The sequence below is a fragment of the Solanum dulcamara genome, chromosome 1, assembly GCF_947179165.1.
Source record: "Solanum dulcamara chromosome 1, daSolDulc1.2, whole genome shotgun sequence".
NCBI lineage: Eukaryota > Viridiplantae > Streptophyta > Magnoliopsida > Solanales > Solanaceae > Solanum > Solanum dulcamara.
The window spans coordinates 37,583,871-37,655,959 of NC_077237.1; the positions used below are offsets into that span (position 1 = coordinate 37,583,871).

Below are 72,089 nucleotides of genomic sequence, written 5' to 3' on the forward strand. Positions count from 1 at the left end.
CTAGGAATCAGATATTTGTTCTTAATAGTCACCTTCTTCAATTGCCGGTAGTCTATGCATATTCAAAGTGACCTATCATTCTTCCATACAAACAATACGAAAGCACCCCATGGTGAAATACTTGGCTTTATAATCCCTTTCTCCAATAAGTCCTTTAATTGTTCCTTTAACTTCTTTAATTCTATCGGGGTCATTCGGTAGGGAGGAATAAAGATAGGTTCGGTATTGGGGAGAATATCTATACCGAAATAAACTTCCCTTTTGGGAGGGACAATAAGAAGGTCATCGAGAAAGACATCAAGAAACTCATTAATCATGGAAACAACTCAAGAGGAGGACTTTCGGAGTCGACATCCCTAACCCTTACAATGTGGTAGATGAAACCCTTAGAAATCAACTTTCGAGCCTTAAGACAAGAAATGAACCTAACATTCACTACCGAATCATGACCCTTCCATTCAAGAATAGACTTGTTTAGGAATTGAAAGTTGAATCTACGAGTTCTATAATCTATAGAAGCACAAGATTCATGCAACCAATCCATCCTAAGAATAACATCAAAATCTACCATATCAAACTCAATGAGACCACAAGGAACAACTTTATATAAAATAGACATGGGATAACCCTTATAGACCTTTTTTAGCAACAATCAACTCAACAACGGAGGTAGACACCAAATGGGTCTCTATTAACATTTTGGGTAACACATCAAACATATTATCAAGGAATGGAGTAACAAATGAAAAATTGGCACCCAAATCTAATAATGCATACACATCAAAAGCAAAGACTTTTAACATACCGATAAAAACATCAGGTGTTTCCTTAACCTCTTGTCTCCCATGCAAGGCATAATAGCGGTTGGTGCGTTGGCCACTTCCTTGAGCTTGTTGACCATAAGCAATTCGGACTTAAGGCCTACCACCACCACCTCTACGATCTCTATCATGGTGGCTCGGTTGACCATATTTGAAGCATGTATTGGAGCCGGCTAAGCATTCCTCTTTGTGAGACCTCCCACACTTTCTTGCAAGCGGAGAAAGCTTGAACACCAGTATTCTCCCTTGGAACCATCGGATTAGCACCCTTGTCCTTGTTGAATCTTAGAGGAGAAATATTGGTGGAACTTTGTCCCACAAATCATTTCCCACTTTGGCCCTTTCCACTACCACAATACTCGAACTTTTGATGGTTGAACCCTCCACCATCAACTGTAGCCTTCTTAAACCCTCTTGATCTCTCCCACAATTTCTCATCCTCAATTTGTTCTGCATATGTCATGAGTCGGGAGATTTTCATCTCTTTGATCAATATGTCCATCTTGCACTCTTTGGATACCAAACTAGAAACACCGGAGATAAACTTTCTCATCCTTGCCCTTGGGTCGGAGACCATGAAAGGAGCATACTTAGACAATTTGGTGAACTTGAGGGCATACTCCCTCACACTCATACTCTCTTGGCGAAGGTTAATGAACTCTTCCATCTTTGCATCCCTTAGCTCCAAAGGAAAGAAGCGATCAAGAAAGGTACCCTTGAACGTTTCCCATTTTATGGGTACTATATCTTCATCCCTCTCAACCACTCATTGTTGCGCCTTTGAGTTAATAGGACACTAGCTCGGTATTCTCATTTGGAGGGACTCCCATGATAGCCATAATTTGGTAAACTTCCTCAATGAAATCCATGGGGTACTCATCTGCCTTAGACCCATCAAACTCAGGCGAATTCATTCTTTTGAAGTCCCAAATCCTAGAAACTAGAGTAGGCACTTGAGGAGGAGGAGGAACAATGCCTTGGTTAGTTTTCTTGGCTATGGATTGGGCCAACAAAGTGATGATGTTTTGAAATTCTGCATGTGTAACTCCCTTCACATGATGTGGAGCTTCAAGAATTGGAGGAGCTTAGTCCTCATCTTCAACCCTTGCTCTAGATATAGGTATTCTTCTTAGAGGCATGATCTAGAAGTTATTAAAGTGATTGGTTAGTTAGAGGAAGTATTAGGAAACCCCTAGGGCATGACATGAATCATGAAAGAAGGGAAAAGCTTTACTAAACATCCCATAGTCTCCTATTCATAGTTGTGGAATGCGTCACAACCATGAACAAGACCCTATTCAATTGGGTATGTTTGACTCCGAGGACCACTCAAAACCTAGAGCTCTGATACCAAGTTTTTCATGACCTAAGCCTAAAGTCTAAATGCGACATAGTGAATAAGACATACAAAGGAACCTCACCCAAGCCTCTTATCATCCATTTAGCTTTTCATAGTTAATGCCATTCAATAATAAGTGGAAATAAACAGGGGTAGAGGGACTAAGGCCTATAATAAGAGTCAATAACAACCTCAAATCATCATCCATTTGTCCAACAATACCTCTATATCTTTAGACTCAGTGGGGTCTAAGGCATGTCCCTAGCTTACCCTCAATGAAATAGAAATAAGTACCATGAAGTGTATCCAAAAGTCTTTACATCACATAAGCTATAAAAGGAAGGGATATTGTTCTCGAAATATGGGAACTCACTAATATAGTAGCCTTCAATGAATCCAACTAGCCACGTGAAGGTGAATATGGAGAAACTCTAGTCCCTACATGGTGATATCATGTAGGCAAATAATTATGTGTTTGTACTTTGAATGTACTAAGTATGTAGGCATGCAATTCAATGAAACGTTAAAGCATTATGAGGTAAAGTACATAAGTAGATGCATGCATAAGAAATTAATAAGAATAACACTTTAAACATTCATTTTGAGGGAAGATAACTACAACCGACATTTAAGACCAAGCGATCTATTACATGGAATCAACATAACCTCCTACATTAGCACAGGGAGACTACTTGCCAGGTAGAGCTCCGTCAAACTTCATTTATTTCTTTAACACTTAGGGCTATTTGTGGATCCACTAGCCTAAGTCTACAAGGGCTCCTATGTTGGCACATAGTTAATGGGACAAGGGATTTCTTCTAGGATTTCCTTACCGAATCCCACCTCGATGCCTCATTCGGTGCTAAGTCAATCCCACAAAATAGTTTAATATAACATAAGAACGTAGCCATTTACATAGTTTTAGATCATCAAAACATCATTCAATAGAATAGCTCATTAAAACTCTTATTTGATTCACATAAGTGAGAATTGGCCTTTCACAAGTAGAATCCATCATTTCATCATTCTTTCATTTTATAAGACTCCTTTCGATCATAGACATTTTCTTTCATAAATATTTATTTTGGAGTCAAAGCTTTCAATTCAAACTTTATTGAAAATATAGTAAAATTAGGTGGAATATATGAGAGTAATGGACTGCATCAATTAAGACATCTTTAAAACAACCCACCAATACACTTTAAAACCTTTTTTTATTCTTTCATATAGGACTTTTGATAAATAAACCATTCCATGAATTAAGAGTCAATATAGTTTAATATAGATAAATAGACTTTAAATATTCACGAGTCTATATATTTGAAATCATAATATGAAAATTGATAAAATCCATAATTTAAAATGAGCTATTAGGTTTAGAAAAATACTTGAGCTCTGTGGGTGGAAGAACCTATGAATGAGACCCACATACCTTGGGGAATAAAGCCCTAATGCAGCTTTGAAGTGGAGGCTTGAAGACTTTGAGATGGAACCCTAGACTTTGCTTGGGATGAAGGAGACTTTGGGAGGAGCTTTGGGAGATGAGGATTTTGTGAATTTGGGACTAAGCATGATAATGAGGGGTGTAGGATAGCTTAGGTCCTTAGATAGGGTCAATTCAGTATCCAAAATGACTTCACTTTAATGTTAAAACATGGAAAAAGTTCAAAACACCCCTCTTTAAAACTGGTCGGAACTGAACCTACGACTCATCCTTACAACTCGGAAGACTTGCTATGAGTCATATAAAGGACCCGTACTGCAGGGTATGAGAAAGACCCTGAGAACTAACCCTCAAGAATTCCTCTACAACTCATCTCTATAAGTCGTAGACTCTTCTATGAATTAAAAGGGACTCGTTCTTACAACTAATAAGACTTTCTACGAGCCGTAGAGAGGACTCATCCTATAGGGTTTGAGAAAGACCCTGAGAACTGACCCTCACGATGTCCTCTATGACTCGTCTTTATGAGTCATCGACTCTTCTATAAATTATAGAAGGGACTCATCCTGTAGGGTCTGAGATACCCTGAGGACTAAGTCTGTGATATTTCTTGATGAGTCATTTCTACGACTCGTCGTCTCTTCTACGAGTCGTAACATGGACTCTAGACCCACTCCTTCCCTTAGGTAAATTGACAACCTCAACCTCAGTCTTACGAGTCACTCCTACGACTCATAGGAGTTTCTACGACTCATAGACTGAGTCATAGAACCCGATTCTAGTACATTTACAAGAAATTTGCCTTCGTCTTGACTTTTCAACTTACGGGTCTCACATTTACCTTCGAACCTAGACCTTTCTGAAATAACTTCTAAAATTAAGTAGTGAATTGAGCACCTCTATCTGAGATGATAGACAAAGGAACTCCATGACTATCTTAGATGGTGGCATAGCAACTGGAAATTGTAAGGTCTGTCTAAGAGTCCTTTTTACAGGTCGTGGACCCTTCTATGGATCGTGGAAATGAGCCTGAGGATTGGGCTTAGGACCTCCTTTACGGATGCTTCCTACGGTCAGGCCGTAGAAGCCATCAGTAGAAGTACCTCAACAACTTGAAAATTTTACTAAGTTTGAATGGGGTCTATGAGCCCCCTTACGACTCGTGGATCCTTCTATGGGTCGTATCCCACTGAACGATGCTTTTTTCTTACTTTCTGTTGGCTCTTCAAGACTGATCTAAGTTAAAATATTTTGGGGTGTTACAATATCTCCTCCTTGGGATCATTCATCCTTGAATGATTACCGAGTAAGAACTTACACAAGGCACGAACGCACTGAAAGAATTGAAATACTCAAACACTCAAAAAGGCATTAAATTTGAGATAGAAAAAGGAGTATTACCTTAAACATCAACACTAGGAGGAACGAATAGATGAGGGTACCTAATTTTTATATCTTTTTCGGCTTCCTACGTAGCCTTTTCAACAAACTAATTTCTCTATAAAAGTTTGACTAAAGTGACTTCTATGGTCCTCAACTTGCGAACTTGACGATCAAGAATTCATACCGGAATCTCCTTAGAAGAAAAGTTATCCTTCACACCAATGCTTTTCTGTAGGAACAATGAGAGAAGGATCTCCTAAGCACTTTTTAAGCATAGAAATATGAAACACTTGATGAACGGCAGCTAACTCTGAATGTATCTCCAACTCATAAGCTACATTAACAACTCTTTTAATAATCTGGTAAGGACCAATGTAACGGGGACTAAGCTTTTTTTTCTTCTCAAATCTCATAACACCCTTCATGGGTGAAACCTTTAGGTATATCCAAATCTTTAAGTATATAAACTTCTACTAAAAGCCCTCATAAGCTGACCGGTAATCTTCATCCCTAGTACGCTCGGTTCTAAGTATTACTCCCATGCAAAACATATATAAACTGATACAGTAATCATCTGATAATACTGTATTTCTGATAATCTGATAGACATAGAGTATCTCCTAAATCATGAAGTAAACTGAACATAACTGAGAGATACTTTATTCGAAAGAATTAAAATCATGATAACCGATAAATACTGAAAGATGCTTTGTCTAAAAACATATAAATTCATGAAAATATGATAATAGTGGACATGCACTTGAAATCAAATAATTCTAAATCATGAAAACACTTGTATGTAATGGATTCATTAAAATATCCTTGAAAACATTGAATTATAATCAATTCATGAATAATAAGATCAATCATGAAGAAGAAATCGAAATTTAATAAAAATCCATGAGAAATCATGAAACCCTAGAATTGAGAACTCATAGCTTGAAGAAATTAGGGCTTCTTGGTACTCAATAGGTGAATAGAGAGACCCATTGATGAAGTTATCATATACCTTGAATGAAACCCTAGCTAAATTTGGGGAAGAAGACTTGAAGATTGAAACCTTTTATCTCGTCTTGAGAGAGAAGAAACTTTGATTTGAGAGAATAAGGAGTGAATGAAAGTTAGGGGACTTAGGGAATAGTTAAACTCTCCTAAATAAGTCCAAAATGACATAGTATAGGAATTAAAAGAGTGGAAAAAGACCAAAATGATCTTCATTAAAACTGTCGGAGGTCATCTACGGATGCCCTCCACGGACCATAAAACCATCTATGGACTGTGAAAAGGTCCGTAGTAGGCAAAGGGAATTCTTCTGAGTTTTTGAGTTAAACTCTACGGACCATTCTACGGTTCGTATAAATCAATACGGCTCGTACAAAAGCGCATAAATGCTAAGTTGCCTAAGTTATGAAGTTTCATTGTACGGATCAATAAACGGTCCGTAAAAAGTTCTACGACCCATCCTGTTCGTCTGTAAAAGACAGGGATTTCTTTGAATTTATGAGGTTTCAGTACTTCAGTATACGGACCAATCCACAGTCCATAAATCCTTCCACTAATCGTAACACCCTTCGTCCTATTCAAGAAATTTTCTCAAGTTGCTGAAGATGGTCTATGACCAAGTCTACTGTCCGTGAAAGATTATACGGACCTTAAAACCTCTCGTAAACTTCAAATCCAATATTCTAACTTCTGAAGTCCAATCCACTGGTCGTATTTATGGTTGGTGAAACTTTGTACGGACAGTACATGACTCTCGTAAAAGCCTTTTTCTGCAGACTTTAACAATTTTTTCTGCATTTTCTGAACCCCTTTCTAATCTGATCTAAGCAAGGAACTTTTCAGGTATTACAATAATTTATTAAGATATTTAGAAACTTTTTGTGGTAGAAATTGTCATTAGAACTAAAAGATTAACTTTTTTCTATGATAGTCAAATTATTGGTTTGTCATGTTTTTGTTTAGTTAAAGTGAATTTAATTTAATTTAATGATAAATTAAATAATTTAATTTGAACTAAGCAACTTATTAAATTAAATATTTTAAAAAAAAAAATTGTGCTCATATGCCTTGGGTAGATTCTGGTGAAACCCAAATTGGTTAACCTGTTTAGAGTCCACTCGAATAATTTCCCGTCGTGAAAAATGTTAATTTATCCAACAGTTGTAATATTATAATTAGAGGCAAAATTATAATTTTTATATAGAAATGTTAAAATATAAAGAGTAAATTCGAAGAAAGCCAAAAAAATGTCAACATGTAATATATATAATAATATATATAAATAACACAATATTTTTACCTAGCTACACAATGTAATTTTCTGATGAAGTGGTGTCAATATATATGTGGTTCCGCCATTGGTTATAACATATTTCCTAAGGTTTAAATTTTAGTTTCTGATAATTTTCTCCTTTAGAATTAAATTAGTAATTAAAATCTTTTTATTTTCAAAAGAGGAAAAAATAGGTTTTTTTCTTTTCTCTATAATATTCGATAACTAGATGTTGTGACATAGTTTTATTGGTAAAGAGTTTTTTTTAATGCTCCTTTTTTCCTCATTTTCAAGTCAATTCAAATTATATATGAAATTATGAATATGGTTAAATAATTATTATTATTTGTAAATTTCATGTAATAAATTTGGCAATTACAATATACAATAATGCTCTATCAAATAGCAAGTTATTTTTCCTATTTTTAATGTGTAACAAATTTGAAAGTTATGATACTTTATATTAATATAGTAGTTATAATTATTTGAAATGTATATAGTCTAGAATTGGCCCTTGTGGTCGGTCCTTTCCCGGACCCTGCGCATAGCAGAAGTTTTAGTGCACCGGAGTGCCCTTTTTTTAATAATAATGATAATGCATGCATAGCAGAGGAGATAACTCCTTATTAGAGCTTGTTGTGGAAACAATTACTGAAATTGGATGGAGGTACGTACCTACTCATTAATTTACTACCTATACATAACTGAACAAGTATATGTCAACCTCAAAGAGTTATATTGGGTTCTTTGAGGACCTCTTAGTTATACTCTACTCTTTCTGTAGGCATTTTCCCCTTTAGAGCTCTCAATGTTACAATATAGTCCTGAAATTATGTTAACCGACCATACAAAAAGAAGAAACGTCTATCACAATCCGGTGCCCGCTCAAAAGAATCTAACTACATGGAGATTTGAACACGCATACTCATCTATAACTAGTAGCCCATATTTTGGTAATCCGCACATATTATAATGGATTGTATGAGTGATTTTTTAGATGAGTAAAATATGGGTTTAAACCCATAAAAATATGGGTATTTATGGGTAAAATATGGGTAAACTATATGCCGGTCAAATGGTTAAGCTTCCAACTTTTATTCGTTCAAAATTCATAATATAATCAAAAACGTTGTAATTTCTCCTCCTTTTTATGTTCTTCATTAAAATTAATTAATTATTCTCCTTTATAATTTTTTTAAAAATAATAATAATAATAATAATAAATAAAAAATTGAAAAGGTGAATATTATGAAAAAAAAATTGAAAAGATAAAGTCTTTGGCCCTCAGAGTCGGATATCGGTTCGAAAGTCGAGTTCTGAATCTAGAATCGAGATCGAGTCTCAAATCAAGTATCGAGATTGAATTTCAGATTTATCATTGACGTCGGATGTCGAGGTCAAATCTCGATTTGAAAGTTGGGTCCAGAATCAGGTGTCGGGATCAGATCCTATATCGAATGTCAGCGTTGAATCCTGATTCAAAAGTCGGGTCCCAATTCAAATTCCGGATCGGGGTCAAATTCCCGATTGGATGTCAGGATTGAATCGTAAATCAGTCATCAAGGTTGTGTATCGGTGTGGGGATTAGTTCGGTTCCAGTTTCAATATTGGATTTCAGATCAAAAGTCGAGGTTAGATCCCAGATCAGGTATCGAATTTTAATTTTGGATCGATCGTCGAGATCAGGTGATAGATTCTAATTCTAATTTGAAAGTTGGGTGTTGGGGTTGGCACCCAATTTAGGTATTGGGATCGAATTTCAATTCAGATGTCAGGTCCCGAGTCGATGGTCGGATCTCGAGTCGAGGGTCGGATCCCGAGTTGAAAGTCTGGGTTTGGGTCTCAATTTAAAAGTCGGATTCTGGGTCTGATTCGGAGTTGGGTCACGATTTATAAATCGGGTCCCGCATCGGTGTCGAATTTAATTTTATGATACAATAAAATTAAATAAAATATTTTCATCATTTTTCATCTGTAAAATGACTAAAATATTTTTTCCATATTAAATTTTACCCAACTCATTTTTACCCATATAAAATATGAACGAGTTGAATTATTACCCATTTTATGTTAATCCATTTTCAACTCATTCAAATTTGACACAAACCCGCTCATTTACCACCACTATCTATAACTATAAGATAGGTAAAACATAACTGAGCATATTCCCTTGTCACTCAGTGGTAACATAGTATTTGGGGAGGTTCTACAGACCTTAACCTTCGTCTCAATAAAAGAAACATTATTATTGTGTTTCTAATACTAGCAGTACTAGAAAATATCTGGAACCAAAAACATAATATAAGCCCTTTCAATCTTATTGATCCTCCTTATACTTGGAGAGAAGCAAATAACCCATCGATTCTTTTAGAGAAAAGAAGTAAAGTGACACTTAAAGTTGTCCCGAGTTTTTAAAAAGACATCTTAACTATACAGATCTTATTACCCCTTAAATAATTTTTGAATTGATATTATTACTTTTTTTTCATCTGGCATAGAGAGTGTATGCACTCTCTTAAAGAGCGTGAGAAACCAAAATTAATGAATATAATTTTATTTTTACAAGTATTTTGTTATAAAATATATTTTCTTATTTTTTTTATTATTTTAACTTTTTTTCCTTATTATTTTTTCTATTTCTTTCTTCTTTATTCTTCAAAAATTCATTGTCATCTCCATTAGAACTCCTCACTTTCAATGTCACTATTTTTATCACAACTCCACCCTCCTTCTTTTACTACTATTAGTTTAACTCTCTTCAATTTTAAAACTTTATCTAAATATTTTTTTACATTTCGAACAATTTAATAAACCCATTAGATTCAAGATGATTAGGACATATCATTTAGCTTTTTCATCCGAATTTCAATCAAGTTTCTTTCAATTTTTGGGGATTCATTGATTCTTTCAAAATTACATTTCTAATTTTGAAGTTATATGTAAAGGAAATAAATTAATTGATGATACTTTCAAAATTTTGAATTTGCTTAGAACAATAATTAGTTTTGTTATCAATAACTCAACAAAGTTTAGAAATAGTATGATTTAAAAAATAAAAAAAAATGAAAATGAGGGGTGGGGGGGAGGTGAGGGTGGGAGATGAAGAAGAAGGAAGAAAGAAATAAATTAGGGCTTGAACATGGCGTGGGTGGGGTGGAAGTAGGAGGTGAAGTGGAATTTAAGGTAAATTTAATATTAAAGTAAAAAAAATAAGTCAAAAAGTAAGGGAGAGAAAAAAATAAAAAAAAATTAAAATGAAAAAAAACTTATATTTTAAATTAAATTAACACATGTCACATAATGATTAGTGTGTGATGACACTTGCTTTTTAAAATTTGGGATTGGTTAAGAAACAACAACATACCCAGTAAAATCCCACAAAGTGGAGTCTGTGGAGGGTAGACTGTAATATACTCATGTCCCTTATCACCCTAATATACACCATTAGGACACCTTTCGCCTCCAAAAACCTCAAAAGGACCTACCTCAGAACTTTCTCATAAGCCTTCTCCAGATCAATGAACACCATATGTAGGTCCCTTTTCCTTTCTCTATATTTCTCCACGAGTCTCCGCACAAGATGGATTGCTTCAGTAGTCGATCTCCCTGGCATGAATCCATATTGATTCTCAGAAATAGACACCCCTCTCCTCACCCTCCTCTCCACCACTCTCTCCCAGACTTTCATAGTGTGGCTTAGCAATTTGATACCCCTGTAATTTTTGTAGTTTTGGATATCACCTTTGTTCTTGTACAACGGGACCATTGTGCTCCATCTTCATTCGTTAGGCATTTTAGTTGTCTTAAAAATAGCACTAAACCACCTAGTCAACCACTCAATTCCCGCCTTGTTAGTGCTCTTCCAAAATTCCACCGGAATTTCATCGGTACCGATCGCTCATCCCCTGCTCATCCTACTAACAACATGCCTAACCTCCTCAACCTTAAAATCTACAGTACCCAAAATCCCGAAGACTTTCAGAGTGCGCTAGTTCACCCAACACAATGTCTCTGTCCCCTTCTTTGTTGAAGAGTTTGTGGAAGTATGTTTGCCTCCTTTGCTTAATTGCGGTCTCGTCCACCAACACATTGCCTTCCTCATCCTTCATGCACTTCACTTGATCCAAGTCGCGATCTTTTCGTTCTCTAGCTTTCGCAAGCCTATACAATCTCTTATCCCCACCTTTGTCCACTAGCTCAACTTACAAGCGTTCAAATGATGTTGTCTTAGCAACTGTGACTGCCGACTTCGCTTATGTCTTTGTCGTCTTATACGTTTCCTTGAGCATACTCTTCTCATCCTCGTCCATGCACTCTATCTACTTAGTATAAGAAACCCTCTTAGTTTCCACTTTCCCTTGGACTTCTTCGCTCCACCGTCAATCTCCTTTTCGACCACATATGTTTCCTCTCGAAAACCCTAGAACCTCTTTTGTTCCTTCTCTAATGAAAGTAGCCGTTCTATCCCACATGTTGTTCACATCTCCTCTACTACTCTAAGCCCCCATACCAATCAACTTCTCCCCCAACTCTCGAGAGAGAGCGGGGGTCAATCCACTCCATCTATTCTTCTTCTTTCTATCCCTATTAATCTCCAAGTACATCACCAAAAGCTTTGGCTGCATCGAAGTTCTCCTCTTTCTATCTCAACACAACCTCTGTTTAGATACAACTCAGAATGACCACGCATAACTAATCTTACAGGACAGGAAAAGATTGATATTCAAACAACTCTGTTGTCGCCGACACCGCTGTTGTCCGCCGCCGACGCCCTCTGCTTCAGAGTTCCGCATAATTTTTATTTTTTTCTCATATGCTAATTAGCTTTGGTGATTCACCAGATCTGAAAACGTCACCGGAGCTAAGGCTTATATCTCCGGATCCGTAACATACAACGACAGTGAAGCTTGAAGCTTCATTTGCTTTACTTTCTTGCTTGTTTCATTTTCTTTCTATAACTAATCTTACAGGACAGGAAAAGATTGATATTAGCTGTGCTAGCAGTTACTCCTTCTCTTCTGAAAAGCTGACGGAAATCGCGAAATTTCTGAGAGGTATATAGATCTGGATTCCCGGTGACGAACAACCGCTGCAACTCATCTCCGTACGCAGATATGAACAGTACTCCGACGGGAGCAGTATTTTCCGGCGGTAACCAGGTTCATTTCTACCGGAGTTGGTACCTCCGGTTCTTATATCTTTATATATCTAGTCTTTGTCCATATACTTGTCGTTACTTTTTGCCGACTTTAGACCCCCTAATAATTTATTAGTTCATACGCATTTTCGTGGCTTTGGATAGTGATGGTAGACTAGGGTCATGTTCTCGCTCATGGACGGGGACGAGGTAACGAGGAGTAAGTGGGTTAAAGGAGCGTCTAGACTGAGAATAGGTTCTTGGAACATTGGGACGTTAACGGGTAAATCCATAGAACTGTTAAAATTCTAAAGAAGAGGAAGATTAATATAGCCTGTGTCCAGGAGACAAAATGGGTAGGCTCTAAAGCTAAGGAGGTAGACGGGTATAAGCTTTGGTTTTCTGGTAAATCGAAGTAAAGGAATGGGGTAGGCATTTTAATAGACAGTGATTTAAGAGATCAGGTGGTGGAGGTTAGGAGAGTCAATGATAGGATGATGTCGATTAAAATGGTCGTTGAAGGGATCACGTTGAACGTTATTAGTGCCTATGCGCCGCAAGCGGGCTTACGCGAGGAGGATAAGAGGTGCTTTTGGGAGGATTTGGATGAGTTAGTGGTAGGCATACCACCTACTGAGAAGCTTTTCGTGGGAGGGGATTTCAATGGGCACATCGGGTCTATTTCAGGAGGGTATGATGATGTACATGGAGGCTTTGGCTTCGGGGACAAAAATAGAGGAGGAATCTCACTTCTGGATTTCGCAAGAGCTTTCGGGTTAGTGATAGCCAACTCGAGTTTCCCAAAGAAGGAGGACCACTTGGTAACCTTCCGTAGCTCAGTGGCTAAAACTCAGATAGATTTTTTACTCCTTAGGAAGGATGATAAAGCTTTGTGCAAAGACTGTAAGATCATCTCGATCGATAACCTTACAACCCGACATAAGCTCTTAGTGATGGATTTAGGGATTAAGACGACGAAGATGAGGAGGGTCGGGGAAGAACGACCTAGGATCAGATGGGGGAGTTTGACAACCGTTAGGGCCCTAGAGATGGGAGAGAAATTGAAGGATATGGGAGCCTGGGATAGTAGTGGAGAGGCGAACGGTATGTGGGATAGGACAGCTAGTTGTATTAGGGCTGTAGCAAGGGAAGTGTTAGGAGTCTCAACAGGCAGTCGTAGACGGCATCGAGGGGACTGGTGGTGGAATCAAGAAGTGCAAGGGAAAGTGGAAGCAAAGAAGCTGGCGTATGCTAAGTTGATGGAGAGCAGGGATGAGGTGGAGAAGTGGACGAATGGGGAACTGTATAAGATAGCGAGGAAGGAGGCGAAGTCGGCGGTTGCAACGGCAAAAACGGCAGCTTTTGAACGCCTTTATGCTGAACTAGAAGAGAAAGGCGGGGACAAGAAGTTATTCAGGCTAGCCAGGGCCCGGGAGAGAAGGGCACGCGATGTGGATCAAGTGAAGTGCATTAAAGACGAGCACGGAAAAGTACTGACAGAGGATACCCTTATCAAACAAAGATGGCAGTCTTACTTCCATAAACTTTTGAATGACAGTGAGGACACAGAAATTGTGTTGGGAGATTTGGAACATACAGGAAGGAGTCACGATATTGGGGGTTGTAGCAGTATTACGGTCGATGAGGTTAAAGGCGCTGTTCGTAGGATGCGCTGGGGAAGAGCGACCGGACCTGACGAGATCCCTGGAGAATTTTGGAAGAGTGCGGGCTCGGTAGGTTTGGAATGGCTGACTAGGTTATTTAATATCATCTTTACGACTGCAATGATGCCCATAGAATGGAGGTCGAGCATCATGATCCCTCTATACAAAAACAAGGGGGATAGCCAGAGTTGCGACAACTACAGAGGTATCAAGCTTCTAAGCCATACTATGAAAGTGTGGGAAAGAGTGGTGGAGATGAGGGTGAGGAGAGGCGTGTCTATTTCAGATAACCAGTTCGGATTTATGCCGGGACACTCAACTACGGAAGCCATCCATCTTATGAGGAGACTAATGGAGCAATATAGGGAGAGGAAGAGAGACTTGCATATGGTATTCATCGACTTAGAAAAGGCTTATGATAAAGTCCCTCGAGAGATACTATGGAGATGTTTGGAGGCTAAAGGTGTACCGGTAGCGTACATAAGGTTGATCAAGGACATGTACGAGGATGCCAAAACCAGGGTAAGGACAGTAGGAGGGAACTCAAAACACTTCCCGGTGGTGATGGGGTTGCATCAAGGATCAGCCTTGAGTCCGTTTCTATTTGCCTTGGTGATGGATGTATTGACGCGACAAATTCAAGGTGAGGTGCCATGGTGTATGCTTTTTGCGGACGACATAGTCCTCATCGATGATACTCGTAGCGGAGTTAACGCTAAGTTGGAAGATTGGAGACGCACCTTGGAGTCTAAAGGGTTTAAGCTGAGTAGGACCAAGACAGAGTACCTGGAGTGCCAGTTCAGTGAGACACCTCAGGAGGTTGGCGCGGAAGTTAGGCTTGGGGACCAAGCCATCCAAAAGAAAAGTAGTTTTAAGTACCTTGGTTCTATAATGCAAGGCAACGGGGAAATCGACGAGGATGTCACACATCATATTGGGGCAGGATGGAGGAAATGGAGGCTCGCCTCCGGTGTGTTGTGTGACAAGAAGGTGCCACCACTACTTAAGGGCAAGTTCTACAAAGTGGTGGTTAGACCAGCTATGTTATACGGGGCGGAGTGTTGGCCAGTTAAGGTCTCCCACGTGCAAAATATGAAAGTTGTCGAGATGAGAATGTTGAGATGGATGTGTGGGCATACTAGGAGTGATAGGATTAGAAATGAGGCTATTCGATACAAGGTAGGAGTGGCCTCGGTGGAAGAAAAGATGCGGGAGACGCGACTGAGATGGTTTGGGCATGTGAAGAGGAGAGTCCCAGATGCACCAGTGCGGAGATGTGAGAGGTTGGCCATGGATAGTTTCAGAAGAGGTAGGGGTAGGCCGAAGAAATACTGGGGAGAGGTGATCAGACAGGACTTGACGCATTTACGACTTACCGAGGACATGACCTTAGATAGGAGGGTGTGGAGGACACACATTAGGGTAGAAAGCTAGCACATAGTGGCATTTCTCCCCCTTAGCCGTAGGCGTATTAATGCACTATGATTCCTTGTACTTTGATTTATGGTATTTATGTTACTATCTAATAATACTTACTGCTTTTTGTGCTTTGATTATTTCATTATCTATTTATCTACTTTTAATACTCTTGTCTGACCTTTTTTTTTATGCTTCTAATGAGCCGAGGGTCTTTCGAAAATAGCCGTCCTACATTGGTAGGAGTCAGGTCTGCGTACACTTTACCCTCCCCAGACCCTACGATGTGGGATTGCACTGGGTTGTTATTGTTGTTGTTGTTGTTGTACATCACCAAAAGCCTATGTTGGGTTGTAAGATTCTCACTCGAAATAACCTTGCAGTTGAAACAAAGACCTTCATCACCCTTCCGTAGAAGTAGGTAATCAATCTGGGTTTTAGCTATGGTGCTACGAAAGGTAACCAAATGATTTTCCTACTTTGGAAAATATGAGTTAGAAATAACCAACTCAAAGGCTTTAGCAAAATCTAGAAGTGATTCTCCACCTCCATTCCTATCTCCAAAACCAAAGCCTCCATGAACATCATCGAACCCATTAGAGGTTGCACCGATGTGACCATTAAAATTTCCACCAATTAAAATCTTCTCAGTGTTCAGTAATACCTCTCACTACCTCCTCCAAATCCTCCCAAAAGAGCCTTTTGACCTCCTCGTCCAGGCCCACTTGAGGCGCATAAACACTAATAACGTTCACACTCAGCCCACCGACCACTAGCTTAATCATCATCATCCTATCATTGATTCTCTAACCTCCACCACACGCTCTCTAATCCCTGTCTAGTAAAATACCTACTCCATTTCTATCGTTCCAACCTCCTGAGTACCACAACTTAAATCTGTCTACATCCCGAACCTTGGTACCTATCCACCTTGTCTCCTGGACACAAGCTATATTAATCTTCCTCTTCTTGAGAATCTTCACTAGCTCTATGGACTTCCCCTATAGCAACCCTATGTTCCACGATCTCACTCTTACCTTAGGAGGGCCCGTACACCTGTTACTACTACTACCCCTCGCCCCCGGCCCCAATCGAAGACATGACCCTAGTCCACCATCAGTCACCAAATATGAAGTAAACTACAAAGGAATATACTACAGACAACTAGAACAAGTGAACCAATATACAAACACGAGGAATCAAGCACAATATGAAGTCACAAAAATCACGAGCAATTCAATAGACTCAACGAAAATAATATCAAAGGATATAGGACCAAAGAAAATCAATTTAGGTAAACTAAAAATACAAATAAAAATCAAGCAACCTACTTCTGTTTATATTTAATACCAATATTAATTACCTACTAATTTGGATACAAGCAATAACACACAACAAGAAATTGAATACAAGCAATAACACACAACAAGAAATAATTAATTTGCTGGTTGGAGTAACAATCAAGAACAATTACCTCAAACTTTAAAATATAGAAATAGAAATATACAAAGATGAAGGAGTAGAAATCATCGGGGTTATAGCGAGTTTCTTGAATGATTCATTAAAATTCTAGTAGGATTGGTGCGGAAATTGGTCGCCGGAATCTTGAATTGCAGTACCTGAATCTGTGCATCGTCGGAGGTCACCGAAAACCACTGGACGTCGCCAAAAATCAATAGATCTTGGTCATACATGAACAGATCCAGAGGTATTTGCGTTTGCCGGAAAATGAGAAAAAGGAAAAAAAAAAGAAAGGAAAAAAAAAGATTTCGCCGGACAGGGAACAACGAGATATTACAAGACAATATTCAAGTGATTGAACTTGTCACTTGGGATTGAAAAAAATAGTACAAACTAAAAAGAAAAAAATAGGACGCCAGCATAATTAAGGTGTCTTTTTGAAAATTTGAGACAACTTTATGTGTTACTTTATGTCTTTTCTCATTCTTTTACTCAATAAAATGGGATGGTTTGTTCATAAATACCAAGCAATCGATCATAGTCCCATTCAACTTCACTGTGGGGTTGGACTTCCATAAAATCTTACTTCAAGTTTGAGAATTAGGTGGCACGGCTTCAAAGACAGAATCAGGAATTCTTGACCTAACCTTATTATAGCTCTAAAATAAGTTCCTCAAAGAAAAATTGAAAGATTATAACTTTGCAACTTATGGCAATCTTGGAATGAAAAAGAATGATAGTCTTAATCAAATGAGTCAGTTTGACAATATCCAAGAACTAAGGTATCTCTCCAAAGATGAACTTCTCACTAAGGCTAATTTAGCTATAGAATTTGAAGAGTCTACACGGAAGCAAAGATTCAAGGTTCAATGGTCAAAACAAGGGGATAGGAATACAAAGTTCTTTCAACAAGTGACTAATGCTCACAAAAGGTTATACCATTGATTGCCTGAAAATTGATGGGATAATGATTTTAGAGGAAGAGGGTATTCTGTCTTTCTATATAAATCTCTATTCTGAATCAGACACATGAAAGCCTGCTTTTTGTCTAGCCCTGAAAGAAGAAGACTAGGTGTTGCTGAAAACACCCTTAAAGAAGAAGAGATTTTGATTTGCATTAAATCATGTGCTATTGACAAGGCCCTTGGGGCCTAATGGCTATACCATAGGTTTATTTCTTTCATGATGGGAGATTATCAAAGACTTTGAAATTTTTTCTTGCAGGAATATTTTGAGAAAAGCTTCAATGTTATATGTAGCACTAATTCCTAAAACGACTTAAGCTAGAGAGCTGAAATATTTTAGACCTTAGGAATTCTATGTAAGGTAAATGTGGATTAGGGCTTTCAAATGCACACCCGAAATGAAGGATGGGAGATTTTCTAACTTGTTTATACATATGATACCCCAATGTTTTTTATAATAACAATTTAGAGCAAGTAAGGATTATCTGACCCATTCTCACAGATTTTGAAGCCTGATATTCCCTGTCAGTGAGATGAGGTTCTCAAAAGAGAAAACGTTTAAAAATGCCCTTAACGTATTAGAAATATTTTAGAAATGTCTTCCTTCCATCTATTGGATCAAATTTGCCCTTTCTTCCACCTATTTGGTCAAAAATGCCCTTAACGTATTAGAAATGGTTCAAAAATGTTCATCTTCCACCTATTGGATCAAAAATACCCTTAATCTATTAGAAATGGTTCAAATTTGCACTTCCCTCTACCTATTACATAAAAAATTCCCTTAACATATTATAAATGACTCAAAAATTTAATAATTCTAATTATATATGTCAATAATTTTTTTAACAGTACTTTGACAATTATTTAGTTTTTTTTTTTATATTTTTTTTGAAAATTCTTGCTTGTTTGTCTTACCTAATAGAAGTATTTGCTTTAAATAAAATATATGAACTAATGTGTAAAATAATCCAAATGTATATTGTATAAAAGCATTGTCTTAGTCACGGAGAAGAGGAATTTCATTATGTATGCCCGGCCCCATTTGATTCAATTCATGAATTAGCCCACTATGAGTCTACTACATTTTTTTTTCATAATAATTATATATAATTAGAGTTTAATAATAATAAAGTATATCATTGTTGAATTTTTTTCTGAGTATAAATACAACATTATTTAACATAATTTATACAAAAAATTGATTAGTTTTAAAAGACTAAAATTGTTATACAATGGAAAAAATATATAACTAAGATGCTAATAGAAGTAAAATGAATTAAAAAGTTGAGTTTTAATTTATTCAAATTTGAATGCTAAAAATAATTTTTAAAATTATTTTGATGTTATAAAAATATTATATTTATTGATAAAATATACGGAGAAGGGCTTAAAATGCTCCTCAACTATTTGAATTGGTATAAAATTACCCTCCATCCACCTTTTTGCTCCAAAATACCCTGAAGTCAATATTTTAGCTCAAAAATACCCTTATTTTTAACAGTCCACACTCATAAGATGGATGAATGGCAATATTGTACCAGATCTCATAGTTTAAGGGCATTTTAGACCCTTTTTTGTTAAAATAATTTAAAATTACTTAGTATATATATGCTCATATGATTGGCCTAATTTTGGATTCCATAGTAAATTAAAAAATTTAAAAAAGGTTAGTCATCTACTCTCTATGCCACTTTTTTTTTGGGTCTTGTCCATCATTTTAATTTTTTTTCAACTTATGACAAAACAAGGGAGAAAAAAAGAGGAAAATAGCAGCAACGTTCATATAGAAATAATTAGTTCAATAGAAGATAATTTACATATGCAGTTATGTACGTATATGTATTTTTGTTTTGTGTGCACTCAATATTCAAAATAAAAGAATAAAATTAAATTTTTCTCATATCCCCATCCCCACCCCATCATGATAATGATACAAATTAAATGAATATGAACATATAAGTTCATTTCAAGTTTGAGTCCCTGATATCCTAAATAAGAATAATAAATTTTAAAAAAAAGAATAAAAAGAGGAAATGAACAATATATGTGGATAATTGATAGAAGATTTTATATTAATCAAAATAATAAATAATTTAAAAGGACAATCAGACGGGACAAGTATTGATTTTAGTTGGATCCCTAATTATGAGGGGGTTATAATAAATTGGGAGTTGATTTAAAATCGGTCAAATAGAAAGATATCATGAAACTAATAAATTTTTGAATATTATTTTCAAGCATATCATGTCAAAATATGGATCATATGTAGTTTTTATTATTTATTTGAGAAGAATTTAAATTTGGACCAATCAGATTAGACAACATAATAAACAAATATTTAATAATTATACGTTAGGGAAGCTGATAAAAACAAAGGCAAATATGAACCAAATGATTAATATCGAGGTTATTTTTGAGCCAAAAGGTTGACGTCTAGGGTATTTTGAGGCCGAAAGGTGGATGGAGGGTAATTTTGTACCAATTCAAATAGTTGTTTAACATTTTAGGCCCTTCTCCGTAAAATATATTAAGATCGCATGAAATGTGGGCATATTAAATAGTATTTAATAGTTGATAAACATACTTATAGGTAAAAGGAGGACAAATTTGAACCATTTCTAATAGGTTGAGGGCATTTTTTATCCAATAGGTGAAAAGAGGGCATTTTTGAACCATTTCTATACGTTAAGGGTATTTTTGATCCAATAGGTGGAAGGAGAGCATTTCTGAACCATTTCTAATATGTTAAGGGCATTTTTGAACCTTTTCCATTCTCGAAATCTAGGTGCTAGCCAATGCCCTGGGTTATGACATCGACACTCTGCCTACAACCTATTTGGGGTTATCTTTGAGAGCAAAGAACAGGTCCACAAGAAGTGATTGATGAATGTGAGAAGAGGTTGGCAAGATGGAAGGTTCAATATTTATCCTTGGGAGGTAGGGTCACACTGAATAACAATGTTCTGGGAGCTGCACATGGAAAGCTATAAGGACGCATCGGGAGGAGTATGATCTAAGAATTGGCTTCACAATTGGTAATATAAGGAAAATTTCCTTTTGGACTGACAACTAGTTAGGGCATGGTTTATACTAACAATTGGTAATATAAGGAAAATTTTCATTTTGGACTGACCACTAGTTAGGGCATGGTCCTCTTAAAGTTCTGTTCCCAGATTTATTATATGCTTATCAGATGCTATTGAGGCCACCATGGATGAAGTTTGAAACTTACATTGTTAGAATTTTTCCTTCAGAAGACTACTTAATTATTGAGAGGTTGATAGAGTGGCTGATATGTTGAAGATTTTCAGCCAGCTATGCCTTTTCCACGCTCTACGAACCAACTCAGGTGATGGAATAGCTCTGGAAGTTAATTTGGAAAACAAAAGCCCCTTATAAAGTGACTTGCTTCACCTGGCTTCTTGTTAAAAAGGCTTGTCTGACTCATGAAGTTCTCCATAAAAAGGGAACCCAGCTGACCTCCAAGTGTTTTTGGGTGTCATGAAAAAGGAAGAGACCAACAATCATCTTTTTCTACACTGCAAGGTTACTGATATTCTGTGGCAGCTCTTCCTTGTGGTGACGTCATGGGATACTAAGGACCTATAGTGGTGCTTGAACAGCATTAGAAACAAGAATAGACAAAAGTGGTGGTGGTCAATGGCACCAGCTATATCTGGTGGACTATTTGATAAGAGAGGTTGTGAATAGAAATAAATCTATACTCTAGCTAAATTATTTTGTCATTTCAATTCTGGTGTAAAGAGAATTATGTAGTAGATGCAGAATCGCTCGTAGATTGTTTTATTCCTTATGTGATCCAAGGCCTTATGTAATCATCTTACTGCCAGTATCAACTTGATACTGATGAATACAAAGTTACCTTTCTCACAAGAAAAACAAGCTAATTTGGTGGGGACAAATGCTTAATCTATATTCCTCGGACTCTCCAAAAATGTCAACGGGTGCATGTCGGATTCTCCAAAAGTAGCGTAATTTTGGAAAATCCAACATTAATGCAGCTTATGCTATAGTATAGTTCTGCTGGGGATCCCTTCAGAAATTTTAGGACAGACGCAAACTATGAGCCCGTTTGGATTGGCTTTAAGTTGGTCAAAACCAACTTAAAGCCCCTTTTTAGCTTTTGAACGTGTTTGCCTAATGCTGACTTTAAGCCATAAAATTCTTAAAGTCAGTCAGAAATGAAAAGTTAGGATTTCTAACTTTTTTTTCCAAAGTGCTTAAAGTCATTTTCTTTGACCATGGAAATTACTTTTATATCCTTTATATTTTAACTAAATTCTCAAACTACCTTTTTTTATTCTTTTAACCCTAAAATTCACATCATAAGCACTTTTATCCAAACACTCAACTGCTTATTTATAAAAATAACTTTCAGCACTTCAAAGTTCTAAAAGCACTTTATACATTAAAAGTTATTTTTTTTAAGTCTATCCAAACGGGCTCTATATCAGAGAACTAAACTTCCTGGAGGGTAAAATGAGATATGGATAATATTAGTACGAAAAAGTAACAAGTGTTACATGAGGGACTTTGGAAAAGCAGTTTTAAGCACACCAGAAAGCACCACATACTGAAGAATTTTATTAGGGTATCCCAACATCTAGAAGTGCAAAATAAGTATCTTCAAACTGACTATATAACAAAGACGTCTTCATAGGACTCCCCAATTAATATTATCTCCAAAAAGCAATTATTACTAGACAGCAATATCTCAAACTAAATAAATTTAGCTGTTTACCAAACTGCTTCCTCCCTACCTAGGCAATCAAAGCTAAAGCTTCTCGAACTCATTTGACATGAACCATCCAATTAAAACGGTAGAGGGTCAGGAATTTGTATTGCTGCTTTTACTTTTGTCTGCATCCTGACGCACAAATTGCCCTCGCATGCGTGGCCTCTGTTCTGCGAGTCTCTTTCTACTCTGGTACCGGACCTAAAATGAATGGAAAGAAAATTCAGATAAGTTTTGCTCCTCAGCCATCTATTGACAGTTCGATAGCTGTAAACCCAACAAAAGCTAAATTTTGTGAATCAAAGTTTGAACTGCAAAGAACTCTTGATTTTACTGATGAGATGTAGTAGGCAAAGTTGCATCATTGACTTCATGTGCAAGTTACTGTATGCAAAAATATACTATAATAAAAAGGAAAAAGGAAAAAGAAAAAGACAAGGGAATTGGGTATGCTGAACGGCATAAAAAGAAGGTTTAAGTGGGATTTCAACAAACTACAGAATTATGATGCAGCAAAAAAGGGTTGAAAATGTCAAATCTTTTTGTTATTAAGCATAAGAAGGATTTAACTACTCAATTTGAGCACATAATATGCAGAAAATTTGCAATTCAAAATTCAAGAAAGCTAAAATATCAAATTTCAAATTCACCAACTAAAACAACCTAATAAAACTTCAAATATCAAATTCATACTAAACCTAGACAACTTATTATACTAAAAACTACTGTAGTAACTAAAATAAATTTCATCAGTACTGCAATTATAACAATTACCTTCTTCTCAAAGCACCTCTCCTTCCTCTTTTGCCGAAATTTAATCAAGGCAGCCTCTCTTTGAGCCGAGTGATCACCACTTATGCTTGCACTTCCACTCCAACTGCCAATTTCACATTTTTCACCAGTTTCATTTTCAGCAGCCAAATTTGTTCCTTCAGCAACTACAGCAGTGCTGCTCCCATTTTGGCCACTGCTTCCATTTTGCCCATTGCTTCCATTGTTACTTCCTGATGCACTTCCATAATTAGCAGCATTTCCTTCAACAGGAGCACCTACCATGTCAGATGTTCCGCAATCTGGAGCAGCTTCAACAGCGTTTCGCAAAGACGAAGCACCAGTGTTAAGCAGTAGTTGTTGCTGCTGCAAGTTAAGCACATGGTGGTGATGGTGATGGTAATGATGATGGTGGTGCTGAACTTGGAACTTCTGGTGCATCGCTCTTGCTTGGCCCAGGGCTGCTTTTGCAGTATCTTGTGTTCCTGGAACCATAGGTTGAAGAGAAGAATTATGTCCATGTTGCACTGGTTGAAATGCAGAACAGGAATGGGCATTGACTGCAAGTTTGTTTATTGGCTTGTCAGTTAATGAGTCTTGTTTGATGAAGAAATTATTTGTCGAGGAGCCCATGTCATTGTTGTTATTACTTCCATTTGAGCGCTGATTAGGAGTACTGCTTGACTTGGATCGCAAGTTATGAATTGATTCTGCTTTTGCAACTTCTGAACTATTATTAACTGGTGAACAGCTGCCCACGTTTCCAGTTGGAGACTGATTAGCAGTTGAAGCAGCATTATACCTGCATGTGATGGCAATCAATTAGCAACTGTAGCTTCTTTAGTCAGGTTGTTGAGTTTTAGTGAAAGTTGAATCACATGCCTAGAGAACGCTGACAGATCTGAATGCCTGAGTATATTGCGCTCTTGCACACCAATCCCATTCTCTTCAACATCTCGAAGTTGCTTCAAACTAAGTTCAAGTGGAGGCATGTCTTTACTGTCATAGGTGGCAATTTCTTTGATGTTTGTGAACTTGGAAGGATCATTTGCAACTTCATTGGCCATACTTTCTACTTGAGGCGTACATGCATTGGTTATGTCACCCATATAACCAACATCCTTGTCCTTCAGGTCATCTTCCCGTGTTTCCTTGTTCAGCTTTAGGTTTCTACCCATTTTCTCATTATCCTTAGGATCTAACTCCAAATGTTTGTCCTTCATCGAAGCTGCTAAACCATCCATAACTTTACCAGATAGGCCTTCAAGCTCTGAAACATTAATGACGCCCATGTTCAAATCTTTATCCGTTCTAGCATTTCCTGAGATGTAAACCACATCATGAATATAACAGATTATATAATAACACAATCAAAAAAGTAAACAGCATAAAAAAGAATATGATCTAAGATGTTTTGTTATACATTGGGGCTTGGAAGAGCCACCTACCCAGTTCATCCTTCTCATTGAGGAATTCTCTGGTGGCACTTGCAGGCACCCAGGTAGCACTAAGTGCTTCTGGCCTTGAATGGATAACCTGGGCACAAGTGCTATCAGGGGGATCTGTCAATTCATTCCATGGTGACATAGGTCGGGGGCTGTCGACTTCAACGGCCCTTTTGGACCATGAACTCTGCCAAAAAAGAAATAAGAAGATGATTTATAATAGAAGAATGTTACTGCAATCCCTTATCTGCATACCTAGTGTAAGAATATGGATCAAGATGTTGGAGTTTATGATTCCTGAGTTTGCTACAACTTAAGACACAAATCCATAGACATGAGCTAGCTATTCAGTTTCTGCTGCCTACAAGTATGCAATATGTACTATCCTGTTCATGGAATGTGGGTATCTAAATTTGGGTGGGCAAAAACATGTTGAGTGAATGAATGGTTCATGATCCATGCTGAACGTTCACTTGAGTCAAGACTCAAGATAAGTGGGTCCTTCGGTATAAACAATGGGTCATGATAACCAACCCACCCGAGTGAACATCATTATAAAGAGAGTGTGGGTGAAGAGAGAGAAACACCCACAAAACCAAATCAAAAGCTTTTTTTGTTTATAGAGAGTGCACATGAACACTTAGAGACAAAAGTATTCCTAACTAACCAAGTAGATATTATTTCTGTTTTTTACAGTGTTTTCTTATGAATCAATTTGGGTTATATTAGCTGCCCAAATTGACCCAAACTTTTGAGGCAGTTCTAGTTGTCCCAAATTGAATCATCCATGAATATGTTCCTAATTCAACCTGCATGACTTTGGGGATAGTTTCAGCCTTTTATAGTCAAGTTTTAAATGGAGAGAGGGGATGGGAGTCTAAGCAAATCCAAAACAAAAATAATGGTACTGCAATTACTCAAACTAGATGGGAGGTAACTGTCAAATATCCTACAGGTTTTCACACAGCAAAAAGGGAATCTCAGAGACCATGAACCAGCTTGATTTGGATTATTCTGTATGAGTCCAGCAACTTTTTTCTGATTTAATCAGTTTCATTAATCACAATCACTATTGGTCTGAGCTATTATCTCAATACAACTGATTAATTTGATGAACTATTTATGATCACTCTTCTATAGAATCAGAAACAGTTAACATAATACAAAATAATCATGTCAGAGATTTCAGTAACTATGTCAGCATAATTGGCTGACCATATCATTCTATAAGGCTATTAACGTATTACGACATATCCCAGGAAAAATAATAATTAGGGCAATCATGTGTGTTTATGTGTGTATAGTTTTTAGTGTATAGTTTTTACCTACTACATGGTTGTAATAGGTTGGCATTGTACACACATTTTGATTCACTAAAATACCCCTGCCATCTCATTAAAATGGGGGCTTTTTGGTCTTTCACCTAAATTCCCCAATTTTCATCCATATGATTCCCAGATCCCCACCATCATCTCTGGTCTAACCAAGTGTTCTCCGCCACTTTCTGATCTAAAGTTCTTTATTTCCCACCACTTCTCTGTCTGGTTAACAGATAGATTAAGGAGCATAAAAGTTACTTATTTACAAAACAACGCAAAGAATAGATCCGTACTTATTTTCTCTTTTCCAGGGATAAAAAAATAAATCAAAATTTCCCAAAGATAGAATAACTTCCAAGTAAAGGGCAGCCCGGTGCACTAAAGCTCCCGAAGTGAGGGGGATCCGGGAAGGGCTGGATCACAAGAATTTATTGTACGCAACCTTACCCAGCATTTCTACAGGAGGCTGTTTCCACAGCTCAAACCCATGACTTCCTGGTCACATAGCCGTAACTTTACCCATTAAGCCAAGGTTCCCTCCTTCATAGAATAACTTCTAAGTAACCGATATAAATCAACTTGAAAGCATTTTAATGTTTTGATTGGTGTCGGCTCATTCCTAACCTGAAATTGACTGGGTTATTCCAACTAGTATCGGTTTGTAGCTAACCTGGGTAAATAAGTTCTAATTAACCTGGGTTTGTTGACCTAAAATTATCCAATCTTGATTGTTGTCTGGCTAGTTGCGCATGATGGGAGAGAAAGGAGTTTCAGGGCTTTTGGAAAAAGTCAGAAGTGACCTTCTGAATGATGACAACAGAAGAGTTGCATTACAACTTGTTCTCTTCTCCATTTTTTGTACTTGAGAATAAAATGACAACTTTTACCTAATAATTTATCAAAGGGGTAGAGAATTAAGAGGGGTAGTCAGTTATCTATCACAGTTGTTAACAGATAGCTTAAAAGCACTTCAACATATGAATGTTTGTGGGTACAAGAGAAAATTCAATTTGAAAATCTCTGAATGGAGAAGGGGGTGAAGCAGTGTGGCAATGAGAGGAACAAATTATTGCGAAAACATGGTCGGTGGGATTGTGCAGAAGCAATATATACCAAGGAGAAGGATAGTTGGAGCCACTATTTGTCTAATACAACAGATATATGTATTGGTCATGCCTTCAAGACAACCAGAAATTTGTGAAAACCACCATACTTCAACAAAATGTCTGACACCTAAAATATTAACTTCCATTTACTTGGATTATTCAAGCCCATCAACTTCAGATACTAACTAGAAAGAAGAAGAAACTGTGGTATTAACTTCCGTCTACTTGGATTATTCAAGCCCATCAACTTCAGATACTAACTAGAAAGAAGAAGAAACTGTGGTATCCCCTTCGCTTAAATAAACAGATAACTGCACAGGGACATACTGGACAGTTGCTAAAACATAAGAGACCACCCAAACTTTAGCCGTGAAGAAAGAATACCTGAGTGCCACTTCCATTGTCGCTTCCGTCCCTGTCGTCTAGATCAAAGCTCCCATTCTCAGCTTCATCATTGCTATCAGTGTTGTTTCCCGACATTTCAACACTTTTAGATTTTGCCGACTTTTGAGTTTGTATACCACTTTCACTTCCGCTTCCGCTTGACTGAGGAAAGGATGAGAAATCAAAGAAAAATGGGTCACTCGATATGCAGTTCGTTCTAATGTCTTTCTAAGACAACATGAAGAACAGAGGTCTAAAAGAATGACGTGTTAAAATTCCAGTTTCAAATGGAGTCAAATAAGGTGCTTCCAAACCAAGAATCACTGTTGGAGGTTTAAGAGGGCAATCCCAAAACTTCCAGTTACAAATGAAGATGGCTGCATAAACTTACACTATGGCATTTCCTCCAAACATGCTGCCACAGATTTTTAAGCTCATTCTTTCGAATAGGCTTCACTAAAAAGTCAACTGCGCCCTTTGACAAACACTTAAAGACTATACCCATAGAGTCATTAGCAGACATCACTGCACACAAAACTCATCAGGTGGAGCAGTTAAAAGTATCATATCATCAAGATATTAAGCAAAATTTAGAAGATGAATAAGCAAAATAAATTACGTAGGAAAGATACTTACTAATCACCGGAACATTCTTGAGAATTTTGTGGTTCATAATCTTTGACAAAAGACCAACGCCAGACAAATACGGCATGGCCACCTCCGTTAGAACAAGATCAACATGGTTAGTTAGATCTTCTAGAATCCTCCACGCTTCAAGGGCATATCCCACAGCTATAACTGCCAATATTTCATAGTAATACGTTTGATAAGAAAATAAAAAAGACAGAGGACGGATCAAGAGAATCAAAATTCAGCAAGTCTTGGTTCAGTCTCAAACAATTGAGTTCTGAAAAATCTTAAGTGATATCCACGTTCCCGCGAAAAGAAATAGAGTCTCAGAACAAGAATTTTTCCCTTTATCTAGTACATATCCTCTTATGCATATTTACCTGCTTCAGTTCATAAGCAGCCAACTTACCCAGCAAGTAAAGAAAACATTTAAGTAATGGAAGCAAATGATTTGGGGCACCCTTTTGCAGAATCAAGTAATAACATGCACTAAAGAAGCATAAAAGAGATGCATAAACTTTTCTTAGGCTTCTTGACAGTGGAGCTGGAAGTATTTGTTATGAAGTAAAAGAGCTGTAAGTATATATAGATTAGCTGTAGGTTGCGGTATGAAATTACTCCATCCAGATTCTTTGACTAGCGGGAGTTGGAGGACAAGTATCATAATTATCACGATAGCATCTACTGAGGAAAGAAAACCTTCATATTATGATGCATACAACAATTACTACTGCCTTAATCTCAAACAAGTTGGGTTTGGATATATGAATCCTCATACATCATGTTGCTCCGTTTACGCTAATCTCATAGTAATATTATACACAATAAAAATATTAGAAGTTCACCATATTTTCCATTGGCATATAATCATTGATACTAAGAGTCGGAAGTTCCTACCTTCATTACGATTTTGCCCTTGTTATAAATCAAAATGTTATAAGACATCTAATTAATTAAACATTAAATAGTAATACTTTAATTACCCGAAGGTTGAATTACACATTCAGAAGCAGTAGTGCATTTTGGACTGCATTGAATCAAACCCTGATTAAACATCTAATTTAATAATATTATTTAAATTACATAAAAGGTGAGTAAATAAAAGGTTCAGCAGCCATATGTAATGCTCCATATTCACTTTTTCCTAAACGTGTACAGTCTATTTTCATCATTGTAAATTAATTACCTATGTCCTTATTTTAATGCTCCACATTTACTCCTCCCTAAACGTGAGCAGTTTATTATCATCATTGTAAATTAAAAATACCTGCATTTTTGAATTCCTTATTAATAGCAATGTGAATCACCGTAGTTATTACTAATTATTCCTATTTTCCATCTTCCCATGTATTAACTTTTCCCCACAACGTTTTCTCATTCTTCACTGCTCTATATAAATGTCCACAATAGGATGTCTAATGTCTTTGTCCCATTTTCCTAATTGTCTTCTTTCTGCCTCAAACACTGTTGCCAGGTATGTATATCACTGTTATTATTTTGATACTTTTGTTTTCTACTCTTTATCATGCTACTATATTATTATGTGTCAATTTAGCTACCAAGCTTTCTCAGGTAGTACATTGACAAGTGAAGCTTACTCTTGACAAGTTTAGTGTTCCTGAAGTTATTTCCCCATCTATTTCCCAAGTTATTATTATCTTAAGAATTTCTAATATGTTTTTGTCATATTGAAGCAGACTACTCTAACAAGGATTTATCACATCTACGTCTTTATCATCTTAAATTTGATCTTTCTATAGCAATTGTTCGGTTAGTGTTTCTTATTGACAGTAACACTCTCATGAGATGATTTAAGCATTTCCCTCGAGTTCTGTGGCAAAACAACGCAACTATAAAGATCAGAACTTTGCAGCTTTCATGCACTGTCTCTAGTTGTTCACTTGATTTGTTGGCATATTTTGGTCTTGATTTGCTTGCCATCTTTAGCCTTTAAAAGATTAATTCTCTAACTGAGACTTTTGGCTCAGAAATTGTTTTTGTTGTAATGGTACTTGCATGCACATCTGCCAAAAAGTAATTCCTTTCATTTCTGTAAATTTTGTTCGATCCAAAATTACATTTACTATATGTTAGCTCATTTTCGATTTCGGTTTAATTAGTGTTTTAATATTTTCAACAGGTTTCTTGCTTACTGCATCACAAAATGGTAATGTGATATTTAAACTATTGTCAGTTGAAGTTACTCACTTTTTAAATCAGAACACGACAATTAGTATATGTTTGGCACATTATTTTGGATTTTGCTCTTGTATGACAACTATGTATAGTATTTGGTCATTCATCTTTTGAAGGGTATATATTAGATAGGGAAAAACTGATCTTCATCAAAACAATAGATAGGGAAAAGTGCTTCTACATTACAAATATATATTGTGTTAGCATCTACCTCCTAGCAACTACAGGAATACAATGGTGAGGGAAGAAGATCTAGGAAACCAATGCATACCTATTAGCACGGGAAAGAAACATGTAATAAAATGGGTGATTGAAGTGTTAAGTCATTCAACAAGGCTTAACAAAGGAGTACAAAAATGAAAACGTCGAGGGTACTCGCTGACAACTAATATTCATTGATGAAGAGGTAACATTATTTTGATTGTGTATGAGATATCTGAATTATTTGCATTTAGGTACTCCAATCCTATCTATATCACCCCTACTTCACTCTTGTTATGCTGACTAAATCTTTTAAAATTTCTTTATCTCAAAAAAAAAATCTTTTAAAATTTCTTATAAGGCTAAATTTGTATTCAGTTTTATTTCTTCTTATTCTCTAGTGTGTTTCTCCACAGTTCAAGGATTCGATTGACACCTTGCCTGCATCAACAAATAGCATGTACTATGGGATCTCATTGTAATATGTAAGTAGGGTTAGGCATAGAGCAGAGTCAGCTCGGGGCTCGGCTCGGTTAAAGTTCGATCAAAGCTCAAGCCTGGTTAAAGTTGGATCAAAGCTCGGGCTCGGTTGACTCGCTTTGGTCTTGTAATAATTACTTTAAATCTTAAAGTTATCCGTTAATCTTAATTAATTTAGAAAAATGCCAATTTAATAATTAATTATTATTATCATTAATTATAATTTTGTACTTGTTTAATTAATTCAATGCAATTTTTTTTATTATATTGTTAGGGAAAATGTCCTAAAACACTTGAACTATATCCAAATTTGTTTCAACTTCTTTGTTTAGTTAAGGAAAAATAAGAGGATTTTTATCTGTTGATTCTTTACATTAATCTTTTTCCTTTCTTTTATCATTTAAATGTTTTTTGTCCTTTCAATTTCAATTTCAATGACTTGCCTCTTCCATTTTAGTTTTTTTTTCTGTTAGTTTTTCTATCTCAGGCCTGTGATTCTATTATTTTTCTAAAATTCTAACTTCTTCTCGTTCTCCTCTCAATCCACTTTTTTTGTTTGATTCATTTAAAACAAAACCGTTTTTACAATTTGTTTCAACTTCTTTGTTTTGTTAAGGAAAAATAATAGGATTTCTATGTGTTGATTCTTTACATTAATCTTTCCAATTTATGCTGATTTTACAAATTATTTCTTCACATTAATCTTTCAAATTAAGTTTACAAAACCTTCTCCTCTGTCTCAAATTTTAAAAATTTAGTGCTGCCAAGTTAGCTATATTCCATGGATATTGGATAGAAAATTGATAGTAATTGTAAGAAGATAGCTGCTTTAGTTTTCCTCAAAATTTTCGCAAGAAAATTTTTCGCGGAGTAACTAAAAAGTGGATTCTTTTTCTTGTATTTTTATCTTGGTGAAGGGATTGCTTTGCTGCTTCATGGAAAACAAAAATAGTTAGTGATGATTATTATGAGGTTACTTTCTTGGAGAAGTAATTTGCTTTAAATGTAGAGGGATTGCAGCTTAAATTTTCTTTTTGTAGGTGGTCATGGTTTATAGTTTATCAGTGAAGGAGGATTAAGTAGTTTGAAGAAAAAATTGTGGTGACGGTTGTTGAACAGGGTATGATGTGGAGGGGAATACGCGTAAAAATTGGTATTATAAAAACAAAAAGGAAACAAAACCTTCGTTGGTGCCGAAAATATTTCCAACAAGGTTCTTCACAAGTTATGTAGTTTTGAGGTGTTCAATGGACGGAAAAAAAAGAAGAGAGAAACTGATGAGAATACGAAACTAGAAAATAATTGTAAAACTAAAAGTTTTAATTTTTTTTCTTTTTAAATGCTCTTTAGGAGAGTAAATGCACTATATTTGCCAAGTGACATTTTAAGGGTGTATTAATTCTACTTGACCCCCACAAAGTAACACAATGTGTTATAGAATTTCTAGGCATTTTCCCATATTGTTACTTAAGATACTTTATGGGTGTTACGAAATGTAATTAATATCATAAATTTTAAAATTCAAAAATCAAAGAAATATAACATTGTATAGTTTTTTTTTTGAATTTGTTGTTGCATTATTTTTTTTATATTTTTTTTGCCTGAAAGTTCTATTCTAGGTTCAGTATTAAATTAACGTCATTTAAATTGAGTTCTAAATTAGACTAACATTGTCTATAATTAAATCAAGTTAAATAAAATTACCAATTTAACTAGTAATGATTATGTTTTTCAACTAGATTTATCATAAATTTAATTTTCTAATGAACTAGCATTGCACAACTACATCTTATGAAGCCGGCTCGGCTCAATACGGTAAAAAACCTCGGTTGAGCTCGACTCGATTGGGTTTGGCTCGACATTCGGGCCTATATGTAAGTGAGCTCATTCATAATTAGGGTTACCAAGTACGATCCCCATGTCAATCCCAGGTGTAAACACGCATTTGTATCTCTTGCTATTGTTCTCACACTAATGGCGGCTCCATCATATATATCCTTTACGGATTTATATATTTAATATGAATTTCATTCTTCCCCACCACCTATCAAACGACTTTTATTGGTACAATATCATATGTTATATCTCTAAGTCAATTACCACCATGTAAACATATTTTTTCCTCTAGTGATAAATCTCTATCAATTTCCTTAGCAAGAATACAACCTACATTGTAGATCTACCGGGTATAAACCCATCCTCACTATTTGTTACTGTTGTACTGTCTGTAAGTCTACGCTCTATCACTCTTTCCTAAAGCTTCATATTATGTCAAAAGTATCTCTTTCAAGGAGAACATTAGGTACAAAGTAAACATTGAATTTTTTTGACTCTGCCAAAAACATTATATACAAGGAGATAAAACCCTTGAAGTCTCTAGCATTGTTGTGCCTAAATGCATTATATTGCAATGGATGTGCCGACATCACAATATATTGATACTTATGTACGCCTTAAGATAATTGCTTGATAAATGATGAACTTACAAAGAACGAGGCAACTCAAGCAAACTTAATGTTATTCATCTCATCTCGGCAAATAACCCAATTGTGGAGGATGCAAGAGGTCCAACAAGGCCTTCTATTCTAAAAAAATTACTAATACTAAGAGGGTGTTTGGCCATGAAAAAAAATTCACTCTACTTGGAATTTTTTGAGTTGGATTGGATTGGAAGTGAGGCTCGACACTTGATCCATCCCCAAGAAAGATAGTTTCAAGTACCTTAGGTCTATAATCCACGAAAGTGGAAACATCGATGATGATATCACACATTGTATTGATGTGGCGTGGATGAAGTGTAGACTTGCATCCAGAGTCTTGTGTGATAAAAAAGATACCATTAGAACTTAAAAGGTAAGTTGTAAAAAGTGGTGGTTAGATCGACTTTGTTGTATGGGGCGGAGTGCTAGTCAGCCAAGAACTCACATGTTCAAAAGATGCATGTCACAAAAATGAGGATGTTGAAATGGATGTATAGGCATATAACGAGCGATAAAATTAAGAGTTGAGGATATTCGGGATAAGGTGGGAGTGACCTCTATGGTGGACAAGACGAGGTAAGCTAGATTAAGATGATTTGGACATATAAAGAGGAAATGCGCAGATGCCCCAGTGAGGATGTGCAAGATGTTGGTTATAGTAGGTATGAGAAGAGGTAGAGGTAGACCAAAGAAGTATTGGAGAGAGGTGATTAAACAGGACATAGCTCAACTTCAGGTTACCAAGATTATGACCATAGATAGGAGGGTGTGGAGAACGCGTATAAGGGTAGAAGGTTTGTAGGTAGTGGAGTGTTGTCTTACTGTTTAGGCGTGTTGTACTAGCTATAACACTGTAGTTCTTGCTTTTGACATCTATCATAGTTTGTTGTGTATTGTGTTTTGATTGTCACACTATTTTGATGATCTTATCTTTCTTACAAGATTTACATTGCTTCCCGTGTGAGTTGCTATGTTTTTCCTTACTGTTTTCTTACTCTTTTGTCCTTGAACTGGATACGCTTAAGTCGAGGGTCTCTCGAAAACAACCCTACCTCCACGAGGTAGTGATAAGGTATATGACCATTCTACCCTCCCTAAACCCTACTTATGGGATTCCACTGAGTATGTTGTTCTTGGATTGGAGTTGTCTTTGACTATACTTTTTGCAATAAATATTTAGAATTTGAATGTACATTTTTAAAACATATGACACATGACTTAAAAATGAAATATAATTTAAATGGAGTTACTTTATAAGAATAAAAATCTAGGGTAAATATGAAAACAAAGTGAAAAATAGGGTTTTGGTTTTTTTATCCAAATTCCAAATACAACTTCAAATTGTGTTTAAATTTTTTCTGGTCAAACATTGATTTTCAAATAAAGTGAAAAAAGAAAAACTAGAAAAAAATGAAAATTCTCATGGCCAAACGGGTCCAAGTCTTACAAGAGCTACGGACCAAGAAAATATATTAGAAGACTTTTGGAAAGCATTAGGAAAAAGTTTTTTTGTGTTAGCTAGGTAGGTCTTGCCTCTAAATTGAGACTTATTTTGAGTTATAACCTACATGCATGCACATGATGCTATTAAAGTGGGTATGCATTCAGTTTAGTCTTTTTCATCATGCTTATTCAAGAATTAACTATTATTTATTTTCGAGAGTGAGTTCACATGCCTTATGCCATTGATGTTTTATATGGTTTGCTTGGATGTTTCAATGAAGAGCAAGGGATCATAGTAAGACTTTCTGGTTGGACTCTATAATCATTCCACTTCACCAGCCATAGGACACTTCAAGATAGATTCATAATAATGGGAATCACATCTATGAGAATATCTGCCAATGCATCTACAGCTAGTGTTTTCAATGATGGAAATGGTCATCAAGCTACCAATGCTAGTCAAGACCAATTGTTTAGCCGATCTACGCTTGCTCAAAGACTTGCAAACATTCGACTCAAAACTACTATTGTACTCTACTACTGTACTTTATGCAATTTTGTTCTGATTATGTCATAATTTGATATTTTGTTGCTTTAATAGCCTAAATTTGTGTTGTTTAGGTTGTTAGTAGCCATTGGTACAAAGGGTATGATTTTCAGACATATATGCCAAAATCACATGAATTGAACTAGATCTAACGTGAGGCAGACCAGCTAAAGATATGAACAAATTGGACAACAGAAAGAAAAATTTACATCACGCTGTAAAAAGTGAAACACGGCTCATTGCATTGAGACAAATCTGCCACTCTAGTTCCGTGTGACATGCTAGGAAAACAGGAAGGCTCAAGGTGCTGTGGCAAAAAGGCTAAAGACTAGATATTTTAATTCACTTGCACATTAGCACACCACACTGCTATTCGTTATTGTGAAACATTTTCGGGGAAACTTCGACTTTGTCTATGCCTTAAGAAGAATCTAAAGCCACTTAGGGCCTTTGGGGGGATTATGGTCAAACATCTAGGAGCCATTTTAGGAGACTTTGGAGAGGAGAAACTTAAAAACCTTTAGGGAAAACTTGAAAATTTTGCATTATTGTGCTTAATTGAAGGTCCAATATGATTTGTGTTTGTTTATATGTGTGTGTGTTTTTATTTCGGGTAGTTCAGCTTCTTTGTTGCAACTCCTTGAATTTCTTTTTATAGCTTTGATACTTCGCCAAGAGTGTAATCTTTGAATGGGGCTTTTTTAGGTAGTATTTTGAGTTGAAATCAAGTGAATCATAAACCTATTAATAACCTTATGATACCATATATGAATTGCTATACTATTGAGGGAATTCTAACTCATGGTATTTTAAACTAAAACTAGTGTGAATACTACTTGTCTCTACGTCTCATTTTATTCAGCACATGACAGCTTAGTGGGACCGCTCATTTTATTCAGCACATGACAGCTTAGTGGGACACAATTGTATCAGAGATGAATTGTATATGATGTTGAAATGGTAGATTCATGTAAGTTGTGATCATCTGGTTGGCTTTACTGAGTTGAAGTTGGGTAAAGTCGATAAAACAAGACACGCGGGGCTCTGAATTGTGATGAATCTACAAAAAAATTATAATAAATGACTGAGGGGTCGTTTGGTAGAGTGTATAATAATAATGCAAAATATAGTGTATTAGTAATAGGGAAAAAGCATAAATTCCCCTGAAGTTGTACCGAAAAATCAGTTACACATTTAAACTATCATGGCAACCTATTACACACCTAAAAGTGAATTTGTTAACCCCCCGAACGCATAACACCACTCTCATAGTATGTGGTGTATTACACTCGCTGCCACGTCACCGCCACGTCAGAAATTAGAATTTTTTATATTCTTTTCTTTTCTTTTCTTTACTAATTAACTTTTCTTTTATTAACTATATTTTATACTAATTAACTCCTAATTAATTATTAACTACCCACCCGATTTTTTATATTCTTTTCTTTTCTTTCCTTTATTAATTAACTTTTTTTTATTAACTACAGTTTATACTAATTAACTCCTAATTAATTATTAACCACCCATCCGACCCCCTCCCCCAAACCCCAATCGTCTTCTCCACCAAAATGGGGAGAAGAATTCTTCTTCTTCTTAATAGGTTTTGAAAGAAAAAAAATCAAGATTCAAAATGAGAAGTAAATAGAGGTGGTGTAAAGAAGAAGAGGGTAGGTGGATGTGAAGAAGAAAGGACGTGGGGTGGGGTGATTTTATTTTTTTAATTTTTTTACTTTAATGGGTTTTGAAAGAAAAAAAATCAAGATTCAAAATGGGAGCAAATGAAGGTGGGTGTGAAGAAGAGGAGGGTAGGTGGGTGTGAAGAAGAAGAGGGTAGGTTGGTGTGAAGAAGAAAGAATGTGGGGGTAGGGTGATTTTGTTTTTCTAATTTTTTTTTTAATTTACAGAATTTCTAACGCGCTGCTTCTTTTTTTTTGGCCACATCAGTTGCAGGGGTAATAATTTCACTTTTAGGTAATTTAGGTGTGTAATAGGTCGCCATGATAGTTTAAATCTGTAACTGACTTTTCCGTACAACTTTAGGAGGAAATTTGTGCCTTTTCCCATTAGTAATACTTGCATTAGTAATGTTGGTATTAGTTATGCTGAGATTTTTCTTATGCAGTGTTTGATTTGGTGTATCAAATATAACATGCATTGCATAATTTTTTAAAAAAATATTTGCTTACTAAAATACCCTGCACAAATATGGTGGAAAGGATTTTGAAAGACAATTGTGTTTTTAATCATGCTAATGCATGCATTATTACTCATGCATAGAAATCCATGGTATTAGCAAATCATACCTCAATACACAATAGGCTGTATAACTAATGCAAGCATTATTGATACATAGGTTGAAAAAGTGCACCAAACAAAGTCCTACTAATATACAAAGCTAATACATGCATTATTTCTTCTAATACACTCTACCAAACGATCTACCAAACGATCCCTGAGAGAATAAGAGCTTATATGTGATGTTAGGCAATGCTCTTATGCTCGGTCAAGCACAATATTTTTTTGTGGACCAAGTATGCAACGCACAAGCAAAATATGAAAAAGCAAGATTTACTAACTAAAAGTTAAAAACATATAGGAGTAGAAGTTGTCTTCAATCTTTCTCTCTCTGCTTCCTTCGTTTCTATTTTATTCTTTAGCGTTAGGTTAGGGATAAAAGTTGTGTAATTGAATTTTTTTCTCATTTCATTCTCAATGGATTTTCAGGTTGGTAGAAGGAAACATGCAACAAGAGTGAGTATCGTATAACAAAAGAAGAGAAAACAGAGTTAGCTTTGATATCTCAACTGTCAGCACTCGAGTGAAAAGGCTAATCTTGATCTAGGTCAAGATAACAAAAGTAAATTCTAAATTATGACCCAGATGAGCCTTTAGGTTGAACCTACGGGAGATGAGACAAGATGAGAAGATGAAAATGGGAAAGCATTGATGACACAGGTGACGCTTAGCTAGCTAGGACTTGACTGTATCTTATGGTTTACTTTACGGTACGACCAACACGCATACACATGAGGCTATTAAAGTGAATGCTTATTCATGAACATTTTTTATATTTGTTTCCAATGAGTCAAAGGTCATTGGAGTGAAGTTAGTGTGTTTTAGGCAATTGATATCTTATAAGGTATGCTCAACAATCAAAAAAATAAATTATATGGTCTACTTGGGGTGTTCCATTGAGTTGGCCTAGTTCTCTGCTGAAGAACGAGTAAACATTCAAGATTGGGGACTTTTGGTGACACGAAAATGTTATATGTGTTTTATGCAATTTATCCTTGATACCACAATATCTATGGGGCCAACCTCTAGGGCCAACCTCAAACTAAATTGTTTTTATTTTTGTGCTTGGTGCAATTGGTATGACGGAAATGAGTGTCAACTATTAATCTGACATTTAAGTTAGACCATAGACAAAAGGGAAAATCTAATTATTTTAAATCGAGGAAACATACTAAGGTCATTCAAAGAGGTGGAAATCATCTATTTACCAATAAAAAGTACTCCTCTTTCTCCTTTTCTTTGAACTACTCCCTCTTTCCCGTTTTAGTCTCTTCATTTGACTAAACACAATTTTAAGAAAGACCGACTTTTGAAACTTGTGGTCTATGACAAGTCATAGGAATTTTTATGGCTATAAAAATCTCTTTAAAGGTAAATGAGAAGTTTACAGTTAATTTGTTTACATAAAGGTGTCATTCCTTTTGGGACTGACTAAAAAGGAAAGAGTTACATCAATTGAGAAAGGGGGAGTAACAACTAGGAGTCGATTCAGGCGTTCGACTTTATGGTACTTAAAATAAAGTGTCTCCAAGAGATATATTAAAGAATGGGGTTCACTAGGAGTCATGAAAATACTAGCATGTGAAGAAAATGATAATCAAGGTTTCAAGAAATTGAACATGCATTTGGGATATTCCAACAAGAAATTTAGATCAAGGAGACCATGAATTAAATTTTCCAATAAGTTAAAAAGGAATAGAGTGAGCGGATGTTGATAGTCCCTTGCCAAGGAGCAATCATTTAAGAGAACAAGCAATTTCAAAGGAGCGAATACAAGAAATATTGAAACACACTCCCAATTCAGATATTTCAACAAATTCAAGTATAAATTTTAGTGTAGTAGAACTAGAACACTCTGATATATGAGTCAAGGCTGGACATTTTAGTGAATGGGTGAAGGAAAGTGAAGTACAGTTTCCTTCTCTCTGGTATCATTGCTAGTTTGACACTGTTTTTGAATGCTGGACTGCACGTTGCTCACTACCTGACCACTAACATAGATATCACTCCCTTGCTTATTTTGTGTCCCCTGTTCCTTTAGCATGTCCTTCTTGACTTTTGTTTTCCTTATTTCTCTCTAAATCTGCTTGCTTAGGGACCCTTTATCCTGCTTCTGGGCTCCACTGTTCAAACTAATTGATTGTGCATCCTTTGTCTTCTGGACATGTTCTTCATTGTGCCTGATATCTTCATTTTGTTGCTTTGTCTTACCCCTCCTTGTGACAGTAGTGAAACCATCATCTGTTGCATCAATGACTTCTCCTTTATCAGACTCTTGTTTTTAATTGTCATCCCTGATTATTTTATTCTTTATTCTACAGTGCTTCACATTGTGTCCCTGCAATTCACAGTGTGTGCAGTAATCAGGAGCACCTTCATAGCCACTTGCCATCTTCAGTATCCTCCCACCTTTTAAACCAACCAAATATAGTTGAGTCTAGCTTTTAGGAGATCAATTTCAATCTTGATTCTGACTACATTTCCTCTATATTTTGAGTACGCAGTATGGTCCAATGCTACTGCATTTCCAATTGGTTCCACCGGTCTAGAGATAATATCCCATCTAAAAAAATGCTAAGGTAATTGATGTGCCAAAATCCAAACAAGGGCTATTGATGTTTCAATCTCAGGCTTAAAATTAGGGGACCACTTCAGAATGTTCATAGGAGCATCACCAATTTGGATGAGGTTTTCGAACATAATGTGATTGTAGTCCAACAGATTATTAAAGTCTAAATAGACATGTATATGATTGAAGTTCTTCCAAATGAAATTGAGTAACAAAAATTTTCTTTATCTCCTCCATGCTTGATTTACCTTTCCTACTATAGTTAATCTGCAATCCTTAGCCAGATCAACAAAATAGTTTTCTGCAGAAAGTAAACTGTCGACTTACCAAGGTTTGTCCCATAGGTGATTTTCACAGGTTAGATAGACTTAACCGCTTCATTAATGTTGGAGTCCCACATTGTTTGTGGGATGGCAAGTTGGCAGCATAGACTCCCTATATGATATTGGTCAATCCTCCCCTCATGAACTAGCTTTTGGAGTTTAGTTAGGACCAAGGTCCATATCTGCACATGGTATGAGAGTCGGGCTCATCTACTTGTTCTTTATGTTGCCCCCTCCTCCCCCCCCCCCCCCGTCATATATAATCCACGCTTCAAATGCCCAATCTTGGGCGTATTGGAGTCCCACATCGTTTATGGGATGGAAACATAGACTCCTTGTATGGTCTTGAGCAATCGTCACCTCTTGAGCTAGCTTTTGGGATTAAATAAAACCCAATGTCTATTTCTTTAACATGGTACCAGAGCCAGAGTGTCAGACCCATCCCAATTCATTAGTTTTTGAGATAAGGGTAATTGAACCATCCCAATTCATCATTTTCAATGTTGGCCCCCCATCTTATATTGTCCACACTCCAGATGTCCAATCCTAGGTGTGCTAGGGATGTTGGAGTCTCACATCATTTGTGGGATTGGAATATAGACTCCCTCATTATATGGTCTTGGACAATCCTCCCCTCATGAACTAGCTTTTGGGGTTGAGTAGGTCTAAGGTCCATATCTTCACAATTAAGATTGATATAATCGCTGTAACAAAGAAGGTTTGAAACTCCTAAGAAAGACGTTTTGTTAATTCCTTTGAGACCACTATTAGTCTAGTGGGTAGGTGATTGCTTCTGACCTGGTGCTTGCAATTGTTATTTCTAGGCTATTGATTTATTAGCACCCAACCAAGCTTGGATCTTGCTTAGTTCAAGCTTATTAAAGTTACTTGAAATCCTGAGGAAATGATTATTGTAGTTGTGTCTACGATTATTGGTCTAGCTTCTCTTGTCCACATGCTAAGCATTGTTTGCAAGATTCATTACCTTTCTGAGCCTATCGCTCTGTGATTGGTGTTACTACATCTTGTGATATTTGGAATTGTGGAGCTCCATCGTTGCAACAACCAACTAGTTCTTCTGGCGTCAAAATAGTAGTTTCAATAGTCGTGGGTGATAGTAGGTGGAATATAGCGTGAGGTGTCTAGTATTCATTAGGTGGGTCAGGTGTCATAGGTGGAGGTTCTTTGGTAGGTAACTGAATATGTCAATAGTCAGCATTTGGTAAGCAATGATGTCTACAGAGGAGGAGGAGCCTCTCAAACTAGAAATCAATGATCTTATGTTCAATTGTGTCCCAAGTTATATTTCAATTGTTCATATTATTTTTATGAAGTTGTCTCAGGCATCAAGAAGATGCAATCTATACAAAAGAGGTTATTGTTAGCTCCATTACATATGTCTATGCTAGAACAAGCAGCTAACAAAGTCCCGAAGGGACAGGGGGAAACAAAAATAAAATACTAAGTTAGTATTGTTAAAATGATAGCTCCAGATGACAAAAGAAAAACTAGTTGATGTGCAAGGAGCTAAAAAATTTAGAAACTAGTCTATTTCAATTGTTCAAGTTCTTTTTTACATCATATGCCTAGTATACTAGATTCTTCCCGTGTGGTACACTGCTTACCAATCTACTTCACCATAGTTTAAAACAGAGAACCATACTCATAGATAAGGCTTCAGTCTTTGACTGAAAATTCTGAACTTTTTGAAAAGAAAGGCAACGATGCGAGTGACACAACAGACTTTGTTATTCCCTTGAAGAAGATTGGTACTGTCTTGCCACCAGTGTTATCAAAGGCGAAAAGTGCAAAAAAAGCTCTAAGGTCTGTTGGGGCTTTAAGCGCAAAATGCAAATAATGCGAGGGCTTTAATGAAAAAAGGCTCAAAGGAACAAAACAATACAAATATATATGTTTAGTCCAAGACTAATAATTGTAAACATGAATGACAAATATATGACCAAAGAAATTGAAAAAAAAAACTATGATAAAGTGAAATATCAATTGTTTAGTGTCACCTCTTCAGAAGAGGCTCATTGGCAAGGAAAAATTTGCCTTAGAACCTTGATGATGACACTGAAGCGCACATAAAGCGAGGCAAAGCGCTCAGCACGTTTTGAGCCTCACTTTAGGGCTTAAGCGTGCTTAAAGAGCGCCTTTGACAACACTGCTTGCCACCCTATTACTTTCAATGGAATAAATATTCACAAAACACGGGTGGGGCGGCTATCAGTGTTATCAAAAGCAAAAAGCACAAAAAAACTCTAAGGTCTGTTGGAACTTTAAACGCAAGGCGCAAATAAAGTGTGGTCTTTAATGAAAAAAGGCACAAAAGAAAAAAAAATACAAATATATATGTTTAGTCTAAGACTAATAATTTATAAGCATAAATGACAAATATATGAACAAAGAAATTGAAAAATAATTACGATAAAGTGAAATATTAATCGTTTAGTGTAGTCTCTTCAGAAGAGGTTCATAGCCAAGGCAAAAACATGTCTTAGAACCTTGATGACGATATTGAAGTGCACATTAAGCGAGGTGAAGCGCTCAACACGTTTTGAGCCTTGCTTCAGGGCTTGAGCGCGCCTTTGATAACACTGGCGGCTATGTTTCATTCAAGGTTAGGATGGGAGGAGAGTAAGTTTTTAGGGCACAAGTAGTGCAAGGACAACACTTTGCGACTTACTATTCCAAACATTTTCAGAATTTCGTGCCAAAATGAAATTACAGCCAAAGGGCACAAAATGGAGAAGTTTTGGCGGATTTGAAGTACCAGAGGAACTTTCAAAATTATGAAAAGGTAGAATTCTAGAAGCTGACTGAATTGCTTTACGAACAAGGAACACCATAGGATAACCGTAATGTATGGAAGTGGGAGTGGGAACAATGGAGTGTTTTTTTAAGTCATATCATGGAAAACTCCTAGTAAGAGTGGAGGTTGCAACAAGAGGGTGATATTGACAGCCGAAAATTTAATAAGGATAAAGATTCACATTGGTTGGTGCTTCATGTGCAAGTGCTTAGGCGGAGACATTACAATCTCCCTCTTCATTGTTGGGTGGTCTCGAGATTATGTGGTAAATATGGGTTGATTTGTAATGTATTTGATGATGCCAATTTTCGTGGAAGAGTTAATGTTCAATTCAAATTGTGAAAGGTTAAAAAGAAGACATGGGATGAAATGTTGCTCCACTGTTATGTGGATTGTTTGGAGATAAAGAAATTGAAGCGTTTTTAAAAGCGTAGTGATGAACTTTGTATAATTGAGGAATAGCCTCTTATTACTTATTTCTTGTTGAAGCACTCACAAGGTTCCTTTATGTATAGCAAATCGGGTGTCGTTCGCACAAAATTATGTCTTTTGTAGGTTTTCTACTTTTTGAGAGAAAAGGCTTAAAATAGTCCCTCAACGTTAGGTTTAAACTCAAAGTCATCCTTGTTCTTTCACGTGGAGCACTAATAGTCCTTCATGTTTATAATATTAACACTTTTTGTCATCTCTTAAACTTTCATCTCTTTTTTTGACATCGGGAGGTTCATCACCTCAGATTTCAAGTGCATAGTACAAAATTTCTTTCCTTGCAACTTCATTTATCTACAATAAATTGGTATAGAACTTAGATGTAGGAAACATATAATAAATCTCTTAGCATTACCTTTATAAAAAAATAAAACCCTTTTCTTCATCGAGAAGACAAAATCTAGATATACATATAATCAACTTGAATAAGCCTAGCAACATTGTATTTCTATTTTATTTTTTATTTTTCCTCTCCTCATATTTTCAAGGGATGCCTTCTGCTAAACGATTATTATTAAAATAAAGACTCAAACAAGAAAAGAAAGTATTCTTTATTCATACAAATAGGTGAATCTGAAGTGACTCACAATTAGACGAGCACTAATACATCTATGAAATTGATTAAGATTAAAGGCTACTATAAGCTTGTTCACTATGCCAAATTTACATGTACGTCCCTACTCTGATCCATAAATGTTAGGCTAGACCTTGTCTTGTTACATCTCCTTTAATTTATTCATTCTCATGTACTGAGATTTGGAACTTGTTTTCTATCATACTTGCGGGGAGCATTAACTTTCGAAGCAAAAAATATAGAAAATAGTCTGAAAAGCAAAGGTAGGTTCTTGGTTTAGCTGCAATGATGTTTAGATTGAACAGAACAAAGGGCACTCTTCGTCTCATCTTCTCTCACATAGAGCTATTGATTCTACTAAGCAAAGAGGAAGATGACGGAACATTTCATACACTGAATTGAGGATAAAACCAATGTTAAAAAGAGATGGAAGTTTGGGGGAGGACCAAAAATGAACCAATATTGCAAATATGGGGGACTATTAGTCCTCCATGTGAAAGAATCAATGATGACTTTTGAGTCTCGGCCCAAAGATAAGGGACTATTTTGGGCTTTGCACCCAAACTTTTTAGCCAAATTCATTACTTTATCAAATATATATATATATATATATATATTGACACAGGACACATTCTCTTATAACTGTTACAAGTCAACCTAAAACAAATAGTAGCTTATTTTCCCAGACTTAACTTTGAAATACATTTCACATCACCTTGTGACTTGATCATTAGAAATCCAAAAAGCTAAGATACCATGTGATGCATGGAGTTGGACCAGAAAAAGAGTTTGTGACTTGATCATTAGAAACCCAAAAAACTAAGATAGCATGTGATGCATGGAGTTGGACCAGAGAAAGAGTTGCCAAATGGAAGAACAGAAAAGATCTTTGTACTGTTTTTTCTGAAATCGTAACAATAGGATCTCCCAAACACTACACTATTTGTTAAACCAAGACTATGCTCTACTGCATCCATGAGATAAATTTTTGGACTGGATTGACAAGGCAATATGGAAGTCTGATAAGACAAGAACCCAAATTTCCGGGACATCATTAAATGCATGAAGATGAATTAGTTGGATAGTTTCATATAAAGTTTCGCTATGGGAATGTGGTCAACACGCCCTCTATAAAGTTGAGCAGACAACTGGATAAGGACTGGGACTGAATACTAAACTATTCCTGTTGGCCGATTAGTTATAGTACAAATCATAATAAACTTACTATTCTCTCTCTTCTGATATTACAAGGAGTATGGCCTCCATACTATATTATTTGGGATCCAATCTGGCTGTGTTTTTTATTACTACTAGATATACCAGAACTCTTTTTGCCCTCCATAGGGAGGTCAAGTAAATTTTTACAGAAAGAAGTAAGATTTCTCAGTAACTCCATTTAGGAAATACTCCCAACTAGAAGCATCAGGAAAGGAAAACGAAGTATGATTTAGTTGCACTGCATGGTTGACTAAAGAATTGATGGATATTTTTTAGAAACGTGAACTTTCACATATCTTTAAAGCCAATAACTTCATAAGACATTGAACCCAAAACTAACAGCTGTAACATCATAGTTCAGCGCTAGAATGCCCAGAAATATGCAAGATCATTAACTGGAAAGCAATGAACCGACAAAATTCAGGTACGAAGCTAATATGAAATTGTATATTCATATACATGCATATTTAAGTGTATAAATGATATATGTATATGGAACACACCAAACACTTGGATGGAAGAAAAAGTTGCTGTGTTGAGTTACTCGCGAAATTTTTGAGGAAACAAGTAATAACAACAAACCTTCATAACTGCAGTTTCGCAGCAACGCACTGACAACATGACGAGTTGAATCATCATTTTCCACCAGCAGAACCTTGAGGGATCTAAGAGGAAGAAAACGCTCCCACCTAACCAAAGACCCTGGGGGCTGTTGCTGCTGTGTTTGTAGAACAGCCTGCATTTGTCCCAAATCCCTCTGTGTTTCATTCCCACCTTCAACATCCTCATTAATTCTTGATTCATCTTCTTGTGAAAGCCCCTGTCCATCACCAGTAATTCCATCCCTTACTCCATTCTGACCATCCTGTATGCTATGACGATTGAGTTCCACCAACCTTTTAGTTGGGGGACCATTTGAGTCCATCCGAACTCCCCTCATCAACCAGATTCAAAAAGTCCAATGATGAATAAGGCAGCGGATTGAGTTGGTGCGAAAACCTCTAATTTAGAAGAAAAATTGCACATACCGTTGTCTTCAAGTACCAACCTTTCAATGAAGCGGCTCTTGAATGAGTCCTAAACCAAAATTCATTCACGTCAACATTTTATTTATAAGCAAGTGATAATGAAACATAGATGGAAGCTCAGTACTCAAATATCCTACCGAAGTGTTATCTTACACACAATTTGCATGCATCTTAAACTACGTAAAAAAAACCTTATCTACGAAATGGAACCCCAAGAAAAACCTAGACCGAGTGTGCTCAACCTTATGCAGTATGCACTCAATTACTACCTCGACTCACCACTGACCAGGGGGCGGATGTAGCATACCGACAAAAGGTTAACCTGAAACCAGTACTTTCGCATAAATTTATGTGTAAGAATCCATGAAATTGTAACAAATAGTAGATAAAACCCCATACTTTTAAAGATATAATAGGTTCAATGCTAAGAGCCTAAATGTTGAATCCATAAAAACTTAAATCCTCTGCTCTCACAAGTTCCCCCACCCCAGCTTTAATTGATTTAGAAAACTTTCAATTTCTAGGCTTGAACTTGAGCCTAATCAAGAATCAAAAAGCTTCAATTTAAAATAAATAATTATTGATCACAAGATTTCATTAAATTTTGAAAGCAATGAATTATATTTCTACTGCATTGGACAGCATGAAATGAAATCAATTGAACAGCAACATAAAGCTTAACTGCCCCCTGGGTTGAAAATCCAGTGGTTCAGTTCCTATGGGAGTCGAACAATCAAGCTAAAATCCAGATCTTAAAAACAAAAACAACGTTTCACTATATATAAAATACTGCATCTCATCTTTAACATTCACTAATCCTCAATATACAAACTTTAGCTCATTTTCCATTGTTTTTGGAACAAATTATAAAGTTATTCTAACATCCAAAAGATCACAGAAACGAAGCCCCCACCCACCCAAAAAAAAGAGAGAGAGAGAGAGAGAGAGAACAAATGAAAATCAACAATTTTAAGAAAATAAATTACCTTACTGACTTGACTAATGAGAAAGAGAAGCTTATTGTGATACTGGCTGCTGCTACTACAAACGATTTGAAAACAAAAAATTGAAGTCCTCGGACAAATTTGTGTATAAATTCAAAATTAATTCTACTAATTCATCCCAGTTTTATAGGCTCATCTTCGTCGAAGTTGTTCTTGTATCTAGGGTTTGGTCTGTATGGGGGGGGGGGGGTATATAATTAATTTGAGCAAGGGGATTTTTACTGGTTGAGAAACGGCGATAGAAAGAAATTTAGAATACTCACGTCTTTAGCTAGAGAAGATACTACTAGTACACTATATTCCTGGTGACGTGACGGTGCAAGAGGCAAGGCGAGGTGCCACGTAGGATGACACGTAGGAGTTGATTTGATGACGTGGAGGTGAATCTAAATACGGGCGCTGAATTGTTTAGGGCGGATCTATTTGATTTCTCGGATCCGATAGAGAGAGGCACGTGGCGGCCTCCCTGATTAGCTTTATATTTGGGGGCAATAACTTAGTGGATGCGGATGAAATCGTTTTCCAAGAACTGGACCCCACGTTCGCTTTTCTTTTTTTAAAAAAACTGAAGATATGAAATGACCATTTTGTCTTTGTTTCTAATTGGATATGTCTTAGTCAGCAAAAAAAAATATCTAGGAGGTTTTGTGACGGTCCGTTGCATCCCATGCTATGATAGCATGAACAAATTTTTTGGTTTGGTTTTTCCTTTTTTTTTTGGCTAATTAGAAACAAGTATTGAAAACGCTTTGTGTCAATTATTAGTTTTGTTTTCAAATTATTGATAGTTTTAAAAATATTTTTTTACTTAATAAATTTAAATCCACCTCTAATTTTACAATATGAATAAAATATATCTTTAAATTCTCATCAAATTTAGGAGTGTTTTCAACATTTTTCTCGATTTTTTATTAAGATTTTCATACTCCTACAAGAGTATGAGACCATTTGTTATGTCATATGATAGATCGGGGTATATTTAAGTTCAAATAGTCAAGTAGATATGTGTTTTAAGGCTGACAATAGTTCGGAGACAAAATTAATAATTTGCGTCAAGTTTAGAAGTGTTTTCAATACTTTTCTCGGTCAAATACATAAATAGCCCCTTTAACTTGTCTTCATTTTTTTATTTTAGCACTCTATCTCAGCTTTATTCCATTGTAATTTTCTAATCCCATTTTTTATGTACCATTTTAAAACAAAATATTAATTTTATGATTTCTTTACTTTGATATATGATCTTCGACTGTAATTTTACATTTTAAAAATCAACGTTCTTCCATCAATTTTCGTAAAAAAAAATGACGCACGAATATTGACTTTAAAAAAAAAAACACAGCAATTTCTTTTTGAGAATTTCTTTGTATTTTCACACTTTTTATAATTTTGCGTGAAAAATAACCGTCGAAAATGCGCCAATTTTCTTTCTGAAAAAAATCAATGAAAACCCAATAAAGTATGTCAAGTTTTAGTATTTTTTTTAGTAGTGTTATGAGTCTTTTTTTTACTCATATTAGAGATGGGTTCTTTTACCCTATTGAGTTGAATTAAAAATTAGAAAGCTAGTATTTGAGTTAAATCTAGATAGTCTGGATATGAAGAAAAAAAATCTTGGTGTTGTTTAATTTAATTAATTGTTAAAGATAGAAACACACTTTCGTCGGTTATTTTTTACGCAAAAATACAGAAAAACTCTCAAGAAAATATTTTTTAAAAAAAAATTGATGTTCATCTGTCAATTTTTATTTTTTTTTATAAAAACTGACGGACGCACAACGATTTGTAAAATGCATAATTGCAGTTGAAGAACATATATAAAAATAAAGAAATCATAAAATTAGTATTTTGTGTTTAAATGGTATATAAAAAATGAAACAGGGTCAAATATATCCTTGTACTATTAGAAATAGTTTAAATATATGTCTTGTTATACTTTTCGTTCAAATATACCCTTTCCGTTATACTTTTGGTCTAAGTATACCTATCTCATTAAACTTTAACACAAATTTGTCCTTAATTTTATGGAAGAACACTCGAAAAATTTCAAAATTAAATAACTCATTCACAATTATAAATATTCAATTTCCTTAGGAATCTACCTTAAATTTTCAACAAATACATGGAATTCCTAAATACGAATTGAGTCTTTTTTTCTTAGAGATGACAATATGAATACGCAGAAAAAATTTCAAAAAAGTTACTCCTATCTCTAATTAATGCAGCTACACTAATAAGGTATAAAATATATATGAAAAATTCCTTTTAGCCAAGGAATACAATGTCAATAATAATTTTTTTTTTACAAGTGGCACATTTAATCTTTTTAATTTTTTAAAAATAAAATAACTTTTGGGGAAAAAATAAATGAAGATCTAGGGTATATTTAAAATAGGGAATAAATTATTTGATTTTGAGTTTTTCACGTGTTCTTGTGTTAAAATTAAGGGCAAATTTGTCTCAAAGTATAACGAGAGGGTATATTTGAACTGAAAGTATAACAAGGAGTATATTTAAACTATTTTTAATAGTACAAAAATATATTTGACCCTTATCCGTATAAAAAATGGGGTTGAAGGGTTAAAATGGAACAAGGCTAGTTTTAAGTATTATCGGTTTAGTTTATCAATTTTTAATTTTTAAATACGCTAAACCGATAAACAAACCGATAAGATATTTGTTATTAATTTTCGATTTATCGATTTTTGATTTTTAAAGGTTCGATTTTTGATTTAACCAATAAGAAAATGCTTTCAAAATAAATATACGACTTCAATAATTTGAAGCGATACAGGCATACAACGAAACAACCAAATCAAATGTTCTTGTTATGAATACTCACAATTCACAAATCTAGCAATTGCCTAACCTTTGTCATTGTCATTGCAAATCGTAGTCATCGCCGTTCTTGGTTTTTTAGATTTTGACATATTGAACCTAAAGTAATACTAACGCATCAAGGGTAAATACAGTGTGAACTGTAAAGTAGTGTGATATGTGAATTGTGTAGGGTACTGTTAATTTGATATAATAATTATATATTTATATTAATATATTTTATTTGATACTTTGATATTTATGTATGAGTAAAAATTAAAATAGTAAATTGTTATAGTCTTAATGGATTATCAGTTTACCCAATATTAAAAAACCAATACGAATTGATAACCCAATAATTTTTTTTATAAAATTATTAAATAACTGTTAACCCAACAACCCAATAGCAATAAACCAATAACATTTTATTTGATTCGGTTTATCGGTCGATTCAATTTTTGCACACCCCTAGTTATATATGTGTTTGGACTTTTTTTCATAATACATTTTTTAACTTGATATCAACTAATATTTATGTCATTCAATTTTGGACATATATAAATAAACATTTAAACTTGTACAGAGTTAAACAAATCGACACACTTATTTTACGTGCCATCCTACACAGTGAGATAAACTCGAACTAATTTATATTTATAGAACGCATGTGTCGATTTATTTAATTTTTGTACAAATTTAAATATCAACTTGTACGTACCCAAAAATTTTATATATATATATATATATATATATAACACCTAAGTTTTTTCCTTTTTTTTGAGTTTCATACCTAAACTATTGAAAGTGTGAGTTTCATACCTAAACTATCACTTATTAGTTTGAGAAATACACATCAACAGTGTGTGTAATACCCTCTCTCTATTTTTTGAAAAGACCTTATCACATGGCATTCCACATGGATAAAATATTCCACCTTGATAAAAATTAAATAAATTATTAATATTAGTTAAAAGTTAAAGACTAAAGTATTTCTATCCCCCAAAAGAAATTATTTTTTTATAAAAGAAATTATTTTTAAAAAAGGAATTATTTTTAAAAAAATTAAAATTTAAAATATTTTGTTCACGCACTCCAACATCTCCCCCCCTCCCCTGGTCACAATCCAAAAATTGAGGTCATAATGGCACACATCCCCCACCTCATCTCAGTGTGTAAGCCAAAAAGATAAAACTATACGAGACTCCCAAGAAAAGTCATGCCACAAATAAACGAAATATAAAAGGCAACAAAGGAATTATCTCAAAATCTAGTATCATAATTTAAAAGCATCTAGTACAAAATTAAGTCTAAATATGCATTATAAGCCTCCGAATATAATAAATACTGGAAATGAAAGATGAAACTAGCGGTGATCTGGATCCAAGATCTCATCACTGGTACGATGATGGTATATCCACAAGAATCAACTGCCGCATTAGATGCCCTGGCTAGAATTTGCATCAAAAAAGACACAGAAGTAAGGGTGAGTACAACACACATATACTATGTAGGTTTAACCAACTAAGTATAAGGAATTAATCAAACCTATGAAATAAATTAAGGAACGCTTCCACCTGCACATAGAAAAGTCCACTCCGACTACGCTGCCGCTAATTTATATAGAACGGCGCAATTAAAGTAAACATATGAGTACAGTTCAACATAACAGTTAATCAGATAGGTCAAGTATCACAGATATCAATATGATGAAATACAATATGATGATGCGATGATATGATAATACGATAAAATCAAGGCTGTCGTATATACCCACCGAGCTGTGTTGCCAAGATGTGCTGCCAAGAAGGACTATGCCTCATCACAATCTCAATGTATCAACTACCTCACCACCCAACTCGTGGCCAAGGACTCATGATACTGATATCTCATCCCCTTGCCACCTAACTCGTGGTCAAGGATATAAAAAAAGTGTCACATTTTCTTTCTCAAAAAGAATTTCCACAGTTCTCAACTTCTCAATGATCAATGATATGATAAATGAGGATGAATTCATTCACAACATGTAAGGCATGGAGGTAGTATTCAACTCAACATGTAGTACAATGTTCAAAGGTTTCAAAACTTAACCTAAACATGATATTCACCCTCAATAGACAGTAATGAGAAGGAAAATACCTCAACTCTAGTGTCTACCCTTTTTCAAAAATATTTTAGTACTCAGGTATGCTCAAAACCCCCAACTCAACCCCTCATGCGGGCATTTCGAGTCAAATAACCTTTTGACATCTCTAACACGGTTAAGTCATGGATTACACGGTCTCAACACAGATAATATATCAAATAAGGCCCCCACACGGGCATTTCAAAGTAAATTAACACTCCCAAATTACACTACGACCCCATTTCAAAGTCTACAAAATAGAATTGACTAATTACCCCAACTCAGCCCCAAGAAGAATAGTCAAACCTACCTCAATTGCCGAAATCACACTCGAACACTTCTACCAGACGAATAACTTTTGAATTCACGTCCGAAATGACGACTCTGCTATCAAGAATGAAACATACGCATAACAAGGAGTCCAATGACACTCATATTGATAGATTTTGGAACTGGAGGTAAAATGATCCAAAAATCAATTAATTTCAAAAAGGGGTGAAGCTGGAAATTTCTTGTAAAATCACATTCTACTTGTAATAAGGAACTAATGATTGAGAAACCCATAAAAATAGAGTACAAATCGAGTTAAAAATCACCATTTTTCTTAAATTTTGGTTTAGGGAAGAAACCAAGAAATTTGGGGTTCAAAAACAAGAGATTGGAAGCTAAAATCATCTAATATTATGGGGTTTCCCCCTATATTTCACTGTTCAGGTGAAAATTGCTCTCCGCGAATGTAGTGAAGAGTTCCACGAACGTGGATCATATGCATCTCTACCCTCCGCAAGCGCGCCACATTGCCCGCGAACATTGAGGCTTCCCAGTCCCTTCTCCGCGAACGCGCCAGGGGACCTACGATCGTGGTTCCCAAGGCATCAGACACCAGAAACAACAAAAGAGTTCAGGTTCAAGTTTTTGATGGGATCCTCGGGATTCGTTCAGAATCCCATACTCACAAATCATAGATGCACTCCTACTAAAATTCGACGTTTTAGACTCAATGAAACTATCAAAATTCGAATTCAATGTCTCCTTGACCCGAAACTCGTTAAATTGCAACTAAACTAATTTGAACCTCAAAAAGACCAAAATGCCTTTGGAACTTCAAAAGATATAACAAATCCTTTCTTAGGCATAAAATCACATCCCGAAAACCAACAGAATCATCAGAAATCCAATCCGAGTCTCCAAACTTGAATTGTTGACCAAAATCAAACTTAACTCATTTAAAACCAAACTTTCCAACTTGAGACCTCAATTTCACGATACAACTCCAAATTCAAAAATAAAGACACACCTAGACCAATTTCCACATTTTAGAGATGATGGAACTAACGAAATCTCGTGTTGAGACCCGTAACTCCGGTTGGTACTAAAAACCACTTTTTAGCAACTTAACTTTTTAAAATTCAAAAACTTGTCAAATTCACAAACTATTAAGACTTTAACAAATTTAACTAGATAAACTGATCAAATAACACTCGAGAGCACTAATGAGAGGGGTAGAATGGTAATTTCTCAAGAATTTCTTAAAATGACCCTCAAGGTCATTACAACATACACCACTAAAAATGATATTCGTCTTCGAACATAAGATAAACGAAGGTACTCAGAGTCTCAAAAAGCTGAGAGTACTTGGCCCCCATATCCGACTCTAACTCCTAAGTCACCTCCTCAATAGGCCGATGTCCCCACGATACCTTGACTGAAGCGATCTCCTTGGTCTTGAGCCTATGAAACTACTTGTCAAGGATAGTTACCGGCTCCTCCTCATAAGTCAAATCCGGACCCAACTCTACCGCATAATAAGAAATCATATGGGACTCATCTGGTATATACTTGCGAAGCATGGAGACATGAAACACCAGATGGACAGTTGACAATCTAGGAGGCAAGGCCAACTCATAAGCCACCTCACCCACTCTCCTCAAAATCTCAAACGAGCTAACAAACCTCGAGCTAAGCTTGCCTTTTTTCTGAATCTTATCACACCCTTCATGGGTGATATTTTAAGCCACACAAGATCACCCACCATGAAATTTAAGGGACGAACCCTCCTATCAGCATATCTCTTCTGACGACTCTAGGCCATCAATAGTCGACTCTGAATCAAGCATACTCGCTTTATAGCATCCTTGAGTAAATCAGTATCTAAAGCATCTATCGCAACTGAATCAAACAACCCAATAAGTGTCCGACATTTACGACCATACAATGCCTCAAACGGTGCCATCTAATTATTGAAGTGATAACTATTATTATAGGCTAACTCTGCCAAGAGAAAGTATTGGTCCCATTTGGCACCAAAATCAATCACACAGGCCCTACGCATATCCTCCAACACCTGAATAGTCCAATCGAACTGGCCATCAGTCTGGGGATAAAATGATGAACTAATGTCTAGTCGTGTATCCAAACCATGCTGTAATGCCTCCCAAAAGTGAAAGGTGAACACTGAACCCCGATCTGACACAATAGAGATAGGGACCCCCATGCAACCTAACAATCTCACAAAGGTAGATCCTAGTTAACTGCTCCGCATTATAGTTAATCTGCACCAAAAGGAAATAGGCTGATTTGGTCAATCGATCCACAATTGTCCAAACAGAGTCATACTTACCCAGTGCCATGGGTAATCCAGACATAAAATCCATGGTGATACGGTCCCACTTCCACTCGGGGATGGGCATCCTTTGCATAGGACCACCTAATTTCTAATGCTCAACTTCACTTGTTGGCAATTTAAACACTTAGCCACAGAATCAACAATGTCTCTCTTCATGCCACACCACCAATAGTGTTGTTTCAAGTCATGAAAGATCTTTGCCGCTCCTGGGTGAATAGTATACTTGGAACAATGAGCCTCTTCCAACATCATATGTAACTAATCACCAACCTTAGGCACATAAATGTGGCCATTAACCCTCAAAACTCCCACCGGATCAAGAAAGGCTGATTTAGCTTCACCTCTCAACACTTTGTCTCGAATGGCCCTCAACTTTTCATCCTCAAACTGGTGTGTACGAATCTGGTCTATCAAAGTAGACCTAGCCTCCACAAAGGCTAAAATGCTATGATGTGTAGAAATATCAAGTCGGACCAACTGCCTAGCCAATGACTGAACCTCCAAAGCCAAAGGCCTCTCATCCGCCTTAAGAAAGGCCAAGCTACCCATACTAGATGCTTTGCTACTCAGGGCATCCGCTACCATATTAGCTTTGCCCAAATGATAAAAAAGGATGATGTTATATACTTTCAGTAACTCAAACCACCTATGCTGGATCATATTCAGATTTGACTGAGAAAAAATATACTTAAGGCTACGGTGGTCAGTAAAGACCTCATAATGTACACCATAGAGATAGTGTCTCCAAAACTTCAGAACAAACACCACCACCGCTAACTCCAAGTCATGGGTAAAATAGTTTTTCTCATGTACATTCAACTGTCGAAAAGCATAAGCTATAACTCTACCCTTTTGCATCAATACACCTCCCAAGCTCACTTCTGAAGCTTTACAAAACACAATAAAGGCTACACCCTCCTCGAGTAAGGCTAGAATAGGTGCTGAATTCAATAACTCCTTGAGCTTTTGAAAGCTTGCCTCACACTCATTAGTCCATTGAAATGCCACGGTCTTTTGGGTTAACCTAGTTAATGGGGTTGCAATAGAAGGCAAGCCCTAAACAAACCGATGATAATAACCTGCAACACAATAAAGCTCTCGATCACCGAAGTAGGCCTAACCCAATCACGAACTGCTGTAATCTTGGACGGATCAATCATAATACCATCCTTGGTCACCACATGACCCAATAATGCCACGTACTCGAGCCAAAACTCAGATTTGGAGAATTTTGCATACAACTTCTCTTCTCTCAAACTCTGAAAGACGGTCCTCAAGTGACTAATGTGGTCTGCCTCATTCTTGGAATAAACCAAGATATCGCCAATAAACATAATCACTAGTAAGTCAGAATAAGGCCGTAATACCCGATTTATCAACTCCATAAAAGCATCCGGGGTATTAGTCAACTCGAGGGACATAATCACAAACTCATAATGCCTATAACGAGTTCTGAATGCAGTCTTCGTGATATCAGATTCTCAAACTCTCAACTAATGGTAAATTGATCTCAAATCAATTTTAGAGAATATTGATGCACCTTATAGCTAGTCAAATAAGTCATCAATACGAGGAAGAAGATACTTGTTTTTTATGGTGACTTTATTCAACTGTCGATAGTCGAACACATCTTCATAGTACCTTTTTTGACAAATAAGATTGGTGCACCTCACGGCGATATATTAGGTCGAATAAACCTCTTTTTCACCAGATCTTCCAATTGTTCCTTCAACTTTTCAACTCCATCGGAGTTATTCGATAAGGAGAAATAGAGATAGGCTTAGTGTTCGGCTTCAAATCAATCACAAAATTGTATAATGGTCAGGAGGAACACCCGGAAAGTCTGTAAGAAATGCATCCATAAATTCTCTCACCACCCTCATAGTCTCTAAAGAAGATGACTCCTTAGTGAGATAACATACATGAGATAAATAAGGCAAACAACTCTTATCTATCAAACGACAAGCATGAATATACGATATCACCCTCTTAGGGTACAAACTCATATTATCTTTCCACACTAAGTTAGGCAAATTGGGATAAGCTAAGGTCACAGTCTTTGCATAAGAATCTAATATTGCATGATAGGGAGATAACCAGTCTATACCCAATATCACATCAAAATCAGGCATGTCTAATAAAATCAAGTCTGCACGGGTCTCTCTAACCGAAAATATCACCAAGCACTCCTGATATACCCAATCCACCATTAAGGACTCACCTACTAGGGTAGAAATGGTAAAAGGCTCACATACGTAATCACTACCCACATCAAAATTGGTCGACACATAAGAATCGGTAGACTCTGGATCAAATAATACTAAAACAGGATGTTGGCAAATTGGAACAATACCTGCAATAATTGAATTAAAGGCCTCCACCTCAGATCTACCTGGTATAGTATATCATAGATAATGGTTACCTCTAGACTGTGAACCACCACGAGTGCCACCTCTATCTCTACCCTTGGCACCCTTGGTGCCACCTCTAGTACCCTGTGAAGTACTTCGCGCATCTATAGCGGGAGTAGAACGAATAGCTGGTGCCTCAGGCCATCCAGTAAAAGGAGCACCTCTGGGGAAATCTTAGGACTTATGCCTAAACTCATTACACACAAAGCAGCCTTGAGGTCCTGAACCCCATGGAGGATAACTAGAAGTGTCGACACGCCCACTAGAGCCTGAAGAACCACTATAACCAGTTTGACCTGCTCTCGGTCCACTTGTACCATCTGTGCCCTAAATAGCTACTTGAATTGGTCTGCCCTGATAATCATGGGTGCCTGAACCTGAATACTCTCTACCTCTAGAGAAATGACCACCAAACTAACCCTGTCGATGAAACCCCTTGGTCTCACCTTGTCTAGCATGTCGAATACTCTCTATCATCCTAGTGTGGTTAATAGCACTTTGAAAGGTACCACCAAATAACACAAGAGAGGTTATAGCATCTTGAAGATAATCAGCGAATCCCTTCACCAGCTTGCGAATCTGCTCAAACTTAGTATGAATACTCGACATAGCATAATGAGACAACTCATGGAAGCGAGCCTCGTACTCAGATACCGATAGGGATCCATGCTTCAATCTATCAAACTCATTCCTGCATTGATCACGGAGGCTATAAGGTATGAACCTCTCAAGAAACACCTCTGAAAACTACTCCCAACTCATCATAGGGGAACCAACAGGCCTATGAGCAACAACCGATCTCCACTACTCTTTGGCCACTCCTGTAAATGGATATAAAGTATAAGCTACTTCATGTGCCTCTAGAATACCAGGTTGAACAACCTATCCTAGAACTTAGTCAGAAAGTCATATGCCTTCTCTCTAGCCATACCATCAACTCTAGGAGGTGCCAATCGAACAAACTTCTCAAAGCTCTTCTACTCCGCTACTGACATAGTAACACTAGAAGAAACTGGCGGAGCTACAAATTTTGAAGGCATAATAGAAGGCATTGAAGAAGAATCCGGAGTTTGAAATCCCATACTAGGCCCCTAAACTAGAGGTGTATTACCAACTGTGATAGGAGAGCCTGAAGTACCTGGAAGAACACCAGGAGTCAGAGCACCATCCAACCTATCCAAAAGACTCATCAGTAACTCCTGAAGCATCAGATCACTATCAGGAATTGCAGGTGGCTGGGTTGGCTCTACTACTCATAATTATCCTCATGCTCATACACGAGCTCAAGTAATGACTATCTAGCTCGGCCACGAGTAAGTGATGCTCTCCTCACTTGGCCTCATCCTCTAACTCTGCTATATCCTCTACCTCGCCTGCAAACTAGGGCTCGAGCAGCAGGTGCAACCTCTCCCTCAATAACTCTAGCTCTAGACCTCACCATCTGTACAGAAGGAATAGATCAGAGGTATACAACACTTGTACATATAACTTGAACGAAAGGAATCAAAAGAAGAAAATGCTCCTAATAAGTATCTTGTAACCTTTTGAAAATAAGTACGGACGTCTACATACTGATCTGCAAGACTCTACTAAACACCCTACTCTTTAACTTATGAGACCGGTGAACCTAGTGCTCAGATACAAATTTGTTATGACTCAAAAATTAAGATTATGATGGCACATATGTCATGACCCAACCCCGTAGGCTGTGATTGGGTTTCGACCTAGACTCCCATATATGTATCTATCGGCTATAGTCAATTTGAACTCTGTATAATGTGATACTACACGTAAAAACCCCAATGGGTCAAAACCTTTTCATGTACATGTAGCCTCTTTCTTTCGTATCATATCATGGAAGGGCATGCAAGCCAACAAAGCTTCCCTGGCATAAAAACATTTACAATGCGTCGCATAGGCGCAATTGAAACAAACTTACAAATAACCTACATGCACATGTGTGCAGATCTCTAAGAGTATTAATTGTATCATATGGCGGGACAAGGCCCCCGCCATATCCCTGAATAAATAAATATATACACTGAAAGAGTAGTACCAAAAACTAGGCTCTGATACAATGGAACTTTTCCCCAAAATCGCTGAGTGGAGTCCTAGGCTGGCGGATCCCCAAAGCGCGCATTTGTACCTACGGGCATAAAATGCATCCCCCCGAGAAGATAGGGTCAGTACGACATATGTACTGAGTATGTAAAGTACAAAACATCATAAGAGATCACAACTGATATAGGGATGCAGGGGGAAAGTATAACATCTAAAAAGTACTGTACCTGCATCTTACAAAATAAAGTCATGTATACTATTGTCACATACTATACCCAGCCCGCTCGAGGACTTAGTGTTACAGATACATCACTTTATCATCATAGGCATATGTATGCTATTAGCGCTGTGGAACATACAACCCGATCCATGCATATAATAAGTTAGTGCCGAGGAATGTCCGGCCCGATCCCTTTACATATAACACGTTAGTGTCGAGGAATGTTTGGCTCGATCCCTATACATATAACACATTAGTTCTGAGGAATGTCCGGCCTGATCCCTATACATATAATATATTAGTACCGAGGAATGTCTGGCCTGATTCCTATATAATATAATAATGCATATACGTGCACGTAAAACTCTGTAACATATCAAACATCCCTCAGGTATCACCATAAAGTATGTTCAAGAGCCCCTAGGTATAGGAGCTTACGCATCCCATTACTATTCAACCTATAGATGGCTCAAGGGTCGTAGTTCAGCTACTTCAAGACCCTTATCATTCAAAAGTGAGTACAAGTCATGAATCACATCCAGAATCTATAAATGGAACTATCTCTAACTCATATCACATATCGTTTTACTTACATTAAGCCATTTCAAGAGAGGGAAGGGATAGGCTTCACGTGTAATAGTTTTCATTATGTAAAAGGCTTACAAGACAATAACTCAACTATCGCAGGAGTTCTAATATCACAAAGTGAATAAGATATACGAATCATGCTCGAGGTTCTAAGAATGGAATTGTACCCATAATTCATACACCAACCACTTATAGCTAAGACATGCCAAGAGAGAAGAAGAGTTAAGCTTTACATAATCATCCCTTCCTAACGTATGGAAGGCTTGAGAAGCCCTAGTTCAATTACTGTAAGAGTTCCATCATCAAGAAGTAAATAAGAACCAGTAATTATGCTTGGCATATATGAGTAGATTTACCCTCACGCTCATATCATTCATTGCTTAACTTGAAGACATGCCAAAATAAGGGAAAGATAAGATTTACATACTAATGCCAAAAACATGCCAAAAGAAGGAAACGTTAGCTTTACATACCTCTTATGGATTTTTCTTAACCGTGCTTGTCTTGTCGTCCTATGAACCTATTTAACACGAAATTAATACTGATATTAATAACTTTCAACTCTCCAGCCCCTTAATCCAAAACCAAGCATCCGTAGGAATCATTTCCTTATTTACTCTTCTTGACTAGTCTATTAGTTAGTTATGGAATTAATGGAAATCGGGCAGCACCTCCCCTATAACTTGCCCTATCAACAATTTCATTTTACCCTCAAATATTAGAAACCACAACAACCACATTAACCAGCAGTTATACAACACATAAATACCATAATACAATGCAATATAAGTTCCAAACAATTCGCCCAAAACTACGATACCCAAAAGAGGGTTTTTAATCTTTATTTCGTAAAACCTTTGGCTATACGAAATGGAGGGTCATGTAACTGAAACTAGAAGCACCCATGACCTATTTATACCATGATCCAGACCTGCAACATACCACCAAATACCTGCAGCCTCATACCACAAGCACAACACTTTGCTTCGACTATAATTTAACTATAACGACTTCAATTTAGTTTGTTTCAAACGTCAAGCATACCTATGAAATATTTATACTTCCAGCCACATAAAAGGAATATAATAAACTCCATAACCACCCCATAACCTCCAAATTTAAAGAAAAGACATTACCTTACCCAAAATTGGCCAAAGCTTGCCAAAATTCACCTCGGAAGTTCTCTAGTTGCGGCTGAAATGTCGTGGCTGTTTTCTATCCTTTTGGTGCTGCTCCAAACCATAAATTTACATAATTAACACCCTCATAAAATTTCCAAACCCTTACCAAAACGTGGGAGAAGAGAACCAATCCATACCTTGCTAAACTTACTAAAACTTATCTCGGAAGTTCTCTTAACATGATGGAAATTTGCGGACAGTTTGTATCTCTTCCTTGCTGCCCAAAATGAAATTTTACATTATTAAACACCGCTATATCACCTTAGGATACCTTAAATAATTAATTCACAGAACAAAATTGGGAACCTTACCTTTTTGTCTCTTGGCCATCGTTGCTTTCTCTCTAGGTTTAGCGTTCCCTTTTCTTTGTTCTTGGCTGAAGTATTTTGGGATATGGAATGACTTTAGGAGTCATAAAACATGTATATATGGGATGCCTTGGAGGTGACACATGGAAGCCTCGTAGGGGTGACACGTGGCATCTCTCTAGGGCACCACCTCAGCCCATACGGCCATTCACACGCTGCCATGTGGCAGTAGGGTTCACCCCCCAGCAGGAAGGTGAGTCACCTCCTTGCTTGAGCTACTGCCACGTGACACTTCCTCCTGCTACCATGTGGCACTCTCTTCTCTTCCTCTTGGGTTCGTAATCTCGTCTTACCTTAAGAACCCGTGTAATCCCGTCTACGCAAGCTTAGTATATACTCAAGTAGCTCAAGTATGTAAAACTTCTAAGTTAATAGCTTACGTAGGTGAGTCGAGTCCTATGACTCATTACTTGTCCTCCAACTCCTTTCGACTTCTCATTACCCTATTTCCAACCTTCCCTACTATGGGGTATCACATTCTCCCTTCCTTAGAGTTATTTGATAGCGTCGTAGATTATCCGGCTCACATGATAACTTTTATGAAGCTTAAGAGACATTCCAAGCTCCAGAGTGTGGGGTGTAACAACATATCCCGCACCCCATACCAATTTCAAAAAGATAAAACTATATGAGACTCTCAAGAGAAGTCAGGCCATAAATAAATAAAATATAAAGGGCAACAGTGGAATTATCCCAAAATCTAGTATCGTAAGTTTGAGAGCATCTTGTACAAATTTGAGTCTGAGTATACAATATAAGTCTCTGAATATAATAAAGACTGAAAATAAAAGATGGAACTAGCGGTGATCTGGATCCCAAGATCTCACCACCGGTCCGATGATGGTATATCCGCTAGAAGTCAAGCTCTGGATACCCTGGCTAGAATCTGCATCAAAAAGGACATAGAAGTAGGGGTGAGTACAATCAACATGTACTATGTAGGTTTAACCGACTGAGTATAAGAAATTAATCAAACCTATGAAATAAATTAAGGAACACTTCCACCTGCACACTGAAAAGTCCCACTCCGGCTATGCTGCCTCTAATTTATATAGAATAGCGCGATTAAAGTAAACACATGAGTGCAATTCAATATCACATTTAATAATTTATGTCAAGTATCACATATATCAATGCAATGAAATACAATATGATGATGTGATGAGATGATAATACGGTGGAATCAAGGTTGTCGCATAACCTGTCGTATACACCTGGCGAGCTGTGCTACCAAGCAGACCATATACCTCTTCACAATCTCAATGTATCAACTACCTCACCACTCAACTCGTGGCCAAGGACTCATGATACTATTTCAAGTCAAATAACCTTTTCACATTTCTAACACAGTTAACTCATGGATTACACACTGTCAACACAGATAAGATATCAAATAAGGCCCACATATGGGCTACATAACATATATAAGCCCCTAAACGGGCATCACAATATTAATAAGCTCCCACACCGGCATTTCAAAGTAAATTAACAGTCCCAAATTACACTATGACCCCATCCCAAAGGCTACAATATAAAATTGACTAATTACCCTAACTCATCCCAAGAAGGATAACCAAACCTACCTTAATATCTGAAACCACACTCGAACACTTCTATCGAATGAACAATTCTTGAATTCAACACTCAAAATGACAATTCACTATCAAGAATGAAACATACGTGTCAAACAAGTAGTTTAATGACACCTATATTGATAGGTTTCGAAACCAGGGATAAAATGATCCAAAAATTGATTAATCTTGAAAAGGAGTGAATCTGAAAATTTCTTGTAAAAAAAATTCTACTAGTAATAAGGAACTCATAGTTGAGAAACCCATAAAAATCAAGTACAAAACGAGTTAGAAATCATCATTTTTCTTAAAGTCGGTTTAAGGAAGAAATCAAGAAATTTAGGGTTTAAAAACAAGAGATTGGAAGCTAAAATCATCTAATATTGAATGGAAATCATGGGTTTTGGTTAGAAAATCACTTACCCAACGTTGTTCCCCGAAGATATCTCTAAAACATTGCTCTACCAAGCTCAAGAACTCCAAAAAATAGTGAAAATGGAGTTTCCCTCAATATTTCACTGTTGAGGTGAAAATTGCTCTCCACGAACGCGGATCACAAGCAGCTCTACCCTCCACGAATGTGCCACACTGCCCGCGAATGCGGAGTCTTCCTATGTTCTTCAACATAAACGCGCCAGGGGACTCGCGATCGCGATTCCCAAGGCATCAGACACCAGAAATAGCAAGAGTTAAGGTTCAAGTTTTCGATCGGACCCTCGAGATTTGTTCAGAATCTTGTATTGACAAACCATGTATTCACCCCCACTAAATTCGACGTTTCGGACTCAATGAAACTATCAAAATTTGACTATGAGGTCTTCTTGGCCCAAAATTTGATAAGTCGCAACTAAATTAATTTGAACCTCAAAAAGACCAAAATGCCCTCAAAACTTCTAAAAAATATAACGAAGCCTCGTTTAGGCCCAAAATCACTTTTCAAAACCAACGAAATCATCATAAATCCAATCTGGGTCTCCAAACTCAAATTGTTGACCAAAGTCAAACTTAACTCATTTAAAATAAAACTTTCCAACTTGAGACCTCAATATTAGTATACAACTCCAAATTCGAAAATGAAGACATACCTAGACCAATTTCCACATTTTGGAGCTGATGAAATTGACGGAATTCTATTCCGATACCCGTAGCTCCGATTGATACCAAAAATTACTTTTTAGCAACTTAACTCTTTAAAACTCAAAAACTTGTCAAATTCACAAACTAGTATGACTTTGACAAATTCAACTACATAAACTGATCAAATAACACTCAGAGGCACTAACGAGGGGGGTAAAATGGTAATTTCTCAAAAAATTTCAAAAATGTCCCTCAAAATCATTACACACTCCCCCACAATCCCCGCCCTTTTATTTTTTTAAAGTTATTTTATAAATTATTTTTAAAAAAAATTCATACTTTACCCCATCCTCCACTCTTTCCTAAGAAATGTCATTATTTTTATTTTTTAAAAAATAAAATTATACCCACCCCATCTATCCCTCCGCTCTTAATTTATATTTATTTTTTTTATATTTTTTCGTTTTGTGTTAGATATGTACATATATTTTTAGTGAATGTTTTTTCTACTTGCGTACCGAATATAACAAAAATAAAAATTTTATTTTAAGAAAAGTATTGCGGTAAGTAAAAATTACTTTTCTAAAATCATATGTATATATCTAACATAAAATGACAAAAAAAATTAAAAGCGGAGGGCTAGGTGGGGCGGGGTAGAATTTTTTTTGAAGGGGGGATTAAATAAAAATAAATAAAAATAAAACTGAAAAATTGGAGATAGGGGGGAGGGGGGGGGGGGGTTATAATGAGAGAAAGTAATACATTAATCTTTAATTTGAACTAATTTTAATAATTTATTTAATTTTTATTAAGGTGAAATATTTTATTCATGTAGAGTGTGATATGACAATTTATTTTAAATGAAAGAGAGAATGTAATACACATCATGATGAGGGTGGAATAAAAGAGAGAAGTGTGTTTCTCAAACCAATAAGTGATAGTTTATATATGAAACTCATACTCCCAATAGTTTAGGTATGAAATTCAAAAAGATAAGTGTCAAAAAAATAAGTGTCAAAAAAATACACTATTTTTTTATTATATAAAAAGATAAGTGTCAAAAAAATACTTCAACTGTGCATCTTTTTTGAATTTCTGACAATTCCATTAAGTCCAGAATGTCGAATTTAGTGGGAAAGCATATCTAATTTATTTTTATCGAGTTCCGAATGAATCCCAGATTCTGTTTGAAGACTTTGTAAAATAGAAAAATCTGGTTTTGCTAGTGCAGACTTTTAGCGACCAAAAAAATTACTTTTTAGCAGCCAAAAATTACTTTTAATGACCAGATTTGCTGATATTTAAGGCCAAAAATCAGCTTCAGCCCTCATTTTCTAAACGCGATTTCTCTCTTGTTTTAGCTTCATTTTGGGTGATTCAAAGGTTGGGTTGTTGGCAATTAGCATGGCTATGCATTGAAATGCTCGGGGATTGTTAGAGACTACTCGTTTGAGGTATTTTCTACCCTAAAGGGGTTGCCCAACTCTCCTTCCTTAGTGCTTTAATAGAGATATTATTGCATGGACTGATTTTGGGTTGTTTCAAGCCCTAAAATGCATTCTGTTTTTGGAAAATAGTTTGGGAAGGTAAAATGAATGTTTTTATGAATTTGATTTTGAGATTCTCCGTGGGTTCCCATAATTATATTTTAGACCCAATTTTGGTTCGATCTTCGATTATTGTGAATTTGGTGTCTAAATATCCATAATGACGTGGTGATCAATATTTTTTTAGAGCAACAGAAATTGGAGGTGTTTTCGAAGTGAATAGATCTTGTATATCGAATTTAGAGCGTGTGTGATCCACTTCGAGTTAGGCTACGATCTCCTACTTTGACTCAGCTTTATTAGATACTATTTAGTATAAATTACAAGTGATTTAGGTTGGTATTTTTCAAATGTAGGGTTTGCCTCCTTCTATTTCATTTTCTTGGTTCCTGATTGAGCCTTAGACTAGAGTAGTCTCATGAAATCCTTAGCTTAGGCTATGGGACTTTCTTGTGGTATTGACTTAGCGTTATTATCCTTGTTAGGATTGATATTGGTGGCCTTAGGCTAGGTTTTAGCCTTAAATCCTTAGGATATATTCTAGCACCCTTGCAGCTAGCTGTGGCTTTTGATAAGGCTTGTTTCGAATGGTGTATCTTGTGCTAGTGCCTGAGTCTTCAGTGGCTCATCATAGCCATAGGTTTTGCTCAGCTATGCTTGATTGTGAGCTGGAGTGGCTTGTTTGGGGAAAGATGTCTTCCTTGGAGTTTTCTCCCCCCTATTTTGACTCTGATCTGCTTCTTGATTCCTTTGTTTTATATTTAGAGGTATGTTTATGACGCTTTATTGAGCTTCTGTTATATTTTTTAGCCCCAGGCTATTGTTTGAGGAGTAGTTGGATTTCAGGTTAGTTCCCTCTGCCTTGATAGCATGGTAGGATTGATATTGTGTCTTTGGATCTCGTGTAGCTTGTCTGGATGCTGGTGATGGCATGCATTGCATTGGTTGTTCATTCTTACATAATTTGTGGTACAATTCCAGTGCATGCATTGGATGTTCATCATGATTTTTGAGAAAGACTATTTTCACACTTTTTACAATTTTAAATTGATTTTTATGGGAGCCGTACCACTAGGATTACCTTGATAAACTTATTTGAGACTTACGAGGCGTTAAGGATATACTCCTTTTCTACTTGTAACATTAGAGGCATATGGGATGTACTTAGCTTTTACTTGCCTAGTCAGCGCGTCATAACCTTTTCTAACTGGTTTGCTACTTGTTCCTCCAATACCACAATAGAGATGAATTATTAAAGACCTTGTTCAGGCCCAGGAAGTGTATACAGACTACCCGCATCCCCTATAGGCCTCTTTGGCCGTGTGTACCACTGTACCGAATGAGAGAGCTAGATGGGTCCCACCCGGCAGGCCGAAGGCCGGGGTGGGTTTATACACTTGGTTACTATTGGCACTGGTTATAGATGGTACTCCTATTTTACTAAAAAGTTGCATTCATATTCATCGTCTATCACCAGTATAATTGTTTGTTGTTTACCTTCCGGGGGTATGGGCATCCGCTTGGTTATTGTTTGATTATGATTGTGTTTATCTTGTATTGTGTTAGTAGTTTGTAAACTGTGTGGCCTATACTTGACTTGCTTTTGGTACTCCCTGTTAGGTTGAGTTGGATTAATTTCTAGGCTATTGTGTTGCTTAGTGGTGTTTGTCAGTGATATGTCCTTATTTAGTTAACTCCGGTAGTACTTTTTTATTGTGAGTAGGTTGTTTGACTTGCGCTTTCTAGTATGTTCCTTACCTTGGTTTCCTTACTCCACTTTTTCTATTTCTTCACTCTTATATCCTGTTCTATTTTATGTTATCTCATGTATAGTTACTTGTGCTGTATTTACCTTATTTATATATTGTTTTTACTTGCTTTATCTACGGAGTGTAGTCGGCCTATGTTTACTAAATATCATTTGTTTGGTACTCATACTACACTTTTGCACCCTACAAATCATAGTATGAGTTCTCACCGCTAATTTGGATCTCGTGCGGAACAACTGTTTCAGAGACTGGGGTGAGCTCTTGGCGTTCTGAGTGCCGGTTTCCATTTATTTTGTCTAGGTTTGTCTTTATGTTGTATTCAAAGACAATTTGTACTATTTTGTGTATTGTAAAAGCCTTGTACTTTTATTTTGATTAGATGCTCGATTACTGACTGATGCCAGGTCTTAGGGATGTGTGTTGTTATATAATCAGTTAACTCTCTTGATCTTATTATTTATCTATGTTCCATTTCATTTGCTTACCTTCTTCTTGATATCCCGTTGCTTCTAGTTTCGAGATACGATTAGGCTTAGCTACTAGTGGGTTATAGTAGGTGCCATCATGACCTGAGAAATTGGGTCATGACAAAGTGATATTCTCTTAATGGGATGAGAGGCTTTAGTAGATATATAGATTCGTCAATTTTGCACGATGAACACACATGAATGAATTTATGGTAAAGTATATCTTTAAATTTCAATATCTAAGAACTGTAACCCTACTTTGTCTTCTTATTGATAAAATCGAAGTAGTTAAAGTAGTTAGTAGGTTTTCATCAAATTATAAAAGAACTCTAGCACTCTCTCTGTGGGATTGGACCTTAACCTAGTTAGGCTACTGCATTTTGCATTGACCACTTTAATCCCCCAAAAAGGTGTAATTTTAGCGATATCACATATCCTGGCATTTTTAGTAGTGCATCCACTAAAAGTATGTTATTAGAGAACTTACTAAAAAAGTCAACTAACTTCTTGAAATTGTTGTCCTCCTTCTTCTTAATCATTTTTTGGAGAGAAGGAGTTGGAAACTTAGGCAACAACATCAGACCTTTCTGAATTATGTCCTCCTTGCCTTTTTTACTATCGGTCACAACATGGGGGAGGAGCATCCACTTTTACTTCCTTTAAATTTGAACTTTTTTCTTCCCTAAGCACATTCTCATCAATATTCAACTTGGGTGCAATAGGATTCACCACAACCTTTGGATTCTCACCACTTATATTTTCAAGCACAACTTCTTTGGTTGAATCACTAACACTCTCAAGTATTTTTCCACTACAATATTGTACCATCCCCCAAAATGCCCACAAGTTCCTTAAGAATGCCTTGGGATTAGGCATCTCATCTAACGCCTTATTCTTAATCTTTTTAGAAAATTCGAGTTCGGAATATCGATCAGGGGGTCAAAACCTGCAGGAAAATAGTTTCAGTGGATTTTTAGGACCCGTAGATCAAAACATAGAATTCTCAAGAAACTACACAAAATAGAAAGGTCCGCGACAAGTTCGTGTCGCGGACTTGGCAAAGATTTTCTAGCCGAGTTGAATTTTTATTAAGGGCATTTTAGACTTTTCCCAAATTATTAGCTAATGAACCTAGGCGTTTTTAGGACCTAATTCAACTCTATAAATTAACCTAAACCTTTAATTTTATTCATTCTTCTACAATTTAGCTACTCAAATATTTCTCTCTCTACAAAAAACTCTCAAGGACTCCATTGAAGATTTCAAGTAAATTCACTCAAGCTCTCCATCAAAACTCTCAAGTTCTTCCAAATTATTTGGTGTTCTCACTTAAGGTATGTGGGTATTGATTCATGGATTCTTTCATCCATGAAGCCTAATCAATTTCTCAAGGTTTTCTATCAAATTAAAATTTGGTATTTTATGGATTTTATGATCTCTATTCCTATTGCATGAATTTTGATCCAAAGTATGATCATGAGTCTATTTTAATATAAATTGATGGTTATTGCATTAAATTGAAGAGTTTTCCCATGAATTCTCCTATTTTGATTTCTAGGGTTTATAATGTAAAAGTATGAGTATTTTCAATTATACTTCCTAATGATACTATCTCTATGAATTATGTATGGGATGATATAAAATTTATGATCATGCATGTTTTCAAGTCAATTTCATGATTTTCAAGTAAATTGATCATGCATTCATGTCTTACCCTAATTTCAAGTATAAGCTATGATCATGTATGAATTATGTCTATGTAAGTATGATTGTAATAATGAAAGGACAATTCTCACATTACAAGTATGTTATGAAAATGAGATACTCCTTGATTTCAAACCTATGATCATGACTATGATATATGAAATTATGATTTGTATGCTATGTATGTATTACGTGAGATTTGACTTAGCACCGAATGTGGACTTGAGGTAGGGGGTTGAAATATGAGGTCCTTATATAAAGTCTCTTGTCTCATAATTATGTGCCATTGTAGGATTGCCTTCATGTCCTAGCTAGTGGATCCACATATAGCATATGCATGACCCGCTTAGCGCGGTAGAGTCTACCTTGGCAAGTAGATTCCCCTTTTTCTTCGTTATATGGGGAGACAACGGGATTCCATGTTATAGCTCGCATGGTCTTATTGTCGTTTATCATTCCTATACCACATATGTATGATCTCTTAGGTATGCTATGATTTAAAATTTTTCTTTTTAAATACTTTGGTCAATATGATTTTCTCATGTCTTTACTTACCTCATCTTACCATGTGATTTGCTTGACTACTGCATTCCATGATTTACATTGCATGTCACGCCCACATACTTAGTACATTCCAACGTACTAATACATACTTTTTGCCTACATTGTCTCATAATATAGGGGTTGAGGTTGAGGATCACACTCATCTACGTGGCTAGTTAAGCTTTCCTATCCAGTAGTTGTGGTGAGTCCTCATTTATCGGGGACTAGTTATCGAGTTAGTTACTATTTTCAAAGACTTTTGCTATGTTTCATATTGAGGGTGATCTAGGGACATTTCTTAGCCCCCACCCATATTCATAAGTAGAGGCATCTAATTGGACAAATGTTTTGATCTTATGTTGTCATGTGTCGTTCTTAAATTTCTAGTCATGATTTAGACTCTCTTATGATGTTTACGCTTTTGCTTTACCTTATGATATGTACAAGCGGCTTGGTTGGAGACCTTTGGAGTTTTAATTGCCATGTTATGACTAGGCCCTAGGTCGGGTCGTAACAAATGTATAATGTTCTTTGCAATTAGAAAGAGTGTCTTTAGGAAGTGTTTCTTTCAATGGAGGGTTTATTTCAATCGATAATTGGTTCATTTGAGCCTCAAGATTCTTAATTGATGTCGAGTGGGAACTTATGGTTTGAGTGAAGTTGGAACCATCACCTTTAAATTCTTTCCATTATTCTTGGATTCCACTATCTTAATGATATGGGTCAACATATCTTTAAGTTTTGATTTACCAGGGTTGCTAAAACCTGTTTGAATTGGAACTGCGTCTTTCTTTGGAGGGGTACATATGGGTTCAAACTTCGATGCTTATATAAATCAACCTCTCTCTTATGATCCCTGTCTCTTCATTGACCATCCTAGTATCTCCAACCTTGATTCTCATCTCGAGTCACCAAAATCCTTGGTTGGAACTTTTGTACTCCAAGCGAGAACCTGTCACTTGAGAATTGTTTTTGCTTTTTTTGCTAAAAACTTTGGAAAAATCTTCAAATATCCTTTGCATAGTTGAACAAAGTGTTTTTT

The 72,089-nt window shown here is 36.3% G+C and overlaps 1 protein-coding gene across 1 annotated transcript; it reads right to left on the bottom strand.

Annotated features, from left to right (window-relative positions):
- Nucleotides 1-22,394: 22,394 nt before the first annotated feature.
- On the bottom strand, nt 22,395-48,226 carry LOC129885495 (two-component response regulator-like PRR37). Its single transcript, XM_055960171.1, has 9 exons — nt 47,961-48,226; nt 46,529-47,023; nt 28,323-28,484; nt 28,078-28,211; nt 27,687-27,848; nt 24,881-25,064; nt 24,315-24,753; nt 23,436-24,234; nt 22,395-22,862 (listed from the first exon to the last, which is right to left on the bottom strand). The coding sequence occupies exons 2-9, from the start codon at nt 46,884-46,886 to the stop codon at nt 22,755-22,757; spliced, it is 2,346 nt and encodes a 781-aa protein (XP_055816146.1). The 5' UTR covers nt 46,887-47,023; nt 47,961-48,226; the 3' UTR covers nt 22,395-22,754.
- Nucleotides 48,227-72,089: the final 23,863 nt, after the last annotated feature.

Coding starts and splice junctions, on each gene's coding strand:
- LOC129885495 (XM_055960171.1), bottom strand. CDS start 46,886: ATGAGGGGAGTTCGGATGGACTCAAATGGTCCCCCAACTAAAAGGTTG. Junction 27,849..28,077: donor TTTGGAGGAAATGCCATAGT/GTAAGTTTATGC, acceptor TCCTTTCCTCAG/TCAAGCGGAAGCGGAAGTGA. Junction 22,863..23,435: donor AGAGGTGCTTTGAGAAGAAG/GTAATTGTTATA, acceptor CATTCATTTTAG/GTCCGGTACCAGAGTAGAAA.